A 61495-nucleotide genomic window follows, 5' to 3' on the forward strand; every position below is an offset into this window, starting at 1 on the left:
AAAATATCTCTGTTAAAACAAGGCGATTTCTATTCGTTTGTTTTTTTTCTTTTGTGAGTAAAAGATTACATTTTCAAAATATAAATGTAGCCTTAAATTACGCAATGGTTACGTAACTTAGTTTGAAATTCTTCAGGAAAAACGTTTATTATGGTTTGGCTAGCCATGAAGCCTGGTTTAAACAACCGTCTTACTTTGAAATGACTGTACCAAATCAGAAACAGACACTGTATTGGACTATCATGATTTATCCCAATTTGTACTTTCTGATATCGCCATACCTGACTTGTGATCATCGATTCGGTATTTTTATTACCTTTATTTAGTAGCTTCTTCACAAAAATCATACTGGAGGTGATTCATGCATGATAAAAAAAACACATCAAATTCACGTTTATTTCTAATCAGTCTACGTGTTTCATTCTGTTGTTGCACATATGCGATAAATATCTAGATAAATAGTTAATTATTCAGCCTTTCTGGTAACACTGAGAAAAACCTCGCATGCACCAGGCGCAAAAATATGTCCGATATGTCCGACCCTATTCTAAATTTATAGCTATACGGGTTGAATTTGTTCTTAGCTACTCTTTTCGCTCCAGAATTCTGGGAAGGGTTACTGTTCATTATATCTAGGGATATCTAACTAAATTTGTGTGTGTTACCTGGTGGATTGAACTACTTTTAACGTATATCGCTACAATGCTGGCAAATAATTCAAGACGAAATCTCCTTTAATTCTGCATCCGAGGTTATTTACATGTAGCAGAAATGACCAAGTATTTCCAATAAACTGTGAATGAAGTTGGCACTTTGCAAAGATTTATCGTTCTTGGTTTGATTGCTTTAAATGGGAGATAAACGTATAATTTCCTAAATGATACATATTTGCATATAGATAGGGCTGTAGATACGTAAAACGTATATATAGATCGAAACAGGTAGTTTCTTCCTTGTGTTTTCTACAAATTGTATCATTGATACCATAGATAATGACTGAGTTTTATACGGATTGCGTGCTTTGTCGCTTCTTTTACAAATTGGTAGCCACGTGCGGGTCAGGGTGTCAAAAGAATAGGCCCGCAGCAACACTAAGCTTGTCGTAAAAGGTGACTAAATAGTGCTCAGAACCCTGGACGGGGGCTAGGGCGCTCTGCCCACAGAGCAACTGGGTTGTGTACCCCAGGTGGTTAATGGGGTACCCCTGGCATGTTAAAATCTTACCCCAAACCATAGGGGTACAACGTGTTGGAAAAGATTCCACGTGAAAGAACACTTCTGTGGTATTCTCTCGGAGTAGGAACCATTGTGCTCCGCCACATGAGGCTAAATTGACCCTACCCACCTCTTCCTATTTCCCGTGGCAATCATAATTTGCCGACCCCATTATCCTTGTGTCTTATCCCATTTTTCATTTCATCATCATTTCATGTTCAATTTATCATCCATTTCATGTTCATTGCCTGGATAAAGCTGAAATATTGCTGCTCGGACGTTAAACCCCAACAATCAATCGATCAATCAATATTAATTAGTAAAATCAAGGTTCATGATTAATTCATTCCCTCTTGTTTAGTGCTGTGCTTGTATTATATAGTAAATTGAACTACATGTAAGTACGTTTAATTATAATAAACTGCTTAATTCAATATTTAAGTGTTGTGCGTAGTCTATGTTCGAAGTTTCAAATTTGGGAAAAAAATATTTTAACTCATCCATTAAAAAAATACTCATCCATTAGAAAACAAAATGCTATCACGTACGATGAGGGCATAACGTTTTGTAGGTTTTATCTGGTCTACAGCTGGCAGTCCAGTTTAAATCCTAGTAGTCCTTTGTTTGTACATTTGTGTAACGTATACTTCGTTTCTTTATTTCTGTTTTAACAATGGACTCAGACCTTTTTGAGCTGATTTTTAGATATGTTTCATTGGGTAATATTTTTTTCCACAGTGGCAAAACTTTAAAGGTTGTGATCATACAAATGTACATTAACTCCACCGCATTTTTGCGCTTATCCCAAATCAGGAATTTCTGGCCTCTGTATGTCTTGTTTCGTTTGTATTTACAGTCTCCTTCATTGTTTTTTGAAGTCTTTATGAGCAATTTCTTCGCTGTACCTATGTATAATGTTTTTGGGACAGCTGCAGCCTGCCCAGTGGTATGCCCTCGTCGTTCATTGAAGACCAATGGATAGGTTAGAGCTGACTATTTTCATCCCGATGGGGTTTATCTTTTTGACATACTCAACATATCTGTTCTCTTTATATTCTACATTTTCAAATTTACTTTACAAGGTAAATTTTCAAATAAACAAAACTATTGATTTCGGTTGGTGCTGAACTACAAATTAAAGTTTTGTGATTGTGTGAAAAAATTCTCGTACATCGAATCCCAGCCTCTCGGGATAAAAAATGGTCTATGCCTAATATCATAGTAATGAACTGTCTTTTCTTATACAAATCAGTAAAATATTGGAAATATATATACATTTGTATATATAGAAAATATTGTTCATTATAAACCATGACATGCAGATTAATCTTCAGGACTTTACTTACCTGATATTCAAACTATCACACAATTCTATTCAGATACACGTTATAGTCTGACTCTATCTGCCATGATACAATGTAACTCACATTCTAAAACTATGAACTGCTTATGACCAAATCTAACGAAATAAGGTGGCATCTTTGTTATGATTGTGGTGACAATATACTTTTGTTTGTACGGGATCTCACATTTTGTATTTTTTCAGTGATCAACAAAGTAAAAAAAAGGCAAAGTTGCAGTCCTGCTTTTTGCATATTTGGTCATACACAATGAATTAGTTTAGCTGCCAAAGGAGCATAATTTTCTATTAATTCGTATAAAAATATTACATGTATCTCTCAATATTAATGTAAAATGTAATGATAACTTGGAGGTCAGATACAACCATTTATGATGTCGATCTTAACATAAAGTAAAGATACATGGGTTCACATCGCCGTAGTAACGTGTGAAGGTTTGTCCTTACTTAAACTGGGTTCACATTTTCGATACCTGTATGAAGGTTCTTCGTTACATACATGTAATTTAAAGCTATTTTCATATATATGTATATACTATTTTGATTTACTGATTTATAAATCAATTCTAACGGTAAGCTTATCTGATTACTGCCGCTATGGTCTGCATAACGTAAATAGGCCATCGTTTACACGTGTTATCAGTACATTTACGGAGAAAAGTATGTTCTAATGTAAATTAAGCTGGATTCAAACTGTCGGTTCTATAGGATACATGTATGGAACACTGTCCTAACATAAAGAAAACATGAGTTTGTCTGTCAATGCATTATTCATGTTTAGAAATCTAACTTTACGCAAAGTTGGTTATCGATTTTTCTTACATGTATAGAAATAAAGTTTTAAGCCCAAATAGATATGTTACGGTTGTTGAGTGTATTTTGTGGGGGGATGTACATGTATTTTAATTTGAATTATTTGAGCGTTGGAAAATTCTTTATATTTCTTTCGAGGATCGCTTCAAAACGTATTTTCCCCTGAAGTTCCATTAGATAGCATTGACTTTGACACATTCATGGTAATCAATCCCCAGTATTAGTACCATGTTCGATATATGATATCTTATCTTAAAAAATATTTAAATTATCATTATTTGAGCCCTTCCTTTCAAAAAGAATAATTTAGCATTGCCCTGGCACATGTCAAGGTCCAAATGAATTGAAGTTATAAAAGAAATGTCCACTTTTCTGTCTATTTTTCATGGTAATCCATAGAGCTTCTGCAGGGAAATAAGACGTCTAGTTTATCAGCCCAAACTAATTGATAATAGTAGGTCAGTACAAAGTTTTCATGGTTATATGTCTTTTTCTTCCTCTTAGACTTAGCAGGGCATACAACTACAACAAGTTTACCATTGAGTTGTAACATACACAGATTCTAATTACAATTCAGGTATGGTGCTCGATGAAAGACAAACGTTAAATAATATTGTATGCCAAAAATATAAATTTGTTATCCCTTTATATCTTAATGAAGTTTAAGTTTACGTAGAACTTTTAGCTTAGTACCCTGATGAGTGTCGTAAGACCACGTGACACTCTTCAGCGCTGTAGTATCAAGCAGCTGCTCATTGATCAGTAAATGAAGATAAATGAAGGATAAAAAAAGGTCGACAATTTCATACTTAGTCGTTTCATCACTGGAAAATCCTGTTAATTGGAAAATGCTTGCAGTCGTTTAGCTTTGGATGATCCTGACTCTCTCATCAATCAACGCCATCCATCTCGTCATTAAAGGCTAATCTTTAAATGCATGTATTCTAAAATCTGTCTATAGTTAGTTAACATTCCAAGACTGTCATTGACAAAAGTTTATTATATAAAACCAAATCACCGAATTTTGATAGATCTGTATTCATTCAAAGTTTGTTTAAACTACAGTATCTCTTCATTTGCATCTACTGTACGATTTGTCTGCTAAATAGACTAAGACGACAAAACAAAATCATTGACTAAACTCAATCTGTGATATATTATTTTTCTACGAGGCCTGATTTGTTTTTATGCTGTTTTACTATCAATTGTAGAAGCAGAGCGCATTTCGAAATTAAGATACTATTATCAAAGTGAGACATTTTTTTCGGAAAAAAATCGGTGTAAATCATTTACATTTGCCAGCTATCTAGATATTTACTATGATACACGTCTGGAAATTTGGAATATCCATACATGCACTTAAACTGGATAGCACGTTATAAATACTAATGGATTTATTAATAAAAACACCTTCATCAGCACATTATTGTAATGTATTTTACATTTGTTATTGAATATTATATCAAAGTAAAGATAACATCTAATACATTTATGCAATTTAGCAGTACAGAAAAATAAGATTAGCCAATAAAAAGTACAAATTCATCATTAATGTATCATTTTACACGATGATTTAACAGATGCAAAAGGTTCTGTAGAGTCTTATACACGTGTTTAGTTACAAATAGATTGTTGATGGATATCATGCATAATTTGTCATATAAAAAGTTGAAAACGTGATGATTTATAATGTATCAATCTAAATCAATTAGTCTAATACTCACTGAAATAGAGAAAAAAAAAGTTAATAAACTATCATACAATGAAGAAACATTTAGATTACAAAAAAAATTCTAAATACAATTGTTTAAAAAAAAATCTTGATGTATCTGTAATTTACCGAGCCCCGATAGGGACACACAAAGAAAAAATATTATGTTGTGTGCAAAAAATAGATATTGTACGCATGGTACAATGAATATATGGGAAGGGCACTACATATGAATAAAGCACTGAATACATCAGTATCATACATGTACAAGTATATTACTAACGTTTTAGATTTTATTTATAAACAAATTCAATGGCACAGTTTTAATAAATCAAATACATAAAGCAAAAAGAAAAACGATATGATACCAAGGCTAGATGTAAAGATTTTAAAATAAAGTTTCAGAGGAGTTAAAGAAAACACATGGAATTCAAGGCAATTATTTGATTTTTCGCACATATTTTGAAAGAAATTGATAAAATTTTCTTACAAAAGGATGGGAGTGATTTCAACATGTTAGGACCTCTGTGTTGAAATAAAACAGTTTAATATAATATATGCTAGGCATTGATGGCAAGGTCATTCTGTCTTATAATGATTCTAATCAAGCATATTGTACTATTCGACGTTGGTTGTATTATCGTAAAAAATAAGCTTATAGAAATGCCAGTACCGATTATGTAATAAAGAACCTAAATAAATCCAAGTTGTAATTTTTCTAATAATTTTAGTTGAAATTTTTCAAACTGATGTAAAGTGGAGTCGCTAGGTAATTAGTTCTGTATCAAATTTTGCAATTTATCTGAGCATTCTTCCTCTAAATAAGCAGAGGCTGTGTAACAAGGAAAAACAAAAGCTACAGTATTATCAAGTGATATATTTTTGTCCCTGCGCATAATCAATATTTATTTTGCGCGCACAATATAAATTTTTTTTCATTGTATGTCCCTTCCGGGTCTCCGTAGAAATGTATATGACTACATAAATCATGCAAGAAAGCCTTCTCAGAAGACCAAATTAATTAGCGTTTAATGTAGCCATGAATAACCGTACATGTATTCGGCTGCACTTATATGAATTTCTATATCATGAATAAGATGTTGGTTAAATGTCTGGTAAACAAAATATCCGTGGTTTGCAACCGGTGAAATAAAAGGATATCATTTTTGAAGATTTTTTTTGTATACCTGATCTCATCTTAAAATGTTGGATTCCAGCTTTACCGGTGGCAAAAATATGCATAGGCTGCATTAGTCGCAGCATCCATGTAGCCGAGACCAAATGGTGTAGTTTCCTTCAGCTTGCCTATTCTTAGAATAATTGATTTTTTGAATTGTTTACTGTCAACAAAAATGTGTAATAACATGACTGTCATATCCGAAGAAAATTGATTTATTTACTTGTAAAATTTTGTACATCTGCATTACATGATGTTTGAATAAAATGACCTTCTTCAATCTATTTGATTTCTTATTTACAGCAAAACAAGCTCGGACTCTGGCCCTTAGCGTATTCAAGTGTGTAATAATGGTGTCTGTCGGTTTGTCTGTTTTGATCTGTTTGTCTTAAAATCGATTTAATTTGTAGACCGAGAAGATAAGGTAAGGTTTGATTTACTCTTACATGAAGATGCCCGTGAATTCGCGGTGGATTGAGCTAAGTATGGACACATGACTAATTTGACGAATCCAAATAAAATAAGTAATCGTTGTAAAGGATCTACGATCATCTACCATACATCAATGGTGTAGTTTTATTCAAATGTTTTTAGTGGTTTAAAAGGAGTTGACCATTAACCTTTCAGGAGGACTTGGTTTGCCTATGCACTTTCCTGGGAAAAAATGGTTGAATCTGGGACATAGAAGCTGCCTTTCATTAGTCCAAGGTTTAATTTGACCCAGGGGGAGGAACTGCTGTTTTACGACGTCGATGACGACCCCGAAAAACGCAAAGAGAAGACTTTGAAAGTTCATATGGCCAGTTGAGAAAAAAAAAACAAACTCCATTAAAATACAAAAAAAATAATGTGACTGCTCCAGTCATGCGTTGTGTCAATGATGTCCTTTTGCAGCGATCGATAAAATCAAGATTAGCCGTCTCTACCTGTAACACTGGCGCTATTAGCTGGTTATCGTGAGGCTTCGCCAAAGTTTTCACTCCATGGTCAGTGGGCAGCAAGAGAGTAACCGGCTTGATTTTTCATTTTATCAAGAATTCTACTTATGTGCACGTTATGGGGGGAGGGGGGGGGGGGCTTCTCGGTCTGGTTCGTGGGTGTTAATGTTTTTTCATTGTTGAAAACCCTCGTACAACATCAAGACGAAGAAGAGGCATTAAAGCCTTGTGTATTGATGTCGGTTATTTTCAATGTATTGTGCAAGTTTTTTTAGTTGCATATTCACTCCGTAACCACCATTTTATATGTATATAGAAATATGTGATCAATCCCCAAACTGGGACTTGTACTTTTTGAATGATTGAATTGGCTAGAAAAGTCGAAGGGGACTTTCTAGCATTTTGTCCTTTTATTCTGCAAAAATTCCTGTCAGTTATCAAATAAATATATGATATTGTAGTATATCTAATTACAAGAGCAGATGTAGGGACAGTAATATTTTTGTTTTGTTCTGTAAAATCCACATTAGCTTAACATTAGCTTCGTAAGTAAAAGCCTACTTAGTAAATGTTAACGCTTTATAAATAGCGAAAATGGGCTAATAATAATTAGATACTGTACATGGGTATTTGCAATTTTTGAGCATGCATAGAGAAGAAATCAGAAACGAGGAATACCCTATAGAGAAAACAGCCATACGAAATGCGGAGAAAGCCTTCGATGTCTGTTTTTCTATTAGAAAGTTTTGAATGCTTTGATTATTGACATTAAGACAGTACACACAAAATGCAAGATAGTAGTACCTTCTCAGTATACCGAATTCATCTTTCAAATCGTTAACTTACATGTATAATGCTTGAGATATCCATATTCATCAATTACATAAATTAGATAATATGAACAAAAATAATTATATTCGCTTTATACAAGTTCTTAAACGAACGCAATGTTGTTTTTTTTTATTAACCACAAAGAAGTTATTGTTATTGTTATTATTCCTTTGCTAACTTCTTGTGATTACTTTTAAATTTACTGCCATGATTTTAAATACTTTCCAAGTCCTTCAATTTTCCAGACGAGAATAACCGCAAATTATTTTTTCTGTATTCTACCCTTTTTATACTTTGTTCCTTTGTTTTATTACTTTGGGATTCAATCAAACATGTTCGTGGCTCTGTAACCAATGGAACTTAGCATTTCTATTATCTATAAATCGGAAAACGACTCAATATATGAGCTTATTTAATTCTGTGTGTCTTAAAATCAGATTGGGATTCATCAAAAGGATACTAAATAATCTAGTTTTTCCAATAAATTTGTTCCGATGTTCCAAGGTTACAGAAGAGGTCAAACCAATTTATCTAAGAGTTATCTGCCCTTTGCTCCTTTCTGATTCAATTATGAAAGTTAAGCACTTTTGCTTAATCTTTGTATTTTACTTTGATTTGATTTATGACTGTTTTTACTGAGACGAACCTTACAATTAGCACATTCCTAGACAAACCATTGTAATTCTATTATTTGGATAGAAAATCAGTTTGGTGTTCTGCAACCTTTGATATTCTCTGCTATTGAGGCAATCAAACGTTTTAGATGTCTTCGAAACAACTGACAAACAAATGCTATATGCAAGAATTACTAACGGGAAGTTACCTGTTCAATGACAAATTGTACAATACAATATGAAACGTATGATAGAGATACTTGTACAGACAATGCTGATAGTTTGACATCTGAGTGGCAAACATGTTCATACCATTATTTGATTACTTAGAACATATACTCCTTAAAAAGTTAAGGATCACCTAAAAAGCATCTATTTGTAAGTGAATACAGTATTTTAAAGATTTATTTGAACTAATAGCAGAAAGAAAAAAAATCTGATTTGATTTTTTTTATAGTGGTCCTTTACTTTATTCACTTTACATTAATCTTGTGTAAACATTAAAGTAACACGGACTGATTTCATTCGGTTTCAAAGGAAAGCTTGAAAGTCTTTGGTGAAATTGAATATGATACAAACATAGCATTGATTTAAAGAGTTATTTCCCTTACCCTACGTCTACCTCCTTAAGTGTATATATATCCAATGAAGACTTGACAGTATACATACTAGTAAAGGGATTACCATTTGAACCTCATTGTAAAATTTTAACTTGGACTTATAGTCTGTAGAGAATTAATCCGTTATTGTTCATATGAATAGAGATGATCAACAAAATAGATATTGCAAAGGGAGAAACAAGTGAATGGATCCTAGCCAAGAGATGCATGCAGCAATACACGTAATGTGTTCTACCGAAACGAAGTATTTGGTGTTACTTTTTGCCCATGTAACCAAGAGAGTCAGTACCTTATATACTGTACTTGTCTAGGAACGAATGAAGAAGCATCTTTATGTTTAAGTATAGATATGATTGTTTACGGTACAGATGTAAAATAAACGAAACAAGATGAAATGTATCTTACTTTGGCAAGAAACCCGACTTTAAAAATATTTCAAGTTTTCAAGAAATGAGTGTCGTTAAGGGTATTAAGAGAATGCTTCTTTTCGTATGTTTACTTTTTTTATTAATTGTTTTTTTTTTTCCAAAAGTATACAAGACTAGGTATTTTTAAAACCGTATTAGTATACAAGGCACATTCTGGACAGAACATAGACAGGAACATCAAAACAGGAGTTCCTTTACGTTTTAATTGTGGTAACAACAAAAGAAGGTAAGAAACTCACTGGTAAGATACATCTGCTTGATCAGTGATCCATGCAGCCTAAGGGTTGTTAAAGTTTGAAGCTGAATCTCCTATTAACTTTACTAATAGCCTTAACACATTCATAAACAGAGGCTATTTTCAGACCATGTATCACTTCTGAAACGTTGTACGACCATTCGTTCTCACATCTATATTGAGATTCAGAGTGTTTCCAGAAAAAGGTCAATATTAGTATAAACTAATTCCCATACTAGTATACATGCAAACAATTTGAAATCCGTCAACAACCAAAGAATTCGTTTTAGATATTTGAAAACATAATTAGTTGCAGAGTGTACTGAAGTAAGTTTTTTGTCTCTTTAGCTGTCTAATAATGAAACAATATATGACCGAACGATGAACCAACATTAATGTTATTGCTAGTGGCTCTGTATTGTATTATTATTTTTGTTTTTATATTGATATTCATCAAAAGTTGTTTCCTTCGTATCATTTCTATACTAGTGGAGACTTAAAAATATAATTATATTAAATTAGAAAGCCAGAAAATGTGAACAGGGTCAGTGTGTATTTTAATTAAAAACAATGGTTACGTTCCACAAGGATTTATAATGCTTATAAAACACTCTGGTCAAAATTCGAAAACTTATCGATTGATTTATAAAAATGCAGCATAAACATACAAGGCCTTCTTTTTAAACTTTGAATTTAGGCAGATAATCTATGTAAGCAGTGTATGGAAAATGGATAAATAAGAAAAACGGAAACGGGTGATTTATATCAAAGAGGCAACCGCGCCAAACAATGCAAAAATAGTGAAAGGCAGTTGTTGAACCTCTTATGAATGGCAAGAGGTTTCCTATAAACCGGAGTCTGCCATCGACTGCCCCCTGAAGCGAGAAATATAACGGTTAAGTAATCATAAACAAACCAAAATTCAATACCACCCAAGATTAACATTGGCACAACAATCCTGACTTGCACGAAAGATGCGGGGATTAGATTAGTTCTTAACTTACCTCTTACAAATGCAGAAAACAAAATAAACGATACATTGAAAATGATCTGCGTCAAATGTAAGAAAAAAAGAAACAGGCAACATAACAAACCATGGACAACTAACTGCTGCAATTCATGACATGTCAGCTGCAGACCTCAGGCGAGCTGTTCGAAAGAATATTCCTCGCAATAATGCACACATAAATAAAACATATCAAATGAATAAATGATAGGTTAGAAAAGGTGGGGGAGAAACATTCAGCTCAAGAAGCGAAATTAAAATATGAAATGAAATTAAAATAAGTTAGTGAGGTACAAATTAATGTATATGGGTGGGTACCAAATTGGTCAGACCGTCATTGGTCCGTGTGTTACATGTGTTACACCATTATTTTGCTAAAGGTATAATAAAACTATTAAGGGGAACCAGTCGCCTGCACATACCAGAAAGTAGTCCATAAAAAAACAAAGTAGTTCTTAGGATCCATTGTATATTTTTTGTGATTTAGCCGGTATATGCAAACTTGGTATCATCTGAAAGCTTATCATGCCAGGTACACACTGAATACAACAGTTTTGAACTCTGATGTAGAGAATAATTTGTCAGAGTCTAGATCTTAAGCCCACTGATTTCTTAAATTTCCAAAAGGAAAGTAGTATTTTAGTACCTGTCTACTTTCACTTCACCGTTCTTTCTTAGAAGCCATTAAAGGTATGCTGCAAATTTTATGAGAGAGTCTTTAAAGGGTCCCCTCTATGATAAAACCTGTTAAAGTTCATTTTAACAAACTTTAAAAAAGATTGGGACCTTGAAAATTGCTTAATTCAACATAGAAAGTAATGGGATTTTTAATAGTGGTTTTACACCTAAATAAAACGACATCCACCATTTTTCTGAGGTGCAAAACTGTCTAGACATGAAAAGGCGTAGAATGTGTCGGAATGAACCTTTCCCTTTCTATGTACAAATATCTGCACCCTAAATCCGGAATCCTCCCCCTTTTTATGTATAAACTGCCATGACTTGTAAACCCCTATCTATTGCTTTGAGTAATATATTGAATTATTTACAATTTAAGAATTCATTATGTTTCTTTTCACTGGGTGGAGCAGAACTTTCAGAAAATTAAAGGGTAAAAAAAACGACTGGATCATCAATTACAAACAAACAGGAAATGACATTTTCACACATTTAGAATGACTTTCGTCTGTGACAACATCCCTTCAGCACATGCGTATGGAGTGTTTATATCTCAACTCATACGTTATGCCAGAGCTTGCCGAAACTACGCAGACTTTTTGTATCGCGCTAGAACTCTAACAAATAGGATTCTTGATCAGGGTTATATTGCTACAAGATTGAAGTCATCACTACAGAAGTTTTATGGTCGTCATCATAAACTCGGGGATCGTTATTGTGTATCCATCTGCACCATGAAAACTGATTTATTCAACGGGCCATAGTTTTCCGTTCCTTGTTTGTCTACCCCGGACTTGACTGTTTATGAGCTGCTCGGTGGGTGCTTCTAGAAAAGCAGAGGACGTTTACCCTACCGGTGCACCTGGTCCATGATCCCAGTTTTTAGTGGAGTCCGAGTTGCTCATTAGCTTTTGTTACTTTGTATGTATGATTTAAGTTACTTTATGTTCTTTGTTGTGTATGTCTGTTTTCCATGTCTGGTCTTTGACACTGGATTACATTCTTTTGATTACCGCTATAACCTTAGTTCCCTTGATTACTCTTGAAAAATGTTGTACAAAGTCTGAAAAAGCTTATAGTATACATGTAGTTGTCTTTTTTTATTACATTTTATGATAAAAAGTTCTGTTCGAGAAAAATGCACAGTTCGGATAGTGTAAATGAAGCCTTCACATAAAAATTCATTTGAGTGTCTGTCTGTCTGTCCGTTCGTCTCCTGGCGTTTTTCATTTGATAAACCTAACTTTGTTCGATTTTGAGCTAGATAAAAAAAATGTTTTCAGAGTTAGCCAAATACCACTTCGATAACCTACTTGCATTATTGGGCGTAATTAGATAAAAATATACCTTTTCCGTATATGCATCAGAAGTGATTGTTTAAACGCTATATCGTTTACACTACGTCGCAAACCATTTATCGCACCCTAGACCTATACCTCTTACCCTATATAGCACCCTTTCACGACTATACTTAAAGTAAAGTTATTATATGATATAATGAAAATGACATGTCAAAAAATCTGTATCACATGTGGTATCTATAAACGACCTGTATCACGTGCACTCATCGGGCCGATGGCCCTGGGTGTGATATAGGGGGTTTGGGTTAATACCGCATGTGATACGGGTTTTAACATGTTATATTCAGTATATTGAAAGAAAAGTTATTTGAGTATAGTAAGGGATTTAAGTACATTTGTACTTCTCCGTTTAAGAATCGGGCAGAATGTATTTAAGATGAGGCAGATGAAGGAAACAACGCAGAGATTTTATTGCATTAACCAATTAATAATACCTAATAACCACCAGAAATAGCCATCAAAGTGTTTGTTAAATTTGACCTTTAAGATATTGATAGTTCAAATTCAGTTGAAATACACTATGGAAAAATGGCAGAAAACAATTCCCGCACCCTTTCCCTATATAAGCAGTCAAAAAAATATCTACGTCACAGATGCTTCAGGATAAACTTAAATAGCTTTTTGTTGTTTTCTAGATGTACTGAATATATTTTAAGCAAAAATGACTAAATTGGGGATAAGATTTGTCACCCATTGTCTGATTCTTACACAGAAAGGTACTTAAATAAAAATTGAAGAATTTTCGAAGAAGCTAACAAATGCGCAATTTGATCTATTCATATTAATGTAAAGACCCCCCACAAAAAACAAACCAAAACAAAACAAAAACAAAAAGACAAAAAACTAATGTAAATAAGTACTGTAGAGGAACTTATATTTATAAAAGTTTCGACAGAGTATTAAAAGAGAAAAAGACAATAGCAAGAAAGATAATCGAAATACAAACTTGACAACAATCTCCACATAAACGTGTTCAATCACTTATATCTCCTAAACATCAACGGCAGTGTAACGTTCTTGGACAATTCATCATCATTTCCAAAATATTGGATATTTCAGAGATAATGGGATCTTTGAGATACGATGTAATTTTTACGTTTTTTTCGCGATAACAATATATTTTACCGAGATTATGAAATAGTAAATCGAAAATCTCCATTAAATAAAACGTAACAACGCTGAGAGTGAAATTCAGGTGTATTGTGTACACCCAAGGGTAAGTTTTCAAGTTATCTAAAGAGGCACCACCAAGTAAGAGAACTATTGTACATTTGTATCTTATCCGCTTAGGTGTCATACTTTTTAGCCTTGCATTTTCTAGCGGTGTTTGATTCTTTTCCTAACTTTTAAATTGGTTTTATGATACACATGTAAGTACAACAATGCATAACGCCAGCAGAAAGTCCTGTGTATTCACAGGACGTTACACAACGTTCAATTTCTTTTTTATCTGATCCTTGGAAGAGATTAAAAAATCTCACATGGTTCATATGGTTGAAAATATAGACAGCATTGTCTCAAAGGTGAGAAAAAAAGAATGTTCACATTGCTACATGTATGAATATAAATATATTTGTCTCAAAAAATGAGAATGTTATATCAATATCTTCTTTCAATTGATAACAACACGCATCCAATTTTTTCGTTATTTCGCAAGAATAAAAAAAACATAGAAAACAATCGCACTACACAAATCCCTCAGACTTATTTTTACCGTTACATTTGTGGCTGGCTTAATTTCATTACTTCTGGAATTTATAACATGCCTTTTCACACTCCTTTCCGGAAAGCATTGTGCGATATGAAAACGTTTTAAAACTTTATCATCTCAATGAAAATCAAAATATAAACAGAAATACTGCATATTACAATGTCGAAGGAAATTAATTCGAGGAATAACAAAATGGTGAAGGAAGATTGATTTCTATCCTTAGATTTGTGTCCAACACGGCGCACAAGGATATGTGTGAGTAACCTAGATACTGGGATTTTAATGGATAGTGACTATACATTCAATAATAATGCTACATTAGCGCTAAACTGCCACACTATTTAGGAATTCTTTCAACTCTAAAATAAAACATACATATAAGTTCATTGTTTTTACTTCATAATTAGTATTTGTCAATGACTTCACAAAAACAAGCTACATAATTTATCTGTGACTCGTATAAAGTTTGCCTAAAAAGGCAATTTCCTTATAACATTCGTCATTTCCATGATAATACAGAAATGCAAAATAGTACAAATTTTTATTCCGACAACTTCCTGCAACACTACATCATATTATGGGCCAGATGACACAAAGAACTTCAGTATCTTTAGTTTTTTCAATAACAACTTAAAATCTCAAAATAATTAATGTCCAATAAATTATGAAACAGTAAACGCCTTTTACTTGACCTTGCATTCTCACTTCAATTTTTTCCTATATACTTTTCATTCAAATACTAGATTTTTTACTTATGGATTCTACATACACATATACACATTCTACATACACATATACACATTCTTCATATTTTATTTTGAATTAGTAAGTAATTGATAGCTTTGTTGTGATTGAAGATTTAGCTACACCTGTGTGCACTATTTATAGTGTTCACTCCTGTCGTACTCATGGGAGATGGTGTTAAAAAGTTTAACCAGTTTAAAGAATACACATATATACACTCCAACTAGTGTTTTCTAGTTATCATCATGAATTTTCAAGAAACTTACTTGAAGGTTCAAGTTATTATCTTAAATTTTCAGGAAAAACCCCGAAAAAATAAAAAATACGTGGCCGTTTTCGGGTTTCGTACATATTTCCTTTGTAAATTAAAATATTAAAAAAATCATTGGTCTTTTTCTCACAAAGACTTTCATATTTTCTGCTATAAATAACTTTGAGTTAGCTTTTGCGCATGCGGTTCCTGAGACATAATGAACAAAACAAAGGGAATACGGAAAGTGTAACTATATTCAACTTTATTGTCAAGTGTTATTTAATAAACAAACTTGGTCGAATATTTAGGTATAAATAGTTACTATCACACCAAAGTATCAAATAAATAGTTACTATCTCACCAAAATATCAAACAAATAGTTACTATCTCACCAAAGTATCAAACAAATAGTTACTATCACACCAAAGTATCAAACAAATAGTTACTATCACACCAAAGTATCAAATAAATAGTTACTATCTCACCAAAATATCAAATAAATAGTTACTATCTCACCAAAGTATCAAACAAATAGTTACTATCTCACCAAAGTATCAAACAAATAGTTACTATTACACCAAAGTATCAAACTTACATGTACAACTGAGTGTTAAATATGCAATCACAAGTTTTGCCTTTGATTTAAATTCCAGCAAGTCAAAGGGTTGTTTTTTTGTAGGCCTTGATGACTTGTAGGCCTTAAGATTACATGTACACGTACAACACATCGCTTATACTTTGAATTCCCTTGAAAAGAGATAAACATTAGTTATTAAATGATTTTCTAATGACCTCTTCATATCGTCAAACAATATATGTCGGTACAACCCCACCTTTAGCACCTGCGCAATGTCTCTTTTCTTTCGCTGTTGCTTCGAGACAAAACGCTCTTTTAAAAACTTTTACGCGATGATTTAACGGTTGAGGGGTTATCTAATGGAAATTAATTATATAAATAAACGTGTTAATACATACGATGACATAAGTATACAAATTCCATACGTGGGAGGTTAAACGGAACAGCCGTTAATTCAGCTACGTCTAGGGAAATTTTGTCACAAAAATTACCTTATTTGTCATATTAGAAAAGAAATAATTCCTTCAAGGGGTAGATTTGTACTCATTTTAACATGGGCTTGGCATTTATATTATCATTTAACACCTCGCTGTCGCTCGGTGTTAAATAATTGAATATAAATGCCGTACCCATGTTAAAATGAGTACAAATCTACACCCTCCAAGAATTATTTCTTAAATCATGCATTCAAAACCGCGCAAAACCAAGAAAGCCGCCTTACCTACACTGAACCTGTTTTTGTGTTCAGGCGAGTTGTTTGACAAACATTAACGAAAACTAATTGAATGAATACGTAGATTTTATTAAGGTGACAAAGAATGACTATTTATTTACAATTTTTATTTTATAAATTCTACTTCGAGTTGCTTCACATCATGTTGATTTAATTCGGCTCAGTAATGTAAATGCAAATATTATTTTGAATTCATTTTGAAATATTTATACAACAAGTTTCATCCTTAATCGAAGCAAAACAATAAAATTTTGTGCGGAAGAAATATTGTGCAAAATAGCATTTGTATTAGTGGCCATATAGCTAGTAACTTTTTTCTTGCGTTACTTCACAAAAAACACACATTAAAAATATATTATCTAAAATAATTTCAATGCACAGTATTCTATGACAACGATAATGAGAAATCATACATGTAAACTTCACTTCCTATGATTTTAAATCCATTAGTCTTAAACCAAGGATTATCTCCCGTTTGCCATTACCAGTCACTGTATAGATTTCCGATATTTCCCGACTAATTGCAACATTTCTACAATATTGACTCTTACAGTGTTGTAATGCTACAGTTCTCCATTGACAATCATACATATTTAATGAGAACCATGACTGTCGAGTGGGACGATTTGCAGGGAAACATACAACAGACCAAAAAGGTAGTACGTCTTTTAGCCATTTTTATTTTGTACAAAATTCATCATTCAGATATGTCCATAGAAAACACACAGCACAGTATTTAGATAGCGTTCACTTGCGTCAACATTTACCAATAATCGATTTTGACCCTATTTAACGATTCAGTTTAAATCACACTGGAAACATTCCGTTACATTGGTACTGATTTATGAATGAATGAGCAAGAATTTAATGAAAGAATACCTTTGCATAGAACGCAAGAATCATTTCTAGATTCCTAGAAAAAAATATCATCAAATACATTTGTAAACTTTTAAAACAAAAAGGTACTTTACTTATGGTAATTCATATTATGCTTCGTCTATTCTGATCGACATCTACATTGGCTGTCGATTGTTGCCCAATTCGAGTACTACAACCCCTATATATAGTGGCTGTTTGATACACTTCTGGTTAAGGGGCAAAATTCCTTGCGAATATACAAATTGCATGTCAAATCGGCCCCGACCGCCAACTCTTTTAACTATTAAACTACTTTGTATATCGAAATTGAACGTTAATGAAATTGAAATTTATGTCAATCGAAAGTCAAATGATTATCAAACAAATGTGGAATAAGTAACCAACTTCACATTGCTCATCTACATTAGTGTTATTAAAATGTTCTAGCAGCAAAGTAAATCATATTCAAATTGCATTTTGTTCATTTGGGCAAGAGACAACACAATAGGAAGGTTCCTTACTATTGTACTCTGCTCAGAACATAATCTTTTCTCATGAATCACATAAATATCTTTTTGCAATAAGATTTGACAAACATAATCAAGTATACATCCATCAAGGGACAAAGAGAAAGTACATGTGTATTTGTGGATATTGACACTGGCTATAAATACCAAGATAATTATAATTGTATCTACTCGCTCCACATTTTAAGTCGAACTTTATTATTTTTAAAATTTCGTTAAGAACCTAGTAATATTATGCACAGCATGTTCATATATAATGTTATGAATGCATAATTAAGTAAAACTTATGATAGAGATGTTTGCTTTTAGACACGCTTTGGATAAAATGGATGACGTTTTGAACGAACAACCCACACAATGTTTTGTTTCAAGTTCAAAAGATGAGGAGACGAATCCAAAATCATCGTTAACTGACTGTGTAGACGAAGGCAAGAAACAAAAGGAAGATCAAACATGTCTAGAGGTATCCGAATGTAACTGTCAGGCTAAAAGTGAAGACGAAACAAATGACGATGGGTTTGTGGTAGTGAAGAACGGTAGAAATTCTGATGTTTTAGAAAATGAACGTGAAGGAGTTCAAGATGAAATAAACAAAGGTACAAACGAAAGTGACGACGTAAAGATATTCTCAAGTTATAGAAGTGATGGTTTTCCTGCACATAACCAATTAGAAAACAACGAACATAATGTGACTGAAGTTACGTCAGACTTTGGCGACGAGTACGACGAATCTGAAGAGGAATCGAATGAACATGAACATTTCATTGCGTCAATTTATTCATGTCCAACATGTGGCTGGAAACCCCACATGGAAAAATGCTCTGTACATAGAGCTTTTCAGTCAGGGTTCTCGAATGGCGTTTATCAGTACCAAGGTATAATGCCAAGTCAAGCGCAGGGATATGCAAACTATACTTACTTTCATGGTTATGCTGCAGGACAGAGACCAATGTATCCGCCTGCACAAACTCAGCAAACGACAGGACGCGCAGCAGTTGACATGCGCTACAATCCTACAACCAATCAGGTTGCTGCTGTTCCTGTTAGTGCTAATATCCAGGTAAAGGAGGAGAAACTAATTCGCGATTTAGCCGTTCTCTCAATGACATTTAATTCATTAGGGACAAGTCCGTGAATTACTGGTAAAATTCTAAACTGTGGATCCCACACCCTTTAAAATCGTTCTGCATTCGTATGTTTGTGTGTACATTGTATGTGTTTGTGCATGTGTAGCAATGACAGGGTTTTTTCCCTTTAACAGTATATACTTATATCTCTTGAATAAGGTTGGGGCTGATTACTTTCAAATGTAATCGATTACATCGGAATTATATGTGATAAAAATGTAATCGATTACATATGATTAAGCATAAATTCAGGACAATCGATTACATATGACATTTTGTTAAAGTTATCATGATTACATATAATAACTTCAGATATGAATAAAAGAAATTAATTACTTCTTTGGCATAGAGGCACTGCATTGACATTTTTAGCAAAATAATTTATATAATTTTAAACATAAGAGATAATTCATGTATTATATATTTGATTTCAAGGCTGTGGTAAATACGATTTTTTATTATTGTCAATAGACAATTTCAATTGAAAATTTATATTTTACTCTTATTAGTAGACTAAGTTTCTGTTTAAGTTCACAAACAATTCTAAAACATAAAGGAAAGTTAATTACAAACAATACCATTGAGTAATATGTTTTGTTTTGATTAAGTACATCATTTTAATCTTTCTCGAGCAATTTCAATCTTTTAATTAAATAATGTCTACACAGATATCACATAGTACTTTTTTTTTGGTTTAATTGGAAAAAGGTTGTTTCTCTGAAGCAAAATAAAATGTATTATGATTATAATTTTAAGTATATAATTCCACAAACCAATATTTCTTTATAAACATTGGATCACGTCCTAACAAATTAATTTACAAAGAGACAACATTCTGTATATTCACTGATTGTTTCACATTTTTTATGTCAACATTAAATGTCTTTATTTACTGTGGTAGCAAGACAAAAGGGAATAAAAATCTAATACTATTATCTATTCAATAAAATGTATAAAAGTAAATCGAAATTTTCAGTCGCTAAAATTAATTTAAATGTGAAGTTTGATATATGAAGTAAAAACTGATAAAAGGTGAAAATATACCTTCAGAATCATTTTTTTTACAAAACCATTGTTTGTGTAAAGTAATCAAAAAGTAATTAAAAAATAACCATGGTTACACCACCTATTCACCCAGCAATCGAATACATATGATTACATGTAATCATAAATCACAAAATGAATAGTTAATGATTACGTATGAAATTGAATCAATTACTGCTGATTACGATTATCCCTTTAGAAGTACTATAACATCTTCTTTAAATATGATACATCTTCAACTTTTGTATCGATAGTGTGAAACTTCGCTTTAATTTTATTTCAGATAAATGAAAGCCTTGTAGAGACTGTTCAGCGAATGAGAAGGCGGACGTTTTGTCTTGGTATATTGGTAATAGTATTAGCGTTCGCTGTGATAACATTAGGAATTTTGATGTCTTGACTATTATAGACTACAAAGCTGAAGACTTGGTGTAGGATTGTCCATAGTTTTTAATATCATTTATTTTTTTCAACAAGTCTATTGAACTACAGGGCAAAAATCCAGCCCAAGAACATATTGTCTTCAAACTTTGTTCAATTCTTTGAAATGATTTAACAAAGTGTTGTATCCGATGTAATAGTAGTTATGAAAATAACTGAAAGACGAGCATACATATTATTCACAATCCAGATTATACAACTCCACATATAAATATATACACTTTGCTAGAGCAATAACAACTAATTTTATATAACTTTTTTTTATTGCCAAGCACAACTTGTTATCTTAATACAAAATCTACAATAATGTGACAAATACATAATTAAAATCATAAAAGAAAATATGTATCGTTACTACTGCAGAAACTTATTCTAAAATAATACAATGTAGCGATGAGGTACAAGAAATATAGAGACAAAATATCATTTCAAAAATATGTTTCATGTTTTGTGAACGTAAAAGTGTTTTGCAATCGTCACATTAAAGTTTTTGACAAACGTAGCGTCACGCTAGGTAGGAAAAAACAAGAATTTAACATAACATTTTTCCTAATTAGTCAATAAAAATCATATAAACTATAAAAAATAACAAAATAAAAAAAAAAAATGAAAACAGTCAAATCAGACAAAGGTAACACTTAAATCGAAAATTGCAAAGCAATCAGATTGTATATTCCGCAATACATTAAGCGGTTTCATTGACAAGTGTGTTTTACATGTCTAAATGGTTGATACAAAGTTTGATTATATAGTAGTACATTTTTGCCAAATAAATTCAATAGAAAAAAAAAGTCAATGGATACTTGACAAAGGCGAAGTAAATGTTGTATAGATTTAGATCATCAGAATAAGTAAACAATCGGAAACTGTACAAACAGGGGAATTGAATCATGGTGTACAAGTGGCTAGTACCGAACTTTATTGAACTAGAACGACTCATTCAGGCAAGGATCCGTATGACGGAATAACTGAACATTCAACAGAAATGTCAATGTACAATCAATGTTCCACTCACGTAGTGATTACAACCTACTGAAAAAGTATAGAAACACTTTGCAAATCGACTCATCTAATATTGTACAGTATTAAAACAATAAAATGAAATGATATATATATATATATATATAAAATACGACTCGTCCGTAAAATAATAAACACATTACTGTGTTAACATGTACTGTAAGAAGAATTTCTCTGCATGAATTTCGTAGTTAAGTGTTTTGTTGGATCATTTATTCCATATCTAAGTGTTTTGTTTTGTACATATCATATACTTTATATGTTACAAAATTACATAACAATCGTATTTTTTGAACTATTTTGCGCATATCTTACACCAAAGAATATTGGCCTTCGCCGAGTTTCATATTGCTTTTTCACGCTCGTGAAATACAATTCATGTATATGCTCGGGCCAATATTCACCAATATTCATGCAATAACCTTATAATATCATATGCCTTGGTATTCAGATTATTGATTTGTTATAATCGTAATGTGATATGACCATTTGAAGGAAGTCATTACTTAACAACACAAACATGTTCAGAACGAAAATTGATTCTTAAGCATATTTTGAACCTTCATTCAATGCTAAACCATTTTGATTAACTATCATGTACAAATACATGGCAAACAAACAATGGCATTACATTATGTTTTGTTATTACTTTGATTTCCTACGCAATATTTTACTGATTGAAACAATAAAAGCTGATGATAATTTGATGTGATTTAAAACACACTGTTTGATTGGTAAGTGTTTGTCGGTCAAGTCAGGTTATTTTGTATAACCTAATTTGATACAGTAAAACTGTTGAAGTTGATTGGTTATACTTCGAAATACGTACATTCGAAATCAAAGTACACGTAATATGTACGTTAAAACGACGGTATTTCTTAATTTCTGGTGAAAGCAAGTTAAAAATTGGTCAAAACTGATAACATGATAACAACTGTGTATATAACGATAGGGTATGAATACAAACTATTAGTGATAAGTAAATATCAACACCAATTGTGCCACTCATGACTTTCTGATTTTTCATGAAAGTTTTTTTCTAAACTTAACTCTATCATGACCTCATGAACAAAGTTTAGAAAATACACATTGTTTAACCTAAAAAGCAATTAGTTTTTAATGCTTAATTGTAATGCATATTTTCTCTTTGGAACGATTATTTGGATAAATCCTATGTAAATTGCCTTCTTTTGACATTTATAAACTAACGACAAAACAAAACCAAAACAAAACCAAAATAAAACAATTTTTAAACTGAATGTGTTCTAAAACATATAATTTGTCCCAGTTGAATACAAAAACAAAATTTGTACTATTTGGTGTATTACGAACAACAATCGCAAGTAAGCAGTTAAATATAAATGAAACTAATAAACGTAAGATTCATTATCTTCGTACAAACATCCTCACTAATTCCAACACTTCTTCTAGATAGAATAGTGTTTAGAACGTAAAAGGATAGAAATTAATAAAACAAACAAGACGAAAAGATTGATATACTAAACTTAAATTGATAGTAAATACCATTTTTATATATCTATATATTGTATTTGTTACAGCTTTTCTACAAACGGTTTCTACGGATAAAATACATGTCCAATTATTATAAGTCAAAAGTGTTCAAAGTAAACTTAAAAATTTGCATAAACATTCATTGATTCCAAGTAAAAGTTAACTGCTTCATATACTTTCCTATATTCTTCCTGTAATGAAAAAAAATATTACTTTTTGTTATCGAAGTCACTTATGAAACCGCTTTAATTAACAATCTTCTGGCGCAAACACGAAGAATAAGGAGTACAACTTACTCCCCCTAAAAAAAGCAACAAATACAAAATACAAAACAAATGTATGCTATGTTCACGGGGCTCAAAGGCAAATTAACTCCTTATAAATTACTCTTCAACTACGAGTATTTATGTTATTGATCAATGTTTGCATGTTTTTTTGTGAATGAACACAAGTACATTTTTTATCAAGTGATGGAACCTTGACCATGTGCCAAAAATATCTACCTCTACCCGGAAAGGTAATCATAGTTTTGTGTTTGGCCTATCTTATGGTGGTAAAATTTAAGATAAGTGTGTTTTCCTTATATATTTCTTCCATTTGAAGAGTATTTAACTTTTAACGACTTTATCGTTAATTACATCTTCATTTACTTTTCATTAACTGAAGCCAATATTAGATGCTTTGAAGGGTACCAATCCCATCCAAGCCATGACTGAATTTGCATGCATTTATAACACAATAAATATTTCAAGAACTTAAATTTAACTTACAAAGTTTTTAAAGAATTCTGGTCTTTTGAGTTGTAGTAACCTTGCTAACTGGAAGATGTCAGCATTCTCATCAATCGTCATACTAGACACCGCATTGGTAAAGGTACAGAACAGACCACATATACTAGCTCCGTCGCTGATAATGTAAAATGCAGTATTATGTTACGACTTAGTTTTCTGCCGTATGTATGCGTGGTTATGAGATATGATTTATTCAACAAGATTATCCATACTTAGTTCTTAAAGATAAGTTGATTTCCAACATTCTACCGTTTGAACACCGTGCAGGTCTTGGTGATAAAAGAATAGGCCTGCAGCAGCGCTAATCTTGTCGTATAAGGCGACTAAATAGTGCTCAGAAACCTAGCCGGGGGCTAGGCGCTCTGCCCACAGAGCAACTGGGATGTGTGCCCCAGGTGATGGAATGGGGTACCCCTGGCGTGTTACATGCTGGGGTTGTCAGGCTATAATACGGAAAACCTGACCGCAAACCATAGTGGTGCACCGTGTTGGGAAAGATGCCACGTTCCTCGCACGTTAAAGAACCCTGCTGTGGTATTCGATAGGAGTAGGAACCTTTGCGCTCCGCCACAGGAGGCTAAATTGTCCGATCTTACCCACCCCCCCTTTTTCCAGTGGCAATCAAAACTGGTCGACCCTATTATCCTTGTGACCCATCTTTTTTTTTTCATTTCATGTTCATTACATCATCCATTTCATGTTCATCGTCTGAATATAGCTGAAATATTGCTGCTCGGACGTTAAACCCCAACAAAAAAACAAACAAACAATCTACCGTTTGATAATAAAATCATCTTAAGCCAGCGACGAACGGCATTTTGATTAACAGTTAGTGTGCAGAAGAAAACAAACTACATTTGATCTAATCATTTTGTGTCATATATTAGTATTAAGCAATAATAATGATAAACAATTAGTCATTTACGTTTAACAATACTTACCTACTGACAACAGTAACAGGGCCTTCTGTCATACTGATCCGTGTTGACATCAGGTTTGTCAGTTTACATAGAATGTCTGCGTCCGGTAAGCCATCACAAACAGCTTGGTAAATAATAATGTCTTTTGATTTTGTGTCCTGTGTTGTAAAATATCAAAGCTGTTGTTTGAATATAAAACTAAATTTCAAGTGGAAGTTATTGTAAAAATGTTTTTTTTTTTAAATTGATTAAAATAACAACATTGTCAACCGTTCAGTAGAATACTATTAGTTGTATTTTTGTCAATAAAACAAACCCACGATTAGGGTTCAAATAACGATATAATCGATAATGTCTTAAATAGCGGGAATATGCACTACTTCCTAAATCACTAGTTTTTTAGGGTGCCGTTAAAAGTTCGAACAATAATATCCGCCAAAGTGAATTTGATTTATTCAGGTTTGGCGTCCTTTGCATGTTTAGGACAGCACAAATGACCAGTCCTCGCTCATAATCCGGTGTTGTCTATCTGCAACTATATAATTTTTGTTTTTGAGGTATTTTCTGTGTATTTTTTATCAAAATATAGTACAACAATTTTTGGCAGACCTACATAATTTAGATTTGTATCAGTAATAAACTTATATACCTTTTTGCTTAGTGTAAGGGACACAACTTTGATTCCGTGCTCTTCATCAACAGTATTTGTGATTTTTAAAGTATTGAGCCCAAGTAAGCCAGTTGATTTGGAAGTAGAATACACAAAATCAGCCTTGATGTTAAATAGACAATTAAAATAACATTAGCTACTCGTTCCTTCACTCACTGCGTGTACATGTATGTTCTAACAACAATCAATTTCACTGTCCGTTCAAGTGCCCTTTTTAGCACAATAGTGTAAGTGAACCATAATTCGGTTTACATTATTGTCAAGGTAGTATATGAAGAGTAAAACCTGAGTCTTCTTCAACGGTTAGTAGCTCTACATACAATGACTGAATGAAAATAATTCGTGGATCTTAATTAAATTAGACTGCAAAAATAAATTGATCATTTTAGGTAGTAAATAAAAAAAAATATTGATACATTATTTCGCTAAATTGTATCATACATCAACAATACAGTGACACTAATAAAAGAAACAAGAACTTTATCCCATATTTTTAAAAAGAAAAATGTTGTTCATTTTCATTTGGGTTGTAACAGTAAATTGACTGACCTCTGAATGTTTTGTCAAAAACAACACAATGGTAGAGGAATTATGGTCTCTGATCATCGTCCAGAAATCAACCTTTGTGTCTGGTAACGGCAGTTGTGTTGTTAAATACCCCATTAACGTTGTATAGGACTATAGATAATATAAATTTGAGAAAACAAATCACTATAAATTCTATTACATTTTTTTCCGTTTTAATGAACTGTTTTTGTAAATGTATTGACATATACTCTTTGTACATTGAGGCTTTAAGACATAGAATAAAAGTTAGCATGCTTGCATTTCATAAAAGACTTTCTACATCTATATCTTACAAGTAATAAGCTACAGTTTTGTATAAAACTTTGAAGACACATGCGTACTTTAACCATATATTTAATTTAATATGACAAAAATCAAACTAATGAACTATTTAAACTAAAATATTAATGAAAAGGCAATGATTATCATTAAAAAGTCGATTTTGTCAAATAAAACCCAAATACATAAATAACAAACTAGACTGTTGATTCAAGATGATTTCCATATGACAATGTACTTTTACTTTAGGGAAGTCATCTTTCAAATTTCCTTCAACAACCTCCATGATTTATATCTCAATCTGGTGTCTTCATTTCGGTCAATTTGGATATTCATTTTCTTCATTGCAAGCTTAGCTTTATTCTTAATTATGATACGAGGAACTAGTTTTTACATTAGACATTTTCTAATCATACAGAAAATTTATCGTCTTTTGTGTTTGAAGATTTACATATAGTGTTGTCCGTACCTTACTTAGAATTTATTTTAGAACTTATTTCATATCATATATCTTATTCGACACATCTGTTTTTATAATGTTTATAATTAGCGTCAGCGGAAGAGCTTTTCTATTTTTTGGTGATGTTCAACGATTAACATTTAAATCATCTAGTCCTACAAATGTATTACTATTTACCGGTACTCGAACAGCGTTGATATAATCTGTTCGGCCTTTTTCAAAAGACGTCAGATACACCCTATCTTTATCAGCTGAAAAAAAGAAAACAGCATTTCTTTTTTACAAAAAAAAAAAAAAAAGAAGAGTGAATAACATATATACGCAACTATACTCGACGTCACATACAGTACATTGTCGATTTGAAGCTCTATTTTTTAAACTTTCGGGACTTACCGCTACTTGTCTCTCTTTTATTTAATCTGAAGATAGTTCGCATGTATGCATGCCGTGATAGTTCCACCGAGTCGTTTATTGGCTGAAATCGTGCGTAACAAATCCTTACGGAAAAATCCTATACTAATATCCGCCATGTTGGTTTCTACGGGACGATCTGTTTACCAACGAAGTTCGTAAGTTCCCGTCGAACTCCGGTGACAATCGTCTGCTTGCTCAACTTCTCGGTGTTGTACGATGTTCGCGTAGAATAAATCCGAGATATCCGAATTAACGCCGAAATGCATTTTGGGTTCTTCGGTTTTTGGACAAACCATTTAAACGTAAACAACATCTCCTAGCAACACGATCACTGTTAAAATGGCCGACTTTTGACAATGTAAATATTGGGACAGAGAATTAAAATCTGACCGGAATTTAACGATTCAATGTTAAGGGAGAAGCCGTTTGGCTAAACGAATGAGCAAGTCATTTAAGACAATTTAAAACACGGTAGGTGTCAATAAAGTCGTAGAAAATATTTTTATTCAAATTTTAACTGTATCTTATTTATGTAACGCCGAGTATAGAGTGTATGCGATACTGAGTTGCATACATTTGTACCAGAAAAAAATCGAATATAATATTTTTGTTACTTTGGAACTTATTGATGATATCAATCATATCACTATAATCACAAACAATTGAAATAATTTTGGTTTTACCTGGCAACACAGAATGATTTCGGTTTTTATTCTTGTTTTCAGGACTTGTCGCAAACACATGCTCTTTATTGGAATCTTCCAATTTCTTTTCTTCTAGCATCTTCAATTTAGTTTAGAATTAAATATTATTAATTTTTGATATTCTAACATAGTTTTCCTTGATAACGTATCTACATAAAACTCAAATATTACACTAAGCATTTTACATATACATACACATATAAAACTAAACGCAATCATAAAAAATTAAACACGATTAACAGAAAACATTCATGAACTTAATATTTTGTGATGCCAGTTTGTATTGCAGCATACCTGAAACAGTTAGTCGTATTTGAAGAAAGAGGTTTTGTGTGCCTTAAAAATTCGTTTAAACAACCACTTCCATAAAGATATGTAGGATCCTTGGTGATGTTTCCAACTCTCCAGTGGTTGTATAAATTTTACCATGTGTAATAAAGATTTCTCCCTTTGACCGTTACCTAGCGCTTTACAGTTTGTTTATTTTGCTGTAACTTTTCATAGCTAAAACAATTAAACAAAAACCTTTATAATTGATACAATATACACCAATCAGGAATATGCTGAGGAAAGACAAACTTATATTTTTGATTTTAATAAAAAATATATATATTGTGAATTTTGCTATTTTTAATATTCGCCTGATTTTTAGACCTAAATTTTATCCTTGAAGGAATGAGGCATGTGATTTTATGTTACTTATGTTACCTTGAATTCTTCTCTAAGTATTTGATGATTAGTTGGTCTTTTGTCTGACACTATGTCTCTCCATACCATACCAAAATAATTCTTACTAATGTTCCTGTCTTTCATCGTAAACGCTTCATGTAATGCACGGTGAAGGCACACATACTGCTCCTAGAAAATATAACACTATAATTGTTTAAAATATAGAATTAAAAATTAAGTAATATCCAGTATAAATTCTAAAATGTTGCTCCTTTTTTCAGAAATAAATTGACTGACAACTTTCTCAACCAAACTACTACTGGCAAGAATTTAATCAACTAAATCAAATTTAAATAAGGGAGCCAACAAAATTACCGAACCCTAATCCTATCCATACATGTTATCAAGTCAAGTCCAAATTAGACCTGGCAAAATAGATATAATACCACCGGAGAAGCTGACATCGATATTTGTTTCAATTTCCTGAAGAAGCGCTGGACCAGCACTCTGCAGTTCAGTTTTTTTCGCACTTTTAGCTAGGGATGAAAAATGACATTAATGGAACCTTGAGGTTGCTGAAGTGATTGAAAATGAAGATTCTATTGTAGATAAAACACTTTTTTGAAAAGGGGAACTTCTAAAAGAATTTTGCAATATTTTATAATTTACAATGTTGAAGGGGTTTTTTTCAATGACAATTTGACTTCATAAGTAAGTCAAAGTTTTACCATGCTAAACTTGATAAGTGAATTACAAAGTGACATGCCCATATAAGGAAGGTTTTTCAAAGGAAAAAGTTTTGACAGTTTCAGCGCATGAAATTAAAATTAAAGATATATTGCTGGAAATTCGACATTTTTAAATCTGTTTTTATCAGTTTTCCCGCAAATTTTAGCATATTTTTGCATGGTTTCTATGGAAACCTTATTTGTTATGGGTGAATTTTTTCCAAGAAAATGGTTACTGCATTTTTAAGACCGTGGCTGGAGCTATTTCTAGATATATAAATTTACAGATGCATGACATGTTTAAATGTTACAGTGCATCAGATACAAGACCAAAGTTAGACAGGCTATTTGCTTCTGTTTGTGTACTATTAAAATATCATAAAACAAGGTTGCAACATGTTCAGCTTCCTTTTACATTACAATGTACATATGGTTTTGATTATAAGCAAATCATCAGCTGAAATAAAACAACAACATACGCACAATATTGGAATTTTACCACCAAATTAGACGACCTCAGTTACGCAGGTAATATCGCACTCTAATCCAAACACAAGGGAACAACTACAACAGACTATTAGCAAGCATTCACTGCCCTCAAGATCAGTGCTTCGAAACAATGATTATGATAGTGAATGCAAACGCAAACCCGGCAATCAATAGCACAGATCACAGATGATCAAGCAATAGAAGATGTAAAAATACTTACCTTTGAGCAATAATGACCAGGTCTGTAGGAACCATTGAAGATATCAGAAGACGACAAGCACTAGCCAAAATTACGTACAACAAGCTAGATCCCAATAGAAACAACAGCAAAATAAAAAAAATAGACTGCTCAATTCTATCATTATGTCTACCTTTCTGTGCGGAAGTTAAACATGGAAGATTACCAAAAGCGACGAAATCGTGATAGACACTTTCCTGCATAAAAAATTAAGGAGAAATCTGAAGGTCTAGGGGTCACAAAAAGGAAAAAAACGAAAATAATAGTAATAGAAAAGATCAGCACTATTATCAACAGTAGAAGGTGGAAATGTTTGGGACACTTTCTTATATTGAAAAATACCAGACGCGCCAAAGTATTGCTAACCTGGACAACAGAAGGAAAAAAAAGAAGGGTACCATAAGATTGTTTGTTGGGGTTTTACGTCCGAGCAGCAATATTTCAGCTATATTCAGACGATGAACATGAAATTGATGACAAAATGAACATGAAATGATGATGAAATGAAAAAGGGATGGGACACAAGGACAATGGGGTCGACAAACTTTGATATCCACTGGAAATAGGGAGAGAGGGGTAGGGTCGGGCAATTTAGCCTCCTGTGGCGGAGCCATATGGTTCCTACTCCGAGAGAATACCACAGTAGGGTTCTTTAACGTGCGCGGAACATGACATCTTTCCCAACACGGTGCACCACTATGGTTTGCGGTCAGGTTTTTCGTATTATAGCCTGACAACCACAGCGTGTAACACACCAGGGGTACCCCATTCCACCACCTGGGGCACACATCCCAGTTGCTCTGTGGGCAGAGCGCCCTAGCCCCCTGCTAGGGTTCTGAGCACTATTTAGTCGCCTTTTACGACAAGCTTAGCGCTGCTGCAGGCCTTTTCTTTTAACACTCGGACCTGCACGATACCACAATAAACATGGAGGAGAACTGTAGAACGCGAAAGCAAAGTTCTGCGATTTTACTAATGAACTGATGCAACCAGAGTGGCAGAGGACAGACGCATATGGAGAGGACTTGTAAATGACCCAATTCTCTTTACGGATAACTAATAAAATGTTTTATATGTAAACCACAAAATGAACCAGTCACAAATTAAATAGATATATTTGTAGATAAAAAAAGTACTATTAATTTTAATCTGATGTTTTATCCTTTGTTAAAGTACGTATTAGTGAACTTACTGCAGTTTGAACCATGTTCATCCTACTGTATCTCATCTTCTTTACAAAGGCAACAACGTCGATATATCCAGTTGTCTTTCCTTGTTCATACAAAGCATCCAGTCCAATATAAGTTCCAGTTCTACCGATACCGGCACTAACATATTCAAAATAAAGAAAGGTTAAATATATTCAAGAGAAACAGACCTGCAATTAGAAGGGGATGTCTCACATCTAGCATTTAAAATACACGCTTTGTCCCTGCTTTAGAATAGCACATTTATTTGTATTTCAACCATTGGTTGAAAACGAGTATCAAGTTCAAAACTTTTTTGCTTAAAGATTTTACCACCACACCATATTATACATTCATAATAAAGTAGACTGATACTTTAACATTTGTACATAGACGTTTATATAAATAATAAGGATCTTAAATCTTATATTTGTAAAAAAAAATATTGTAAAACATCATGCCTGCAGTGAACAAGTAAAGGACTTGTACTACAGTCCAACTGTTCTGACATGACATGCCGGTGGAACAATACCAGGTAGAGAGGGTCAGGTGTACCGTGGTCTGGCCATGACGTGAAGTGGTACTGTATAATGGATCTCTTTGCGTTTGTCTGGAAAAATGCATTGTTAATGTCAATTATTAAAGACAAATTTAACGTCGAAAAGTAATTTTTGTTTTGACGACTGAAATATAATTTTTTTATCACCTTGGAACAAAACCCCTAAAATTATGCGAAAGAAATTAAATGTTTTGTTGTGTATTTCCCGAAATGATTTGACAAAAAAAATGGGTTACCTAAAAGCGATGCAAACCATATCTATGTTTTTAATTCTTCATACTTTATGATTGATTGATTGATTGATTGTTTGGGTTTAACGTCCGAGCAGCAATATCTCAGCTATATTCAGCCGATGGACATGAAATGGATGATAAAATGAACATGAAATGAATGAAATGAAAAATGGGACGGGACACAAGAAAAATAGGGTCGAAAAAGTTTGATTGCCACTAGAAAAAAAGGGAGGGATGGGTAAGGTAGGGCAATTTAGCCTACTGTGGGGGAGTGCAAAGGTTCCTACTCCTATCGAATACCACAGCAGGTTTATTTCAACGTGGCAGGAACGTGGCATCTTTCCCAACACGGTGCACCACTATGGTTTGTGGTCAGATTTACCGTATTATAGCCTGACAACCCCAGCATGTATCACGCCAAGGGTACCCCATTCCACCACCAGGGGCACACATCCCAGTTGCTCTGTGGGCAGAGGGCCTAGCCTCCGGCTAGATTTCTGAGCACTATTTAGTCGCCTTTTACGACAAGCTTAGCGCTGCTGCAGGCCTATTATTTTGCCACCCGGACCTGCACGGGGCTCATACTTGACTTTATGAAAATGAATTATTCTCTGAATATCCCGAAGATGTCGAAATGCTAAAATTTTCGATCGACAACTTATGTGTCTACTGTGAATGAAGTATTTTAACAGACGGTTGGCATTCAAATAGGAACAGATTGTGCTCGACTCCTCCCTGGTCCATTACTTCACTCTTTCGAGGCTGCTTATATAGCTGTCTTTATTACAGAAGAAGGAAAACTTGTCCGATATAAAGATGACATCATGCTTTAACAAATGCTTGATTCGAGCTTCCACACATGCGATCTAACTCAAATTAACCAAAGCTTGCCGAAAGTACGCCGAAATTTAGTACAGTACTAGACTCCTTACACTTGTTTCTGGAACAGATAATGTTGCTACGAGATGAACGTCATCACTAACAAAGTGTAAGGTTTCGATCTGAAACTCAAGCATCGTTATTGTATATCCATCTACACAATAACTTGTTCACCACGTTAAGGTTTTCCTCTTTCCTTTACACCGGACGTAATATAAAGAGTTGAGATACGGTAGTTTATCAATTGGTCATATAATATTTGACAATCATTGGAGTAAATATTACCATAAGCTATCTTACTTTTCAGATAAACATGAATAAAAGGTTATTTTAGTCTGCATTTGACTATTTTTAATAAACCTAGTATGTTTCGTTTCAATGTTAATGTGACTTAATGAGCTCAAATGCTTTAACGTTTTGTTTTGTCACTCTAAACCCGTTTCATACATGTATTCGTATAACCGTCTATATATAAGCTCAATTATATCATGCGCCTTCTTTAATTGTGAGGTATTAAACATCGAAAAGAACTATTTAGTTTATAGTTGAGCTAATCATTAAAAAATGTTTACAGTGGTACAACAACTTTTTTCATTAGATAAATAATTGGGGATAAGAAAAACTAACTAACCGTTTTGTCTTCTACAGACATTAGTCTTGTGACATATGTAGCTCTTGTCTTTACAGATAACAAAGTTACAACCAGGTTTCCATGTGTCGTAGTCGTTTCTTCCTCCGGCCAATATCGTTCACATTTTCTCTAAAAAATATTTCAGAAAATATTTGCATATAGAAAAACGTTTGTTAAGACCTTAAAAATTACTTAATAAAACTACAGATTGAATTGAAACACTTCATAGTTGTTTATAGTACATTTCATTCTTGTTTCTAGAAAAGCAGAGGACGCTTATCCTACCGGCGCACCCGGTCCATGCTCCCAGTTTTTAGTGGAGTCTGAGTTGCTCATTTACTTTTGTTACTTTGTATGTATGATTTTAGTTACTTTATGGTCTTTGTTGTGTGTGTCTGTTTTCCATGTCTGATTTTTGTTCCTGGATTACATTCTTTTGATTACCACTATAACCTTGGTTCCCTTGATTACTCTTAAAGTACGGGTATCAAGTTTGTGACATGAAAACAAAACAGTAACACAAAACACCTTTGTGAACATAATGCACCAATTAAACATTCGAAATTAGTAAATTAACGAACAAATAAGTTTGAGTAGTTTAAATCCTATAATAACAATTCACTCTTTCAGAGCTTACTTAAAGGTGTTTGTGCACTATTTTTCATACAGGTTACATATGAATGGTGAATATGAAGCATTTCACCATAATTTTACAATAAAACAATTTCTATTAACTGTAAAACGATTTATTTGTTTAGTATATATTTAATATATATAATCAACACTAATCAGGACTTTTATAACTTGCAATGTCAATTATCCATACTGTAATTGACAAAAATGTTGGTGGAATATATTAAAAGTACAATAACATAAACAGTTTAAGTACTAAGTCTAAAGCAATATTTAATACCTTAGCTCCCTCTACCAAGTTTGTCAGCATCACTATTTTACTGATTTTCAGTTGCCATATCATCCTCCAGTGGTCTACCAGTGTTGTTTTTGTAGGTCCTTCATATTAGAATTGAACAAAAATAAACTTCGACTGATAATGTTTTAAATGATAAAACATAAATGTTTAAGAATCACAAACACTAATGTAATACTTCACACTATCATATCGATATTTACGAGATGAAAAAAAAATCAATAACTGATAATATCAACTTTATATTTAAAGAATATTATACTACAGTTTATGATAGAATGATATTGCGACAAACATATTTTACAAACCTTGGCATGCGATGTAGCGTTTTTCTTTTTCAAATCCCTGTAATGAAGTATTCTTTGATTAAAATTGCAGTTAGATAATATTAAGCCTATAATAAGGGAGGTATTATTAGTACGTAGGCTAATTTAACTCGCCATACACCCCCTCATAAACCAAAATATGATGTTCAGGTACCTTTATACCTTCCCCTAATGAATCATTATGTCGCCAAATTAAATTTAAGCACTGTTGTATTTTTAGTCACTTTTTGTTCCTCGCTGAGGAAAAAATCTTCATTTAAGACAATATACATTTTTTAGTTTGTCCTGCTATAAATCTTCCTAGTATCACATGACCAGCCAATCTAGTTGTGCCTGAAAAATCACAGTCCTCACCAGCAGGGATAATGAGGGCACATGTTAAATAAGATACAAAATATAAATCTCATTTTTACAACACTAAAACATTTGTGTTAATCTAAATCCAATATTAACACACCAATTAGTGTTGGTTTGCGCACAATTGGACAATACGACCAATGGTAACGCTTCGCCACCAAGGATAAAGGTCACGTTTTATTCCTGATCATAAAATTTGTGAAAACAATTGTACAATAGGTATTGGTGAGTTTCCTATACAGTTACTTAATTGCTTGTACTTCTTGAATATAGTGAGAAAGATATCGTGTAAACATGCATAATATAAAAGTACATTGAGTTTAAGTACTAATAAAATGTCTATGGACAATAACTAAAAAGTCATAGTCCTATTGATTAAACACATTCAGATAATTCAGCTTTCTGCATAATAAAACCTCAAAAAGCAAATTTAAAGGGGAAAAATAAAAAATATTGCATCTTAAAAAAAAAAAAACTTACACAATTCTCATTCACAGCATAACAACACTGTAACACTGATATTTTAGGTATTCATAGTTAAGATAATGATGTACCCGGCTTATAATATCATTTCAAGTGCTAAGATTTTCTTTCTGGGGTTAAAATTATTATAATACAGTACATGTATATGGTAGTTTCCTTTCGTCGTTTGTCTACCCCGGACTAGACTTTTTATGAGCAACTCGGAGGGTATTTCTAGAAACCAGAGAACTCTTTCCCTTCCGGTGCACCTGGTCCATGCTCATAGTTTTAAGAGGAGTCCGAGTTCTTTGTTGTGTATGTATGTTTTCATGTCTGGTCTTTGTCATTGGATTACATTCTTTTGATTACCGCTATAACCTTGGTTCCCTTGATTAGTCTTTCAAATGAACCTAAGTAATATGTGTTTGAACTTTTTCAAGTCCAATTATGTTTAAAAAATGCCATTCCAGAATTTAAAAAAAATACCTCAACATGAACCAAATTGTTACGTTTATGCATAGAAACGATGTTGAAAAACATTTCGGGTTTGAATAATTGATGCATTCAAGGCGATTATTTTTCATCTTAATAGTGACAATAATGACAAAACGGGAATTTTCGAATTTTCGAATTTTCTTAAATTTCACCTGTAATGGGCATTTTTGTATATTAAAATGAATTTAATTAGCATCTAATGTAGCTTTCTAATGAGCCAATGTAACGTATAATTCAACTAATTCATGACCGTTTATGTAAAAGAATGGTACCGCTGAAACCAATCAAAGATGCCCCAATATGAAAGAAAATGATTGTTTATAGCATAAATAAACTGTACACAGTGTCTTTTAACATTTCTTATGGAGATCGTTACGCATAAATTATGTTGTTAAGCAAAAACGACAAAATATCAAATAGGGAAAAACTTCAGAAATTCAGATTATTACTCAAGTTACAAGAATATTTTATTGTTTATTTCAAATATAACAGTTTTAACATAATTTTGTTTGATAACCTAACACATGAAATCTATGCGTTTTCAAGGAACCTTTTTTCTCATTCATTCAATTGAAAAACATATGTAAGATGTTTAAGTTGATAGGGAACTTTTAGTTGTCTTGAATCAAATTATTTTAATAACCATAAGATTAGTTCTTTCGTTGAAATAATTGAATACCTTTTTTATTTGGAATTTACAATGATTTCAGACTTTTTTTATTTTTTTACATCATTCTATTTTATTTTTCCTTGGATTCTGACCACAAATAGGGTCAATATCAAGATATATTCAAATAACCAAAATTGTCCCTGTGATCGGTAAAAAAAACCTGATTTTTACTGTAGTAACAAAAAATTAGTAATAAAAAATATTGAAAAGCATTTTTGGCATCTTCGCTCTAAAGTAAAATATTTCCAAAGTAGCACTTTTATAACCATTACAGCATTTTTTCCCAATTCTGTGATTTAACAAAGAACTAATCTTTTGATAATGTAAGATGGTTGATGTGCTTTTGAGTAAAAATGTAGCATTTATTGTAAAATAACATTATACCTTTTATAGCTTATTGAGACATATATCAAGTGTATTGTCCATAATCCAGCTGTTCTAATAGTCGTAATGTGAGGTAGAAGTTTTTGGTTCGACCCAACTCAGTCTTATTTTGCCTTTTTGGTAAAAAAATCATTTATTAATTTCGGGAACTACTTTCTCCAATTTCGTAAATAGATAGTTCGCATTTTCCTTGATTTTAAGTTAAAAAACTTACTGTCACGACCTTCCCCAACTAACCAAATATAAAATCGATATATGACGTATGTAAAGATCTTAATACCTTATTTATAGTACTAACAAGTGAATGATTTTCTATGAACAAAATCACGGAAAAGTTGGCCTGCGTCCTTTTATAAGTTTAAAATGCACTTGCATTGACGTTTTATATAAAAACATAGAAATATTAACCATTGTAAAATACACTCCCTTAACCTTTTCATTTTTGAATGCCTTATTAAACAAAATATACTTTTCCACGACAAATTACAGTTCTAATGGGGTATCCGTAGGATTTCTCAGTCTAAGTGACTAAAATATTGAAATTCGAAAAATTTCCCTTTTTATTATTTTAAACTCTCTACGAAAGAAAGCTGATATTTTAGCGCCTGTCCCGAAGAGAATGTTGTAGATATTTTCATCATTAATGCGCAAGGGGGTACATTTGAATTATGTAAAGTTAGTGTATGTTAAAAACGATCATTTTTTCTCTTACTAGGGCAGATTTTAGTGGGGAAAGGAGTACCATACTCACGTCAAAATAGCACTTTATAAATTTTATATTTTGCATTACTTGAGACCATTTGAAAACAACGATGCCATTTAAATGAAATCTTATATTTTTTAGTTGCGATGTAATCAATGTTTTCGACGTTATCAAATTATTTCGCATTGGGTGTACAAATCGTGTAACCCATGCCCTGTTTTCTCTACAGATATACCTCTTTTGGACGATTGGATCACTATATAATGCTTTTGTGTTGAATCACCCCCATCTTTTACATACTTACGTCGATATAGTTAGCATTTATAAAATCAGGACCATCTTGCAGAACAACTCTTGTATGGTCATCTGAAAAGTAATACAATTTCTTACAAAATTATTTTCTTAACAGTCTGGAATAATACGGAAACACATATTTGTACGGCGAAACTAGATTTCATGGGCTGAACTACATATTTTGTATGTTATAATTGGACTCTAATAACAGATACATGTATCACTAGATATATTAGAACAAATATACTTGTGATTGAGTGGACTGCATTTATATTATCACAAAGGAAGCTCAATAAAACACCGCTGTTTTCAAAACAGTTAAATGTTATACCCCGTTTATCTTTGTCATAAGTGGTATTTCAATTATCCGGCTTGTATACAACTAGCCAAATCCACATCATTTAAGTCTTAGATTATTGTACCAACAAATTATTTCAATGATAAAACCTTTGCATACAAGGGAATATAAACTTGAATCTGTTTTTCGGCATGTTTGCCTTTGTGGTAGCATTCGTTGTGGGATATTGAGCGTCATATGGAAGTGTCTGAAAAAGTTTATTAGGATAACTTATAAACATTTAAATGGTAGCTTCAAACTTTTCAAGATATTTCATTATAATCTTTCAATCATAATTCTGACGTAAATGTTATTTTCACAATGTAATGCTTAAAGTATTAGAACAAAATTCATTTGAATAATTGTTAAGAAGTACGATTAAGGAGTCATACCAAGGAATAGCAAATATATTATGATTCTTGTAATAGACGGTTCTGCACATACTGTCAATGAATAAGGTCGTAACTTACATGATTATATTATGTAATATGACTATTTTTCAAGTGCCTCAAATGGTGGATAGTTATAATTTTATTGCGTTAAAACACAAATTAATATTAATATTGCTTCATAGTATAAGTTGAAAAGGGTTTAAATGTTTAAACAATACATGCCGCAATGTGTTGGTGTGTAATGGTTTCTGTAATTTACTTTACCTACTTTATATTCATTGACCAGTCCTTCATTAACTTCCCTCTTTTTAATATAATGTTCTAACTCTTCTACGTTGATAATTGAAACATCAAGACTATCTTCAAGGACTACATTGCTGTACACGTTATCGGTATTGCTATATTCGATAGCATCCTTAGATGTTTGTCGACAATCATCGTCTGTGTCAGTGCAAGAAAAAACACTCTCTCGTGCGATGTTTAAGTAGACACTTTCCTGACTTTTTGGTTCTGATTGTATCACAAAAAATTCAAATATCATATAAATTCATGTTCACTTGTTCTGAAGTAGCAGTCTTCTTAAAAATCAGACAGAAGGTAATGCCTGTAAAACCCGCGGGATTCAATTTTTTTCATATTCAGAATCAGTTTGTTATTCGATTGTTGTACTTTCGAGATAAATATTTTATAGATTGTATGAAATTGGCACTGCAAGAGTTACTTTTTTATTTAATTTGATTTGGTTGATTTTAGTGGGACATGAATATACAATTTTCTCAAAAGTATAGATCTAAAAAAAAGGAATGTCTTCTGTTGCGTAAAATAAATGCATATGTGGACCAAATAGCATCATTCATTTGGTGAGTTGTTTTACATCATGAATCACCTAAACCATAGACACTGTCTGAAGTTTACATGGACTTGGACTTACTGGTGCTTCTCATTATTGTGTCTCATATTCTTATTATGATAGACACTGTATAAGTTATAAACACTAATAGACAGCTTTAACTGATTAACGAAAGTAAATGAATGCACTGTTCGCTTATAGTATAAAAAATAATCAAAGATACTTTGTTAGAACTGATACATGTAATAGTTATCGACGTTTGTATCTCGAACTGATAGTCTGATCATTCAAATCTTTGTCGGATAAGAACAATACACTAGTCTGCTTAACTATCACATGTTAAGCAAATGTTTACTTACCAGGTCTAAAGATAACATTCATTCCTGTTTGTTGTAAAGGTTGACTTGTAGTTGAATTTGCACACCGTTTTGACGGACCACCATTTCTGTCAAGATTATTAACGCTATGATAGATCTAGTATATTGCTAAAAATGGAAAACTTTAGGGGCATATCGAAAAATTATTTAAATATACACTTGCAAAGTGCATGATCTATAGAATATTTTCATACTCCTTATTAATTTTAACTGTATATAACATAAATAAATTAATCAACCAAATTAATCCAAAAAGAGGAAATATGGTGATTACTGTTTATTAGAAATGTAATAAGAAAACTAGTTTTTTTTTGTAGAAAATTAATAATTGTGAGTAAATCCAATAGATAGAGAGATACCGGCCTCTCATTGTTTCGAATGTTATATGTTCAAATCGTATTGATAACGGTTATGATCACTTCGTCCTCTATAATTTATGTTTTAACCTTTGTTTCATTTATGTACCTTTTTCTAATAACCACAATAACAATCACAATAGTTAAAACCACAACTACTGCACCAACGGATCCTCCAATAGCCACGCCCTGGGAATCTCTCTCGGAGGTCGATGCAGCTAAAATGGGTTTGAAATGAAAGAGTAAGAGCACTAAGAAGAATTTCTACATGTAATTCAAAAGGTAAAGAAGGTAACGCATTTTTCAAAGTATAACATGCACGGCAGATTTGTGATAATGTACATTAAATGTTTAAATGACATTTATGTGACGCTAATTGCTTAAAAGCTATTTTGTACGTTAGTAGGTGAATGATATCTTTATGAATATTATCAGCACAAATATGCAAGTCATAGTCTCTGTGCAACATTAATTCTACCTTTTACTTGGCTATTTCATGCAATTTTACCATTTCCCTGCATGATAATATCCTCTGTTTATTGCACTTTACTCAAATTCAAGTGTTTTGTTTTGTAAAGTGTCTTTGTATAATATGATACTTTTGTATGTACCTGGACATTTTTTGACTGAACATACATCAATTTCCTTTGTACTTCCATCGCAATTTTTGCCACCATCCGCAGGAGGGGGGTTAGTGCAGTTGCGCTCCCTCGTCATGTTTCCTCCGCCACATGATGTTGTACAAGTGGACCAATCCGACCAAAACGTCCACACGCCATCAACTTTGTTGTAATTAAATAGAATGCTTACATTTATTATATTGAATTAAGATTAGTTTTTTTAATAAATGGAAAACTGAAATGGTTTACCTATATTCGAAGACAATCCCAAAAGAATTTGCAAACTTCCTAAGTTTTAACTTCATATAACTTTATAGTATTCAGCAAATCGGAGTTCATGCAATATAAAGATATTCTCCCATGTAAAAAGCAAAATGTGTCTTTTTTTCAAATCTACTACAAACTATAGATAGAGAGTAGTGGAATCAGATGTATTTCACATGTCAACTGTTAGTTTTAGCTGATAAAATGTAAAATAAGATAAACATCATTATGTTATATATGCCAGAATCTTGTGAAGTTATTCATAAAGTTTGGTTCTGTTTAAAAATACAGACAAGGGGTGATTCATCATAGAAGTATCTGAAAAATAATAAAGGAAACAGTTTATTTAAATACTTTTGTTACCTTCTTAAACAACTTTCCCTACATGTTCATTTCATTGCTATAGATAGAGAAATAGTGTTTGATTGGTTAAAGCGTAAAAGTTCTGGAGGAAGATTTTCACGTACTTTTCTGGAATAGAACGTAACCAAATTTTGAGTGTTCATATCTCCAGTGGCAAACTTTAATTTGCACCTTTTCTTATAGTTATGGTGTATCCATCTTCGCCATGAAAACTGAATTATTAAACGTGTCATAGTTTTCCTTCACTCTTTCGTCTACCCCGGACTTGACTTTTTATAAGCAACTCGGCGGGTGTTTCTAGACGAGCGGGGACACTTACCCTACCTATGCACCAGATCCATGCTCCGTATTTAGTGGAGTCCGAATTGCTCATTTGCTTTAGTTACTTTGTATGTATGATTTTAGTTATGTCATGTTCTTTGTTGTGTTTGTCTGTTTCCGTGTCTGGTCTTTGTCCCTGGATTGCATTCTTTTGATCACCGCTATTGGTTCCCTTAATTATTCTTAAATACAATTCTAAAGGATTCCCAATCGCAAATTCTTTAGGATTAAGAAATGCATTAATCACTAATTATAAGCTTTCTGTCTGCAGAGCTTCACTTGACATAATACATTAAAATGCTTAAAGCTTATAATTATGAATTTAGCAATTAATCTAAGTCTTTACAATAACACTGTAAATAACTAGACTTGCCTTCATGTAAATGATAAGTGTAGAAACTAGGTAAGGGAGCATTCATATACATGTATATTGATATAACATATTGGAAAAAAATAATTCCCCGATAGCTCTTAAAATCATGATTGATTGTTGGGGCTTTACGCCCGAGCAGCACTATTTCAGCTTTATCCTGGCGATGAACATGAAATGGATGATAAAAAGAACATGAAATGATGAGGAAACGGGATGAGACACAAGGATAATAGAGTCGATGAACTTAGAATGCCACTGGAAATAGGGAGATGTGGGTAGGGTCGGGAAATTTAGCCTCATGTGGCGGAACCCAAAGGTTCCTACTCCAAAAGAATACGACAGCAGGTTTCTTTATCGTGCGAGGAAAACGCATTTTTTTCTAACACGGTACATTACTATGGTTTGCGGTCAGGCTTTCCGTATTACGGCCTGACGACCCCAGCATGTAACACGCCAGGGGTACCCCATTCTACAACCTGGGCACACAACCCAGTTGCTCTGTGGACAGAGCGCCCTAGCACCCCGCGCAGGGTTATGAGCACTTTTAGTCGCCTTTTTACAAGCATGGCGCTGCTGCGGGCCTATTCTTTTGACTACCTGCACAGGACCTCTTAGAATCAAAACACCTGAAATCTATAACGTGAGTAGGTACTCTGTTTTCTTAATCTTTTAAACGGTGATTCCACTGCTTTTTCTTGTGTATTTACAAATATGGGAGCTCATTTGAAAACATGATTTTCGCTTTTATTTTATTAAAAAAAAACATATATACATCCAAGATAAGATCAAAACCTGCCAGAAAAAAAATAAATATGCTATTTATACCTGGGCAAGGAATAGAAGTGGAACAACTCTGTAATTCTGTATTGATTCCAACGCAGAGAGATCCACCATTTGATGGAGCAGGGTTATTACAAGTCCTAGTTCTTGTTTGTGTTCCAGACCCACAAGAAAGTGAACATGGTAAATTTTTCCATTCCCCCCAGTTACCATCAACTGCAATGATTTAAAAGGTATTTTAAACGTGTGCCACTCATCAACATTATACTTGTACAGTGAGCAATTTATTGGTTGGTTTTATACATGTATTACTATTGAAAGTAATTGAAAAACACACTGCTGAATTGCTTATTAGTGCACATTCACCGATATTGAAGTCTAAAACACTAAGATGTTAAACATGTTGAATATATATTGTGGCAGTAAAGGGAACACAATTGTTTTGTTTTCATTGTTTTTGTTTGTCAATATATTACATATGTGCGTCATTAATTATCATAAATTGTCAAGCTATGGTTACATCTTACCGGATACGTGTAGCTCAACGGACGTCGAACGGATGAAACAAAATAGACCAAATCTTTATCCAGTGGACTGATCAGATAAAACCGGACGCGTTACCAATGGTTAACAGACACACACATGATATGCAACGTACTAGAAACCGAAATTTAGCGAACAGAACCAGAACGGGTGTTGAACGCACATTCAACGGAGGAGTACCGCATGAAACGGACACCTGACGGTAGCGTACCGGATAAAACGCATGAACAAGATTAAAAGCGAAAAAAGGCAGACTTGAAAAAAAAAATTGTGCTCACTGTTGTCCCTATCGATGACGGAAGCATGTCAGATGGACATACTATGGTACACTATTATTAGTCATCCGTTTTTTTTTCGTAAGTGGGGTCAGTGGGACAAAGGTCAAGGTCATACGTACCAAACAAATCGAACAATTTAACCGAAATGTTTTAGGCGACAAACAGCTTAGTGCACTTGTTTAGTTGATTTTATTTTAGAATTACATTTTGTATTGAATGATTTAGTCGCCTTTTACGACAAGCTTAGCGCTGCTGCAAAAGAAAAGGCCTACAACAGCGCTAAGCTTGTCGTAAAAGGCGACTAAATAGTGCCCAGGAATCTAGGGGGTGGGGGGGGGGCTAGGCGCTCTGCCCACAGAGCAACTGGGTTGTGTGCCCCAGGTGATGGAATGGGGTACCAGGTGTTACATGCTGGGGTTGTCAGGCTATTATACGGAAAACCTGACCGTAAACCATAGCGGTGCACTGTGTTGATAAAGATACCACGTTCCTCGCATGTTAAAGAACTCTACTGTGGTATTCTCCCGGAGTAGGAACCATAGGGCTCCGCCACAGGAGGCTAAATTGCCCGACTCTACCCACCTCTCCCTATTTCCAGTGGCAATCAAAATTTGTCGACCCCATTGCCATTGTGTCCCATCCATTTTTTCATTTCATCATCAAACAATAGTAGTGTTTCACGCTGGGCAAAATGCCACGTTCCTCGCACGCTAAAGAACCCTGCTGTGGTATTCGATAGGAGTAGGAACCTTTGCGCTCAGCCACAGGAGGCTAAATTGCCCGACCTTAGCCATCCCTCTCTTTTCCTAGGGGCAATGAAAAGTTGTCGACCCTATTATCCTTCTGTCCCATCCAATTTTTTATTTCAACATCATTTCATGTTATTTTGTCATCTATTTCATGTTCATCGTTTGAATATAGCTTAAATACTGCTGCTCGGACGTTAAATCAATCAATCATGTATTGGATGATATGTGTGCAAGTATAGCGCACTCATGTTGCAATTGATGAACAGGTCTAGTGGATCTCCGACGGATGTATAACGAACAAAATGACGGATACAAAACGAAGACGGAGTATCGTAAAAAAAAAACGGACGCCTACCAGACGTTCAATGGACACTTCATCCGTTGGACTTCCGTTCAAAGTTTTGAACACGCTCAAAATTGTCCACTGGACAGAACGTTTGTCGACAGATAAAACGGATACTGGACGGACCTGAAGTGTATATGGACGGGCGTCTGACCGATTGAAAAACAGTTATCCGCTCAGCGTCCGTTCACACTATCCGGTAAGGTGTGACCTTAATTTAATGTTTGTTTGTTTTGCATTTAAGCCTCAAACTGATCAAAATCATATGAATGGATAGCTTATACAAATCTATTTTTAACACATATATAATGGTAATGTGTGTAAGTCTGAAAGACCGTCTTTACCTTTAATTTTTCTGAAATTACTAAACATAGAATATGGTATTTATAAAAAAAACGCAACGTCAATTAAAGAAAGCAACTGCATCTACAAACAGGCCATTTCAGTTGGTTCAGGTTTCCATCAAAAGCACGAATTTAAGATGGATTCTAATCATATCATACCTGGACAAGGAACAGAAGCGGAACAAGTCTGTTCTTCACTATTATTCCCAACACAGTTAGATCCACCATTAGCTGGATAAGGGCTATCACAGACCCTAGTTCTTCTTTGAGTTCCAGATCCACATGTTACTCCACATACTGTCCAAACTGACCACCATCCCCAGTTACCATCTGTAGCTATAAAAGTGTTTTATCTACTTGTTTCTACACAACTATGTAGTTACCCATAAATTATTATGAGTTTTGGATATATGTCTATACAGAAAGATAAATTTGCAGAATGTGTGGGCTGTGAATGTCAGATAATTATTATGTAATCTTATCAGACAGAGTTATAGTATGAAAGCGATTTAAAGGTGCTCTTACAGTATAACAAATCGTCAATCGAAATGGGAACAAACTGCATTTTTAAAACGCCCAGGAAACGCCAAGGGAACGCGCAAATGTGTTCGTATTTCGTCGAGAATAAGTTTCCAGTTCGTTCTAAGTCGTTGCTTTTTGTTTGATAACGTTTCGATTTGTTCCGAACATTAAGAATTGTTCTGCAAGCATAGAAATTCTCGACGAACGCCAATGAATTGCTCAAAACGTTCCGTGTTTGTACGTATTCTATTCCTTTTGTTCGTTAGGCGCTCGTTATCCGATAGTTAAGCTCGTTTAATGTGCGTTTTCAACATGCTTAGTATTAGTTTCCATTTTTTGTAAGAAAATAATTATGTTAGAAATACACAGTTACTTTCAGTACTTCAATACTTTATAGAGATGAAGGGGTTCATTCCGTTTAGGCTTCACTTATAGAGTACGTATTTTCAATTCTCAATACAAGATACTACATATGTTTGTATGCTAACTATTTCTATTTGAATAAACGACCACAGAATTTACGTAATACTTTGGTTATCTGGAGACCCCTCATGATATAATTAGAGTTTATAAGTTTCGATATTTTATGCGTTATCTGTGAAATTTACTAAGCATTTTGGGGAAACTAGGAGCGGAAATGGACCATGGATCGAACTTCATGTTTACTTAATAACGAACTTTATTAACTTCAAATCAAAATTTGATTACTTTTTATATTCAATATAGGTTCCATGGTTACATTCATTTGTAGTAAGGCCAGTTTCCTTTAATTTACGTTGTGTCATTCTACATTTTTCAAGTTTAAAAAGGTGAAAATGCAAAATTCCAAATATGTTAGCAGTATCTACCGACGCATGTTAGTGTTGGAGAATCAAGATAAAATAGCCGAACTCATGAAAGATAGAGAGCAATTTTTTACGTTACATTGGAATTCCCGGGCAAGCCTAGTTTACAGAAAATGGCGTTACTTTGTGAGGCTGTAAAATAGTTAAAGTCTTGACACTGAATTTGCAAACACTGGATTTAGGTGTCGTATATTGTCTAGCAATCAAAATGTTATCCAACTGAAAGATATCAAAAGATAACGACAACAAGCCAGAAAGTTCCGCATGGTGTATGCATGTAATCACTCGTTTTTTAATTATTTTGAGCGATATACATTGAAGATCCTGCAATTATCTTTACTTTATTCACATTTGAGTCTTGCTGTTTCCTTCCTTTTATATTGCTTCATTGAAAAAAATGTCTAAAATACAATGTACAAAAAATGTACAAAAATCCAAAAAATGATTGACTGGCTGTTTTCCTTTTAATCCGTTAGCAGTTCGTTTCCGCAATTCGTTAGAGTGATAGATCTAGACACCCTTTAGATGTTGATATCATAATTTGGTACAATGATTGTATTTATGTGTAGAGGCACCCGTATGCTTAAAGCATCATATCGGATTATTCAGTGAAGCGAAATTGTAGTCTCTTTCTCTACATAGTTTGACGTCGTGTGTTAAAACGTGGTCTTTGGTCTTTCTGACATATTTAAATTGAGATGGATGTTTTTAGCTTGGTTTCCGTCAATGTAATCTTTTTTTTTATATCACTTTGATAAACAACAGGAATCGTACTTTTAAGCGGTTTAAAACTTAATTAAATACTAGCACTTACCAACAACTTGAAGTTCATAGGTAACGCTCCTTCCGTTTACCCTACCGTTTACATCAAAGTGGACACATTGATATGACCCTTCATCAGTTAAAGTAATATCCGTTATTGTCAGTCTACTGCTGTTGATTCCGTAGTACCTAGACATATTGACTAAGTCATAGTATACATTTGTGGTTCGTTCCTTCTTCTGCCATTGATAACTTACACTTGTAGCTCCTCCATTACAATAGAAAGTTGTCTGTTGTCCGATATTTTTCGTTTCTGTGTCTAGAAATTGTAAACAAATGCAATACAGAAACTTCTTTCGCTTTTATAAATTAAATTCAAACAAAAGAGGTTTTGAATTAAATCCTTATTGGAACATTGAAAATGATTTGAGTTTAAAATGAACTACTATAATGGCGCTGAATGAATGGCTGTTAATTACTAGATAAAACTGCAGTATTTAATTTAATTGAAAGCGATGGAAGAGTTATCAAGGGAACCAAGGTTATAGCGGTAATCAAAAGAATGAAATCCAGGGACAAAGACCAGACATAGAAAACAGACATACACAACAAAGAACATAAAAAGTAACTAAATCATACATACAAAGCAACAAAAGCAAATGAACAACTCGGTCTCCACTAAAAACTGGGAGCATGGACCAGGTGCACCGGTAGCGTAATGTTTTTTTTTTAACTATAATAATTTGGTCAGATCATTCATGATCAGCAGGTCTTTCTATTAATGTATACATAATTTATTGTTTTCTATATATTAAGTAGTTTATAGATTACACATACAAATATAGTTAAATATGAGTTGTCTACAGATGCGTTTATGCGTACAATAACCGTGTGTAGAAAGTAAGAAGACTAAAGTTCTTATCCTTTTTTGACACCTTTTTATTTTCGTTGGCATACATCCCCGTGATGAATAAACAACTACTTTGCATACTATTTTTATGACCTAAATAGGAGGATACAACTTAAATAGTGACACTCTGTGTATCGATCTTTCTATGCCGCTGGGTTAGATTAATAAACATGCCCGGTAGACCTAATTATGACCAAGAGATAGCGTAGGCGGCTTCTTATATCTTTTTTTAGGGTTCCGCGACCCGTAACACAAGTGTCAACGAAGGTGTATGACTTAGATAATAATTGAAATATAATCGAATTCCTTCTATCTTACGGATTTTGAAATAAAACAATTTACATGGAAAATTTGACACAATACACTATATGTAATAGGTGACCCTGGGTCAATTTATGGTATTTTGTCTACTACGGACAATAGTTTTATAGGTCAGTTAAAATATCTAATTTTAGCAATAAGATTTACACTACGAGGAGGCTTCAGGACGAAACCCTTTTAGTAAAATTATAAAAGAAAAACAATTTAAAAGAACAGGTTCGTATTATCCTCTGTACTGGCAGGGACTTTATATTACACTCCCTGGTACTGGTACACTGTTCCATCAAAAAGGGCTGAAATCAGTATTTTCATTGAAGATCGAGATCGGAACAGTTTAAATCTTAGACTTTGAATTTAATTTACTTTATGTAAAAGGTTAATTCTAACACGTCAGAACATAATGAAATATTTCTAGGTAATTTTCGAACATAAGTGATGTCGACTCCCTGTGGATAGTCTAGTTTTCATACATTTTTTTACTTTTTTTCTAAATTTTCCAACAGTTATATACAGTCATCATTACATAAAGCACATAACTTAAAATTTCCACAACTATCAAAACATGATTTAGTATACAAAGAATACACATACTCATTAAGAAATGTATATATTGTTGAAAAATATTTTTGTAAATCAAGGGGGTTGGGTATAAACAAAATCAGAGACTAATAAAAGAAAAAAACAACAAAAAACAAGTAGAAATAAATCAAAGAAAAAAAAACAAGTAGAAATAAATCAAAGAAAAAAAAACAAGTAGAAATAAATCAGAAAAAAAAAACAATCAAAAACAAAAGAGGAGAAGTTTTCTAATTTGAAATATATTAATAAATCATTCATTTCATTTACATTCATTATGAGTCCTAGACATTAAATAAATTTTGGAATCTACTCCATATTGAACATTTTTTACTGCTAATATTTGTTTCTATTTTAGACACATCTTGCACCTTACGTTTCAATGCTACTATAGATAAACTATTTTTTTTAAAACAGCTTGTATCATAAATATATTTTTTGATGTTAAAAAAATATAATGTTTTTTTTTTTTTTTTTTTGTTTTTTTTGTTTTTGTTTTTGTTTTTGTTTTTTTTTTTGGGGGGGGGTCATTCAGAGAAAGTTTTGAAACATTACCAAAAATAAAACTCAGTTTTGTAATTTGAATTCTTAGACCATGTGTAAGAAACCAATATTCAACATTATGTAAAAAATCTTGAATTAAGTTACAATTTCATAGCAATTGTTCTTTTAATAAAATATTTCGCTACTGATTTTACAGCTGCTCTCAAACTATTGTATTTCATAACATCAATACTTATTCCATACTGTTGTTGTAACTGTTCTACAGTAAAAATGAACCATCAGAATTATACCCATCATTCATATAAATGATACTATGTTCAAACCAATCTTTGAAATTAACATTGCCCAAGATATTAAAACATCGTTCCAAAAATAATTGTCTATCTTAAGATATAACCTTTTTATGTAGGCACCACCACAACCAAATAAATTGTTTTTGTCAATAAAATTATAATTAAAATATTTTGCCATTTACAATTTTTTGACAAACTCTTCTGATCCAAGTTGATTTCAATGCACTTATGAATACATTTAAATTAATCATTTTCAGACCACCTTTTGAGTATTCTTTACATAAAATATCTTTTTAACCTTATTATCTGGTGAGTTCCAAATACATGTGAACATGAGGTCGATTATTGGTTTGATAGTTTCTTCATCAAGGTTTGATAAAGAAGTTATCAAGTGGCAGAAGTAGCAACTTTATGACTGTAATTCTACCTGTTTCTTTTGACCACTTTTTTTAATAATGATTTGATCTGCAACATTCTGTCAAAATATTTTATTTTAACTATTTTATTCAGATCAACGTCAAAATTAACACCAAGCAGTTTTAAGGATGTTTCACTCCAAGAAACATTTTTGTCTGAACACAACAGACATTGTATCACTACTATATTTTTTTTTACTCCCGATCCAAATTATTTGGGTTTTAGAACAATAGATATTAAAGCCAGTTTTTTTAGCATACCAAACAAGTTCAATAAGAGATTCACTAATTGATTTTTCATCGCCATCCAAAATTAAAATTGTGTCGTCAGCAAACTGTGACATTTTATGTTCCATCTGCATAACCTGAAGACCACATATATCCTTATTACCACCAATCTTAATAGCAAGAATTTCAGCACTTAAAATAAACAAGTAAGGTGACAGAGTATCTTTTTGCCAACATCCACGTCCAATATAAAAATATTCTGAAAGATTTCCCCCCGAAATAACAAGAGATTTTATATTTGAATAAAACACTTTAATCCATTTAATAATAGATTCACCAAAATTAAACAACTTCAAAACATAATGTAAAAATTCCCATGAAATCGAATCGAAGCTTTTTCAAAAACAATTTATAATAATAGACCTGGTATATCTTCTTTTGAATACTGCATAATATCATACATAAGTCGAATATAACGCCGCTAATGAAAGCTGTCTGAACAAAGTCAATCAATTTGTCTAAAACTTTCTTAAATCTGTTTGCAATACCCGCAGACCCAATCTTATATACTGTATTATGCAATGAAATGGGACCAGTTTTTCAAAAAAAATGACGACAGTTTACTCCCTTTTGGTAGACAAGTAATAATTCCTTTTTTCTGAGTAACCGAAAATTCGCTTATATCATAACCATAACAAAGTGTTGAAGACCTTTCGAAAAAAAAAAAAAATGAAAAATTCTACTGAAAATCCATCTAATTTGGGTATTTTATTGTTTTTCGTTTTTGTCAATACAACACCTGCTTCGTGGATGGTAATTTTACCCTCTAGATTGTTTTGTTCATCACCAGTTAAAATGCTAATTGTGTTTGATATAAATCTTTTTTTAAAATCATTCAGATTACAAACAGTATAAGAATCTTTTCATTGATATAAGTTTTCATAAAATACTTTCGATTCTTTTAATATTTCAAACCGATCTGTTACAACTTGACCATCTTTTTCTAGTTTTACTTACAAATTGTTTGATTCCAGTCCACCTTCTTCCATTCATTGTACCCTTGACCTAATTAGCTTCCCTTTCATCTTTTCTTTACGTAGATTTTTAAGTTTATGTTCGTACTTTCTAATTCATCTATAGAACGTTCATCTACTTCTGCTTCTAACTACATAATTCTATTTTTAAGTCATACTCTTTGTTTTCTCAGATTCCCTTTATAATTATAATAATCTAAAATAATGGTTAAGAATAAGATTAAATCACCACAAATCACAAAATTTTTATTACCAAAGTCATCTATTACAGAATAAATCATATCATAAAAATCAATGGAGTCAGTTTTTGGCCCATATATACATACCAGGGAATTTTTTTTGTTGATGACCTATAATATCTAGGATGAAATAGTTTTCACTTACATCTCTATTTTCCTTTAAAACACTAAATTCAAAATTGTTGTTGAAAAATTTGCTACTCCTTTGGAGTTTGAATTCCTTGAGGAAAAGTAGCATTCATAGCCCCACATAGATTGAACATTACTCTCGATTTCAGACTAAAAGTGTGTGTCTTAAAGATAATAACTATTACAGTGTTTTGATTTCAACATGTTAAAACATCTTTTCTCTTTGCAGTGTCTCTCAATCACTGACAATTAACAGACATAATTTAGAAAGAACCCATATTAAATATTTCATTCTAACAAAAACATGCAATATGATTAATTTTGTCATAAAATGAAAGAAGCATTGATACAAACAAATAATTAATATAAGTGTAATAAATTCCAAGCCAGTACATATACACAACTTATGTACATATATAAAACAGGACAATCTTTGTTTCACTCATATATAAAAAAAATGGGGGACAAGACTTCAAAAACTATTTTGAAGGGATTCAATATGGCAGTGATACATATATATATCATGTTTAATTTATATTTTCAGTTTTTGCTAAATTTTAATATATTACTTTTGAGTTCTTATATGTATATTTATACTTTGTTCATAAAATAAGTATACAATTTGTTTTATATGAAGTATGTATGTCAAATTATATCAATCAGATAGGAAAAAAGTAAACGACATTGTTAAAAAATGCTTAAACGTGTAAATTGAGGACTAAATGTACATACATATCTTTATTTTATCTTATTTGACGTAATATCAGTTGAATGACATCAAACAGTCCTAACTTCAACTGAAGCCCATCTTCTGTTCTACCATAAATCCCACGATAATATTACCAAACTAATTTAAACCATTCAGTTTCTTCAAGTTTTTTAATAAGTTCCATATTCTTCCTAGAGACATCATCAACACATCTGACATTGTTAAGTTCTTTCTTTCCCTCATCCCACTACATTCGGCATCACTGTTAAAACTTTTCACTAAAACAGGATTTGGTCCTGGTTTTTCTGATGGTATACGATGTATTGCCACTACATCTCTGTCCTCAATCTCCACATTAAAATCCTTCTTGACGGTTTCTATAGTCAGCTCTCAAATTCTGTTTTTCATTTCTAGAAAAAAAATCATCACTTTAATGTTATTTTTCTCGAATATTGTTCTTCATTATATTTGCTGGTAATAATTGTTTTCCTCACAAGTTTGGCATTCTCATGCAATTCATGTTTGGTTTTATTGCTGGAATTTTTCAATGTGTTCAACTTGTCTCTTCAAGTCATCATTTTCTACAGCCGAAGCATCTATTTGCTCTTGATCTCAGTTTCAACTGTTTCATTTTCATGCAATTTCTTATCCATAAATGACTCAGTTTCTTCACAGTAGCTGTCACCATTATCTCCATATTATTGGTCGTATTAAGATCTTCTGTAGCTCTATTAAGGTCTTCTCTCTTTGTTAAACTCTGCATATTTAACTTAATTTCGTCAATATCCTTTTGTAGGTTAATCATTTCTGTTAAGTCCACACTTTGATCTGATTCACTTGACATTTCAGAATGGCTTCGCTTCTGTGATTTTGCCTGAGGTTCATTACTACCACTAACGCCGCTGTTTGCCTGTTTTGGTCCCTGTGTAGTTTTATTTCCACTTTGTGAGGAATTACCTCCAGGCATCTCTCTAAATTTCAGGTGGATAACTGATCACTAAATAATCAATAGTTCAACTGAAGATAATTCCCAAAACAAGGAAGTTGCAAAGTAATAATTCATTTATAGATCCATGAATTCCTCAAACTTCCATTTACCCATAATCTACATCAAATTCTCTCTCATATGGTATAAATTTCATATAAAGCACTTCAAGAATGCAGCTTAAATTAGCAAAAAACTGAGAAGATCTTCAGGCTGTCAACACCTCGTCGGCCATATTAAATTGTTTTCATACATTTAATACTTCTGACATTGTTTATCATTTTTATTCGCGAAGTGGTTTAAATTAACAGAACTGTAAGTATATATTCGCTGGCAAACCAAAACTTTCGCTCTCAGTTGTAGGGTCATGCAACAAATGCAGAAGCCGCACGCATTTCAATTTAGAACCGATGACGTAACAGGGTCACGTGACCACAAGTCAATTAAAATTCGTGTGGCTTGGGTCTACGTCGAATAAATTTTTCTTCAATTAAACGACGCAAGTGACTTCAAGGGGCGTTTTGATTATATATATTTGATGTAATAAACCAAATAGACCAAAAATTAAACAAGAAATAAATTGTTGTGTCACGTTAATATAAAGTTAATGTCATTATTTAGACTGTCATGCGTGGAGTCTAATAGATGATAATGCAATTGCTTTAAAATATATAGTTACTTAAATTAGATATTTAGAGTAATTTAATGTTAGATATTGTAAGCAAAAACAAATAATAAAAAACAAAAAACACACATCCCAGTAATAATGAATAAAACTTCAGATTTGTGTTATGCACTGATGTTCGTTTTGTTACATTTGTTACATTTGTTCAACATGTAAATGTACTTTCTAGAATGAGAGAATATCTGAAATGATAATACACCCGTTTACTAGGAAAGGCCGTAATCATATCTCATCTTATTCTGGCCAGAAATGCCTGAAAGTTTGACAATGACACATACACATTTAAAGTATACGGAATGCCAGTTACTGTTTAATGTAGAATGTAAGACCAAGTAATAGAATAAGTAGAAGTTTAAGGAAAGATTTCACGCGGACCACTTAAACCCCTTCCTTTGATTTCTGTCAAAATATATAAAACTTGTCTTGATAGGTCAATGACGTCAATGTCGCCCCGTACAGGTCTAGGTGTTAAAAGAATAGGCCTGCAGCAGCGCTAAGCTTGTCGTAAAAGGCGACTAAATAGTGCTCAGAACCCTCAGAGCAACTAGGATGTGTGCCCCAGGTGGCGGAATGGGGTACCCCTGGCGTGTTACATGCTGGGGTTGTCAGGCTATAACACGGAAAACCTGACCGCAAACCATAGTGGTGCACAGTGTTGGGACAGATGCCACGTTCTTCGCACTTTAAAAAACCCTACTGTGGTATTATCCCGGAGTAGGAACCATATGGCTCCGCCACAGGAGGCTAAATTGCCCGACTTTACCCACCTCTCCATATTTCCAAAATTTGTCGACCCATTGTCCTCGTGTCCTATCCCTTTTTCATTTCATCATCATTTCATGTTCATTTTATCATCAATTTCATGTTTCATGTTCATTGTCTGAATATAGCTAAAATATTGCTGCTCGGACGTTAAACCCCAATAAACAAACAAACAAACTTACTTATTTTATATGAGATACATTGTATCTTGTAATACACATTTTTCGTTATACACTTTTGAGTGTGATTTATAGATGAATGAAGTAAATTTGAAAAATAATTCGTCAAAGTGACCTGGAACAAAAATATTATATAATAGTGTTACATGTATTGAATGTGCACTCAATTCTGAGAAAAAAAATGCACCATTGATACCCAGTTACTATGCACTTTAATAAACAATTACATACTGACTTATAAATTGACAAGGACATATATGTGTAATAAAAGACGGAAAATACAGATAGACGAATAGCAGGGGAAAAATAAGGATGAGCTCAGATAATAAGGAAAAGCAGTTACTACTTCCCGATTAAACTGTCGGTTATTAATATTATGTTTCTCCTTTCAAGGGCCGGAACTATAAAAATGAATCCTACCACAACTCCGAGAGAGCTTTTAAAGCGTGAAAGAGTATTCAATGGAACCAAGGTTATAGCGGTAATCAAAAGAATATAATCCAGGGACAAAGACCAGAAATGGAAAACAGACATACACAACAAAGAACATCATACATACAAAGTAACAAAAGAAATGAGCAACTCGGTCTCCACTAAAAACTGGGAGTATGCACCAGGTGCACCGGTAGGGTAAGCGTCCTCTGCTCTAGAAACACCCACCGAGTTGCTCATAAAAAGTCAAGTTTGGGAGGAACGAGGAAAAACACATATATTAATATTTTGTATTTGCATTGAAAAGTACATGAAAAGATTTTAAAAATGGAACTGCCTGTCGTATTGTAATTAATTTTGCAATAGCTTTTTTTTGTAACGCTAAAACCGATGAGTTGCTTTGAAGCATGTCCATACAGCAATTCATTCTTTTTATCAAATCAAAACATCGCTAAAATACAAACAAGTGTCTTTACGGCATCTGTTGTTACAGTAATGTACAATACGACATTGTTGATATCAATTTGTGGTAAATATTTCGTCAAAATCTGCAGAGCAACGTTGACGTTATTCCCTTTATGGGAGTCATTTTGATGTTATTACTTTCAAAACTATTCTGGACACTGGACATGATTCAATTATTTTGATATGTATAAGCGTTAGGAATGTTTATCCAAGAAAAAAACATTGCTGATTTACAAAATAAAGAAAGTAGACAATTTAGCCAGGTGGTCGATTCGGGCTTTTTAGACCCTCTAGTTTAACCATTGTTTTTGAAATAGAGTCAAGCGTATTTTCTTGTGTCAAACTCTAAATGAGAATCATCGGCCGGAATTATAATTTGAAGGAAAGATAAAAAGTGGATGCCTTGTTTGGAATTTTCCACTTGCATCATATGTCTCATGCTTTTTGATACTGGGTAATGTTTACTCTAAGTCTCAAGTATTTCGTTTTCAATTCGCAAATTTAGTCCGCACGAACATTTCATGGAAACTCCAGTTTAAAAAGTAAACCATGACCATAAAGAACGCAGATTTTATTTGTGCATATTTGATTAATTACTTTTTAAAACAATTGTTTTAACGAAGAACATAATTTCCTTTGTATCATTTTAAAAAATATCAAGAATAAAAAGAACCGTCTATAAGGAAAAAGCCAAAAATAGAAAAAAAAATAACACAATTATAATCATTATGGCAATGGTGCAAATATGTAGGCAGAGCATTAGACCATAACATAATCATCAACATGGTTTTGTTATTGCAGAGATAGATTTGTGTATCGTACTACCTGTGATATAGGCATTTTAAGGTTAAATGATGTTTTAAACCAGGCTTTATGGCTATTCAAACCATCCATAGTGTCTATGAGGAAAATCATCCTTTGAAAAATATTCGACGTTAACGAGAAAGACAGACTACAACATGATCCAAATGATCTAAAATTCATTTATAACGGTTCAAGTATTTCAACTATTTAATGAATACAGTTATGATTGTGTAGAAGATACGTTTTCAGTAATTAAACAGTTGGATTATTTGTTAGACAATAACTTTATACTCGGCACCATTTAAAACAGGCAATTAATACACATGCAGTAAACATTAAAAAACTTACACGATTTGACAGAATAAACCATAAAATGGACTGTCAACAGTTTCAGTATCATAAACATATCCTTTATATTGAATTTCACACCAGGAAGTATCAACCGAATTTACCAGACCTTACTCTGATCTTTTGTTCATTCTTCTTTGCAACGCTTTGGTTTAAATTGTATACTACGCTCTATTGAACATGTTTAAAAATGTAAATAAGGACTGATCTAAAAATAGGCCTTGGTTTACATTAAGGTTATATGAAATTTAAAAGTTTAAGTCGTCCATTTATTGATTCGCGTATTGACAATGCTAACCTTAATTAAGTAAAAACACATCGTAGTCGCCTTATTGGTTTATATTGAACGTTATCCATAATGACGTCGTTATGGGTCCGCATTTTCTGATACAGTAGAATGACATGAGACCTTGAAACATAATGTTAATAGGTAATAATACAGTAAAATATGCAGCATTCGATATTTCTTAAGTATATGCCGTCAAACGTTCGTGAATATGGTATGTTATCGTCCACCCAGGATGAACCAGACATTGTTAAGACAGTCATGTCTACAAGTCGTCACATATCACGTTCATTGGTCGTTACATAATATTAGTCCGTCTTTAGGTCAACAAATCATATCTTTTAAAAAAAGTCAGTACAAATCAAATGAATTATTGTTCATTATTCACAAACTTAATTCTGCAGCAATATTGTTCACACAGTAAATACAAATTTCATTAACAAATTCAGTGTGAGGATACTTAGTAAAATTATGCACGTTGTTTTCTCGAGGTTGTGGTAACGAATGTGACAATTTCCCGATCCTTTTGACGGAACATCTATATTTCACGAAAAGGCACCGACGTCATGAATAACCGATATGCATAAAGTACTTGCTTCAAACAAAAGACCCCGTCGAAAAATATGACAGGTCGGGAATTCTACTATATAAGGACATTGAATACCTATACACATACATAAATGTTAAGGGGATGACCGATATGACCTCCAAATCAACGTCAATGAGATATATGAATTCGTTATTATTGTATGTTTACAATAACTTGTCTCACATGTTTTAATATAATTTCAAATGATTTCACCGTCTAATAACTTTCATTACTGTCTTCATTTTGATAGAATTTTTTTGCATGGTAATATTTCCATGAACTGATTAAACGTCAGAACATTATATATACAGTCAATAGTTAATAGGCGAGTACCCACCTGAAATACAGCTAATTGTTGTATTTGTAATATATGTTAATTAATCTTCTATGCGTGGTCGGTAGAAATAAAAATCGTATGTTAATTTTTTTACAGTTCAGTGGAATAAGCTTCTGTTAAAATGAACTCAATTAATTTACATTCGTAATTATTGCATCACCTTGTTGTTATAATAACTCTTCAGCATACATGTATATACCATCGATCCAAATATACAAATGTCGGATGATGCCGTTTAGACCATATTTTTTTCTTCTTGGTTTTTAGTCAAAACTTTCGCCGTATAGTTTTGATTGTATAACAAAAATCGGCATTTTACTTTATAGTCTTTATTTTATCTGATTTTGGTACACGGATGATAGGTGAACATAAGAACATTATTCAATTCATATCTAATAATAATTGACTCTCAAAACTTTTCCTTATTTAAGCATCGATGTCAATTTTTTTCGCGTGAATTACTTGACGTGTAGTACTTGATAAATGCGTTTAAAATTCATTTATTTTGAAGGACAATTAACATGTGCTAATGTTTGGCGAAAAAAGTTCAATTCCTATCATTACAATCAAGGTCGTGAAACCTGTTTACAAGATCTTTCCTAAGCTAAAAATGAATATGAAATTTTGAGCTACAATGTAAATGAACGATAAGAATTCATCAATGTAGATGATGCATTTACATTGTTTTTTATCAATAAGCTATATAATAATGTAAACGTAATATTATTCGTGGGGAACAAATTTTCCTTGTTTTCTTGGGTAGGCCAAACCACGAAATTTGGTTCCTAACAAACAGGAGAATCCTAATGATGTGTATACTGAAAACCTCAGAACCGCGAATTCAATTTTCACTTTGTGCAATGCTTATTGAATAGGCATGCTTTAAATAATTTGTTACATCGAAATGTTGACTGGTGCTTTTGTTCAGACTGGGATCTGCTTTTATTGCAATTATTTAACCGGTCAAGTTTGTCAGTTAGATCATTATCTTCAAGGGTTGATTTCAGAAGCAAAAATAGTCTCTCATTGTTTCTACATTTCCCATGGTAGCTCGTTCAAGAGCTAATGAATCCGAACGTCAAAGTGATATTTCGGGATGTTTATTGGAAATCGATTTATTGAGGGACAAAGACCAGAGAGGTGAAACAGACACACAACAAAGAATATTAAATTTCCGAAAATAATACATACAAAGTAACAAAAGTAAATTGGACTCCAATTAAAACAGGCCTATGAACCGGGTCTATGGGTAGGGTGCGCGTCCTCTGCTTTTCTAGAAACACCCACCAAGTTTCCTTTCCTATTTCGTCTATCCTGGATTTGACTAAAAAGTCAAGTCAAGGGTAGATGGAAAAGGAAAGCAAAACTATGACACCTTGAACAAATCAGTTTTCATGGTGTAGATGGATACCCCGTAAAGATCAACTAGTTCATGATGACAACTATAAAACTTCTGTTGTGGTGACATCAATCGTGTAGCAGCATAAATCTGTTGCAGAACCCTGATTGTCAGAAGTCTAGCGCGATATAAAAAGTCTGCGGAGTTATCGCAAGCACTGGCATAACGAACGAGTTGTGATATTCAAATTTCATACGCAGATGGTGAAAGGATGTTGCCACAAATGAAAGGATAGTTGACAATACGGAATGAAAGGTAATCGCGTTTGTTCTATAGTTCGGTCAATACTTTCTCTTTACCATCTCTAGGTGTGGTAGTCAAGATATGAGGCTGACTTAACAGTGTCTTTAGTTTTATTTATCTCAAATTCTTAAGGGGTAGATGCGATTTGTAAAATCTCCGAAACTAGGATTGTTTAACGATAATGCGTCATCTATACAGCGGATGAGATTAAAGGATTTAGCGATAAGATTAAACGATATTCCTTCTTTTGTCTCAGATCAGAAAGAAATATGGGCTTATAGGAGTGTCTTTGGTAGAGAGACCAAAAGAGGATAGCACAAATTTTTGGTTTTCACCTGTCTCTTCTTTGGAGAGTGCTGTAACACTATACGTCTCATTACTACCATTATTTTCTACGTCTTCCTGCGATAATGAACAATGGGTGTCATACGTTTTGCAGACAAATGCAGTGTTTTTGGGCTTTGTCTGCTGGTACAACAACATATTTGATAGTAGTGCTTCATGGGGATTTTTGAAAACTGATGTAGCATTGACACTCATTTATCTACTTTAAACCTTCATACGTTTAAAAATTAGGGATCTGACATCCTTCACTCACTATGACAGAGAATCAATATCTTCTTATCCATTAC

The 61495-nt window shown here is 32.9% G+C and overlaps 2 protein-coding genes across 5 annotated transcripts; one reads left to right on the forward strand and one right to left on the reverse strand.

The window, feature by feature from the left end:
• Positions 1–17537: 17537 nt before the first annotated feature.
• On the forward strand, positions 17538–21148 carry LOC148609415 (uncharacterized). The gene is made up of 3 exons (XM_088542507.1): positions 17538–17661; positions 18700–19450; positions 20845–21148. Exons 2-3 carry the CDS (start codon positions 18716–18718, stop codon positions 20959–20961), a joined length of 852 nt encoding a protein of 283 aa, XP_088398633.1. The 5' UTR covers positions 17538–17661; positions 18700–18715; the 3' UTR covers positions 20962–21148.
• A 117-nt stretch (positions 21149–21265) lies between these two features.
• On the reverse strand, positions 21266–58165 carry LOC148609416 (receptor-type tyrosine-protein phosphatase alpha-like). Of its 4 annotated transcripts, XM_088542494.1 has the most exons (25): positions 58010–58153; positions 53373–53759; positions 52256–52468; positions 48043–48309; positions 46021–46197; positions 43650–43820; positions 41495–41665; positions 40993–41101; positions 40510–40595; positions 39569–39810; positions 39029–39116; positions 38582–38643; positions 35189–35225; positions 34866–34963; positions 33953–34081; positions 32112–32260; positions 31656–31791; positions 29048–29197; positions 28319–28418; positions 27399–27472; positions 26465–26593; positions 25895–26017; positions 25267–25403; positions 24305–24440; positions 21266–23725 (listed from the first exon to the last, which is right to left on the reverse strand). In XM_088542494.1, exons 4-25 carry the CDS (start codon positions 48185–48187, stop codon positions 23654–23656), a joined length of 2721 nt encoding a protein of 906 aa, XP_088398620.1. In that variant the 5' UTR covers positions 48188–48309; positions 52256–52468; positions 53373–53759; positions 58010–58153; the 3' UTR covers positions 21266–23653. The 4 variants fall into 4 exon arrangements, with proteins under 4 accessions (XP_088398620.1, XP_088398621.1, XP_088398618.1 ...); XM_088542495.1 differs by lacking the exon at positions 53373–53759 and having other exon boundaries at positions 58010–58152; XM_088542492.1 differs by lacking the exons at positions 52256–52468; positions 53373–53759 and having other exon boundaries at positions 58010–58165.
• Positions 58166–61495: the final 3330 nt, after the last annotated feature.

The sequence above is a fragment of the Perna viridis genome, chromosome 8 (genome assembly GCF_037379345.1).
Source record: "Perna viridis isolate PV_CMFRI_1.1 ecotype Kerala chromosome 8, ASM3737934v1, whole genome shotgun sequence".
NCBI classification, from domain to species: domain Eukaryota; kingdom Metazoa; phylum Mollusca; class Bivalvia; order Mytilida; family Mytilidae; genus Perna; species Perna viridis.

Excerpts from the sequence above, each read along its gene's own strand:
- LOC148609415 (XM_088542507.1), top strand. The coding sequence starts at position 18,716 with ATGGATGACGTTTTGAACGAACAACCCACACAATGTTTTGTTTCAAGT. Across the intron at positions 19,451-20,844 it reads CTGTTAGTGCTAATATCCAG|ATAAATGAAAGCCTTGTAGA; the intron begins GTAAAGGAGGAG and ends ATTTTATTTCAG.
- LOC148609416 (XM_088542492.1), bottom strand. The coding sequence starts at position 58,067 with ATGTTTATGATACTGAAACTGTTGACAGTCCATTTTATGGTTTATTCT. Across the intron at positions 26,594-27,398 it reads TCAACGCTGTTCGAGTACCG|TCCTATACAACGTTAATGGG; the intron begins GTAAATAGTAAT and ends TATTATCTATAG. Across the intron at positions 26,018-26,464 it reads TTTTGACAAAACATTCAGAG|GCTGATTTTGTGTATTCTAC; the intron begins GTCAGTCAATTT and ends TTTAACATCAAG.